General features: G+C 37.1%; 2 protein-coding genes and 4 pseudogenes across 2 annotated transcripts; 5 read left to right on the top strand and 1 right to left on the bottom strand.

Annotated features, from left to right (window-relative positions):
- The first annotated feature begins 5,904 nt into the window (after positions 1–5,904).
- Positions 5,905–6,864, top strand: LOC119517315 (olfactory receptor 1013-like). Its single transcript, XM_037813834.1, has one exon. The coding sequence runs from the start codon at positions 5,905–5,907 to the stop codon at positions 6,862–6,864; it is 960 nt and encodes a 319-aa protein (XP_037669762.1).
- A 20,375-nt stretch (positions 6,865–27,239) lies between these two features.
- On the top strand, positions 27,240–27,904 carry LOC119517587 (annotated as a pseudogene).
- A 251-nt stretch (positions 27,905–28,155) lies between these two features.
- On the top strand, positions 28,156–28,836 carry LOC119517586 (annotated as a pseudogene).
- A 9,291-nt stretch (positions 28,837–38,127) lies between these two features.
- Positions 38,128–39,073, top strand: LOC119517314 (annotated as a pseudogene).
- Positions 39,074–48,874: 9,801 nt separating this feature from the next.
- LOC119517585 (olfactory receptor 1013-like) lies at positions 48,875–49,810 on the top strand. The gene has a single exon (XM_037814430.1). The coding sequence runs from the start codon at positions 48,875–48,877 to the stop codon at positions 49,808–49,810; it is 936 nt and encodes a 311-aa protein (XP_037670358.1).
- Positions 49,811–56,788: 6,978 nt separating this feature from the next.
- LOC119517313 lies at positions 56,789–57,596 on the bottom strand (annotated as a pseudogene).
- Between the last annotated feature and the right edge of the window lie 14,493 nt (positions 57,597–72,089).

Raw genomic sequence — 72,089 nt, 5'->3', positions numbered from 1 at the left:
CACATAACTGTGAGTATTCATGAGTCCAAATTCCATAGGGCAGGCAGCAAAGTGGCAACTCCAACAAAGATGATCGATGAACTCCTCAGGAAATGCTTCGCTGGTTAGCTGAAGAAGAAGTAAAGATCCTCTATCTGTCTTGCTTAAAAGTCTTCAACCTCTTGGATTAAATCCAGCTGATTACATTCTTTTATTGTGGAAGACATGCCCTTCATTGTTGTAATCAGTCACAGCTGCAGTCAATTGATTTATGATTTAATAAACCAGCCTTCTGGTTTATTAACCAGCCACAAATGTCCTTGCAGTAACAGTTACACCAGTGCTTGCTTGACTGGACATCTGGGTACCATCACCTGGCCAAGTTGACACATGAACCCAACCATCACAACATTGGAAGGAGAGATTTCCTTTAAATTTTGCTTGACCACACCATGCAGATGATAAAACTCTTAATTGATTGCCTACTGGAGGCATTCTCCAAAATCTTTAATAGGGGCTAGTCAGTCCATATTTTGTCTGACCCCGCCCACTCCAACTACCTAATTTAGTGCTGCTTTATTTGTCTCTCTGAGGAGCAGCCTATTTTTTTTTTAATTAGATGGTTGCAGTTGTACAGAACAATCATCTGTAAAACACAGGATTTCCTGATTCCCATATATTACTGTATGATTAACACCTTGCATTGGTGTGGTACATTTGTTACTATTGATGAAAGCATATTTTTATTAATATATGATTAAGTATATTCCATGACTTAACTTAGGATTCACTGTTTGCTTAGTGCATTCCCATGGATTTTTAAAAAAAAAATCATTCTCTTAACATATATGCTTTCTTTGTTTCTTCTTTGATTACACAATGTCTTTGGTCAACTTGGAGCTGGACACTTGATGTAGCCTCTGCAGGACAGCTCTCTCCATCCTCCCTTCAGCCTGCCACCCCCCCCACATCACCCTCTCTGACCAGTGTGCTCTAATTTCACCCTTCAGTTCTCAGACTAAATATTACCATATGTAAATTTTCTCTAAGATCCTTCACCATGTCAGCCCTTCTAATACAACCTCATGTCATCTTACAACTTTATTCACAGCATTTGTTGGATTGCATAATTATAGATTTATGTAATGATTTATCACTTGCATCGGGGTGTAAGCTTCAAATGTATGGACTATCTCTGTCAATTTTCTTTTTATTATTTTTGTTTTGCTCATCTTTTTATGAGTTTAGTTGATATTGAAAGCTGGGGCTTTGGTGAGTTTGAATATTTTTCTCTTCATCACACAACTATTGAATTGTAGACCTGGGATTTATATTTAGATAAACTTTGTTCTAACCCTGCATCTTAACCCTTTACTAAGCTAACCTAAACCCTTACTTTGCCTCATTCTTTTATCTCCTTCAACTTGTTATTCAATGCTGGGTACATAGGATTTGCTCCATAAATACTGCATGTTTTGAATGAATAAATGGACTCATGGTCTGATGTGTAGATAGCTTTTGCAGAAACTATTTGTAAACTAAACCATATGACTTTGCGGTAATCAACAAATTCACTCTCTCTTAATTTCATTGTTTGTAAATGGGTACAAATTTATCAAGTGATAGTCATATGTGTCAGGTCTGAAGTTCTATGTTTTTTGCTGTTTCATTATATTATCATAATCATTATGAACTAGAAATAATTCTTAAGCATATGCTATATGTGCACTATCCTGTTAGGTTATAAGTTTCTGCCATTTTCTTTTTATATAAATGCATAAATGACACAAAAAATTAAATAGGTTATTTTAGGTTAATTTGACCAATTATTTTCCTGATGAATGATCTCTCCCTACTTCATTTGAGAAAGATTAGTGAGCATTATAATTGCTCACTTGGCAGGAGAACTGCACTTGAAGATCCACTTTACATTTAGCAGCATATCCCTAAAGGATGCTCAAGCTTATGTATTTGACTGGGATTGTTACCATTAGAAAGAGGACTCTTGGAGTAAGTAGAAGACACATTCTGTTCTAAGGTAAGGTGGGAAATCATGGGTTTCAGCCAAATTCAAATGAAGTGGCTAGACATATTGAGGACATTAAGCATTGCATTTAATTATCCAGAGGAAAATATGCAGTAAATTACAATATGAACAAAAGACAAAAAAGATTCTTAATGTAATCAAATCATAATATGATTCTACTTTATGAAATAAAATAAGATTTTTTCTGAAATAATATTTTATGATGAAAGTTAAAGAGCCCAAATGTCCTCTCTTCAGTCCTTGTCTCCTTAGTCAGTCAAACAGTGAATTTCATATGACTTGACATCCTTGATCGAAGTTTTCATTCTCATAAACCTTCTGAAGCCATTTCCCACTGTTGTCTCTGCTGTTATCTTGAAGGGGCCATATTAGTACTTTCAGTAGGTTTATGTGTAGAAAAATTGAATGGGGTCAAATTTTCATGCCATTAAAATGTATCATTCTCTACATTAGGCAGTGCATGGGACAGATGCTCCATAAAAGAGGGAGTCAAAGTATATGCCATTTAGGGTAATACTAAATAGTTATAATTAATGTATAATTCAAAGAGTATCTATTTAAGTACCAAAAGGAATGTCACAGGCAGCACGTAGTTTTATACTTGAGAGGACAGACAAATCACATTGAGATCAGCTCCTTTCACTGTGACTACTCCTAAAGGTAGCTACTTCTAGGAAGCCTTTTGGAGAATAAAGATGCATGATAGATGGGAAGGACTATTTTGTTTGTTTGTTTTTTGTGGAGAGAACTTTCTAGAATCCCTTGAATGCAGCAAGGCATGCAGACAACTTTACATTTAGGAGGTAATGGAAAATAAATGTTGTTCAAAAAACTTTATTTTGTGTCTATGGAGACAAGAATGTATAAGAAAACTATTAAACAATTATGGATTATTTATCATTCTTTGTCATTGTAAGGAATCTCTGGAGAAATGATTCTTGAAGTTAACATCACTAAAAGCAGTATGTTGCCCAACTTTGTAGCTGATTGTCTTATGGACACTCCTAATTGCATATATTCAGCTGTAGGAAGTTTCAAGTCATTTGAGGACCACCCAGAGCCATGGACTGAATTTCTCAGTGTGTGATGGGTTTGATCTCTGTTTCCACTTTATGTCTTGCTCTTATTATTCCTATTCTCATATCCTTAATTCATGCTATTTACTTATAATTTATCTCACTGTAGCCACCCTAATGCCATTTTTATGTGTAAGTCATAAATTCATATTCATATGTGTCTACATTTGTAAATATTAATCTTATAATTTAATAACTGTAGAAGAAAACAGATGACAGGGAAAAAATATCTCCTGCAATTTTCATTCCCAATTTGGTCTTTGCAAACAAGCTCAGCAATTGTCCAGCAGATGAAAAGACAAAAAAAAGAACGGGCAGTTTCTGCATTAAAAACATGGAAGTCTGGGAGTCATAAAAGGGTATAAATGGAAATATTTGGGAGTTAATGTTAATATATCTAAGGAAATTTCTCATATTAAGTTATGAAATTATAGAGAACACAGTATCCAGTTTTAAATTTCTAGTTTTTCAGTGTGCTTTCTCACATGTGTGATCTCATTAGAACTCATAAATTCCTACTGAAGTAAGAAAGGACAGTGAGACCATAGATTTTGGGAGGGGATGATTTCATTTTATCCTGGCAGTGGCCAACTGAGATCAGAACCCAGGTCTCCTGACTCTGGGCCTTCAGCTGTTTGGAGGAATGCACATTGATAGACATGAACTTAGCATTCAACGGCCATAAAATATGAAGGGAACTGAAGTTCCACTTATTCCAATCTTCTTTCAGATATTAGGAAGAACTTTTATTTTAACATAACTATGCTATAAACTTTTTGTAAAAATGAAAAAAAAATAGATCATTACCATTCCAGTAGAAAGAAATTGGCACATCAAATTGAATCGTAACCGAGAGAGCATTCTTTATTTTTTCTAACACACTTTTTGCTTCATTGCCTGGCATGTGGCCAAAATAAGATTTTTGTTCCTAGTTTAAGAGATGTTGAAGCCAAGAACCTATAATATAAATTTTAGGCACTCTACCATTGGAAAACTATAGCAATCACAATTTGGTTCCCATTTGATTGTGGTTGGTGGAATAGGGCCCTCTGAATTATCACAATATATGGGCAGAGACAGTGTGTCCCCCATTCCTGGCAGCATTCTAGCCTCCTGCTTTTACATCTAGGGGAAAAGGATTCTCAGTGTTCCATAATTCTCTGAAATCATTCACTGAAACAGTGTTTTTTTCTTTTTTTTTTTGTTTGTCTTTTGTTTTGTTTTGTTTTCTATCTCTTAATTGCTTATAAAATTCAGTCAATAATATGAACACATTTATCCATCAATTAATGTTTTACTACTTCTCTCAAGGTAGCAGCTAAGGATCATACATATAGCTATGATGTAAAATTCAAAATATCTAAGAAAATCTAGTCTTTTATTTGAGTAATTAACATTCTTTCCATTCAAGCCTCAGGGCTTGGTTTTAGGGAAAACTGTTGAATTAAATATGGTAATTGCCTTCACAAAAATTAGTTTAATGAAATTCTGAAGATATTCTGAAATACACTTAGTGGAATAAACTATGTTTACCCTTGTAAATCTCTGGAAAAAAGAAAAAAAAGAGAAGAGATATCAGGACACTCTTTCAAATTTTGTTATTTGAATATCATTTCTATGGTCCCCAATCACCTTAAGTATACACAGAAGAGAAGACAAACAACTAAACCTACCCCTAAAAGGAGGATAAATTAGATAAAACTTACAAGGTGAAACACAATGTAGAGTGGGCATCACAACTGAGATCTTAAGACAGCAGTACAGAATTGGTTCCCCAGTTATCCAGAAAGGAGTAACTCGCAGTTTAGCATGAACACATCTCACCTTGAGCCAAGTGGTGTGTCAATTGGGTTCTTTTTTTTTTTTTTTTTATCTTCACTTCACCGAGATACACCCACACACCACGCAGTCACACAAAACAAATCATATCCTCGACCGCCCACAGCACCACCACACAGCTGCACACCCATCACCCAAATCAACCCCCGACACCCTCACCAGCACACACACAAAAATAACAAGAATAACAATCAGAGTGAAAAAGAGCAATTGAAGCAAAAAAGAACCTTTGTCTGTTTGTTTCCTTCCCCTATTTTTCTACTCATCCATCCATAAACTAGACAAAGTGGAGTGTGGTCCTTATGGCTTTCCCAATCCCATTGTCACCCCTCATAAGCTACATTTTTATACAACTGTCTTCGAGATTCATGGGTTCTGGGTTGTAGTCTGACAGTTTCAGGTATCCACCACCAGCTACCCCAATTCTTTGGAACCTAAAAAGGGTTGTCTAAAGTGTGCATAAGAGTGCCCACCAGAGTGACCTCTCGGCTCCTTTTGGAATCTCTCTGCCACTGAAGCTTATTTCATTTCCTTTCACATCCCCCTTTTGGTCAAGAAGATGTTCTCCGTCCCACGATGCCAGGTCTACATTCCTCCCTGGGAGTCATATTCCACGTTGCCTGGGAGATTCACTTCCCTGGGTGTCTGATCCCACGTAGGGGGGAGGGCAGTGATTTCACCTTTCAAGTTGGCTTAGCCAGAGAGAGAGGGCCACATCTGAGCAACAAAGGGGCATTCGGGAGGAGGCTCTTAGGCACAACCATAGGGAGGCCTAGCCTCTCCTTTGCAGCAACCGTCTTCCCAAGGGTAAAACTTATGGTAGAGGGCTCAACCCATCAAACCACCACAATTCGGTTCTTAATGTTCTAAAATGGGAAGAAGGGCATGATGATATATTAAGTATTAAGTCATGATGTACTCATTAGTCTTTTTAAAGAAAAGGACTCCAGAAATCCAAAGTCAATGGAAGAGAAAAATTTCACCGAATTGAAGGAGTTCATTCTTTTATGTTTCACAGCTGACTTGCAGTTACAAAGAATACTTTTTTTGGTCTTCCTCATAATTTATGTCTTCTGTCTCCTTGGGAACATTACCATGATTTTTCTGGTTTGTTCTGATTCTCAACTCCACACACCCATGTATTTTTTTATTGGGAGTCTGTCATTATTGGACCTCTGGTATTCTTCTGTCTTTGCCCCCAAAATCCTGATGATCTGCATCTCTGAAGACAAAAGCATCTCCTTTGCTGGCTGCTTGGCTCAGTTCTTCTTCACTGGTGGACTTGGTTTTAGTGAGTGTTACTTGTTGGCTGCCATGGCTTATGACTGCTATGTGGCCATCGCCAACCCCCTCCTTTATTTCCAGGCAATGTCCCCAAGGTTATGTGCCAGTCTTGTTGCAGCTTCATACTTTGGTGGCTTTCTTAACTCAGCTATCATCACTAGCAAAACATTTACCCTGAGCTTCTGTGGCAACAATGTCATCAATGGTTTCTTCTGTGATCTGCCCCCTCTTGTGAAGCTGGCATGTGATGTGAAGGAGAGCTACCAGGCCATGCTCTATTTCACACTTGCCTCCAATGTCATCACTCCAAGCTTACTTATTCTTGTCTCCTATCTCTTCATCATTGCTGCCATTTTGAATATCTTCTCTATCCAAGGCCATCTAAAGTCTTTTTCCACCTGTGGCTCTCATCTGACAGCTGTCACCTTGTACTCTGGTTCAGTTCCCTTCATTTACTCTAGACCAATCTCTAGCTATGCCCTGAAGTGGGATAAAGTGGTGTCCGTGTTCTATACTGTGGTGATTCCAATGTTGAACCCTTTGATCTATAGCTTAAGAAATAAAGATGTGAAAGAAGCCCTGAGGAAAACACTGGACAGAGTCAAGTTATCTCAACTGAAAATACTTGGTAAACAATGATTCTAATTTTGCAAATTTTCTCCATGTCATTGTAATCATTTGGAATTCTCAAAAACAAATAAAACTATTGAGTAGGGAATAACTAGATAATGTGGGAAAAACATCTTGTTTTTGTATTTATAAGCTGTGTACTAATGTATTTAAGTGTGTTTTAAATTATTGTAGGATAAATAAGCCTGTGTTTTGAAAAAAACTGCTTTCTGCTTGCTTGGGACATAGTTGATAGAAGTGTTCATATTTTGTTATTCCTAAAAGAAAAGCTGAAATTATTTTTATTTTCACTTGACAGTTCATAAATTGTCTATAGAATTTTTTAAGGTTCTGTGAAAATGGGAATATTTCAACTGGTTATGGAATCATTATTAGGATTATATATTTTTTAATGACAGGCTTTGGTCACATCATTCTTAGGAGAACATTTAGGTGGGTAAAATAGAAATTCTGATTTCAGAAGTACTACACTCCTTTTTGGGAAAGAGAATGAGTTAGGAAGTTTTAAGAAAGTGACCTACCATTAAATGAACTAGAAATAAGTTTTATTTATATAGTTTTTCTGATTCTTGTCTCCTGGCCTGCCATGATATAAAGATAACAGACTTTCTTAGGTGCATGAAAGAACAAGCATCTTTCCTGGGGTCACTATGAGTTTCCAGCAATATAAATTTTCCTCCAGAATTAAGTATCAAGAGCAAAACTAAAGCAGTTTTATGAGATAGACAGAATTATATGATAGATTGATAGATGATAGATAGATAGATACATAGATAGATATAGGTAGATTTAAAAATCTTTAAACCTAAGGGCAAGATTCAGAATGACAGTCTCTACTGGGTGAAGCAATTATTTATAACAAACAAGTTTTATGAATGATTGTATTTCTTTGTTTGTTCATATCAATTATGATACATTTATAATTAAAATGAAGAATATTTTATTGTGTTGCATCATATTTCATACCTGTAGCAGTATTCTAAAATTTATTTTTGTGCCTGCATTAAAATTTCCTGTTATAGTTTTCCAAGGATTGATCAGGGTTTGCTGAAGGACAAGTCAAGGAAGGATTAGCATAGTCAGAGCAAGGATCATATGGCAAGGAATAAAATTATGGACAACATGATATATTCTAGAAAATCTAATTAGCACAGTTTCTAAAATTTCTGTGATCAGAAACATTTAATATTTATGTTTTGGCATATCCATAAACTCAATTTGTAATAAAGCACCCCTTATTTCATCATATCCTAAATAACATATCATCCACAAACTATTAATGAATTATAATTGAGACTTTGGGGTCCTAGATAAATTTTTCTGGGTTCTGGCATGGAAGGAATCCCTAATGGCTATGAAATAAATACATATATTTGCACCAGCAAAGGCATTCCAAAACATTAGAGGAGAGGGAAAAGAGTGACAGTTCCAGGAAATTACCTTTCTAAACAAGGGCATGTAGTTGGGATCAGGGGCAGACACATGCCCTTAGCTGATGTTAGGAATGGGGCTTCAGTGTCTGGCCTGGGCTCTCAAAGGATAACTGCTGTGCCACACACACACACACACACACAGAAATACACACATTCACATGCATACTCACATACTCATACCCTCAAATGCTCTCTTCTAAATTAGTGTGCCATCCAATCACATATTTGGCAGTCATTTAAAATCAGAAATTCAGTCTGGTAGTTGTACCGGGGCCAACATATGTTCACTCACACAGTGGAGAAATCAAGAGGACCAAAACATGTGGCATGCTTTTGACACTTGATGCCTCCCTGCTATCAGGAGAAGACATTTTCATTTGCTGATACGATTTTCATGTGCAAGAAGGTTGCAATACCACAATGGAATTTTGAAAGAAATAGGGAGCAGGGCTGCTATAGGGAAAGAAACTTATTGAGAAGACATTGATGTCTGATATTTTCTGTGTCTTTATTTTCACATATTAATTGAATTAATTACAAATTCAAGATAGACTTGAGGTCCTGGGAATGAGTTCCCTCTTTTATTTACTCTTCCTTCTTAATAGTCTCATAGTACATTGAGCTGTGAAAGTCCACATGAGGGTGGATTTTTTTCTGAACATAAATAGAACTACTCATTTATTCTTCATGGAAATATTTATAGAGTGCCAATTAGTTAGCAGAAACTGTTCAATGTGTTAGAGGTACAACACAGAAAAAAGAAAAGATCTGCCTTTGATGTTGCATTCTGGTGTGAGAAAAACGTAATAAACTTAGTAATTCTAATATTAAGAGGAATACAATAGGTAAAAGGGAAGTTAGAGAAGAGGCTCAGCATTGTAACAAGGATGGAAAGACTTGGTGGAGGTGAGCATGAATTTTAAACACAGTGATAAGTTTGGGCCTTAGTGAGAAAATGACATTTGAAAGAGATTAAAAGACATGTGGTGAGCCATGAAATTATTTGGGAGAAAGGTGTCCCAGGAAAAGTAAAGAGACAATTCAAAATCTCTGATGTTGGGGTGTCATTGGAATTTTTGAGATACAGAGAAAAAGTCATCAAGGCTTGAGCAGAGTGAATGTTGGGGCAAATGCTTGGAAATAAAGATACTTATTAATATAGGGGCCAGCTTATGGAAGGAACTGGGTGCATTGCATGGAATTTGACTTTAGAGTAAAAGGTGAGCATGTACAGCATACAGGAGTGACATGATCTGCCACTTTTAATTAAAGGACTGTAGGTTATAGACAGTAGGGGCTGAGAGATGTGGACAGTTATGAGATTATTGCAATATATTTGACAAAAATAATGTTTGGACTCAGGTGGTAGTGGTGGAGATGGTGAGAAATGGTCAGATTAAGGATTTGTTATAAATGTAATCACACTAAGAATTCTTGGGAGATTGAAGAAATTGTAATGGGGAAAGTGAGTAAGAAAAATGCCCAAAATTTTCTCCATGAAGCTGAAATGGTGGAATTTTATTTACCAATCTGAGGAATGAGCAGAATGATTGATTTCTAGAAGTGAAATATAGGAATTCAGTTTTAAACATGGTAAGTTTGACATATCCATTTCTCATCTCTTACAATTATAGAATGTTAACACTGGAAAGAAATTTAAGCATCTTTTAAGTACGAAAATTTTGATATGAATATCATAACCAGAAATTCCATGGGTAGATTTCTGGCAATTTGAAATCCCTCCAATATTTTATGTTTATACAGATGTGCATTTTGGTGTGACTATGCTTGCTTTTATCAAGTTCCTAAAGAGATTCTGATTCCAAAAATTTAAGAGCCAATAATTATTTGTTGATAAAGAATCAAGGAATAGAGTAGTTATAGAATATACACAAGCTCACATGATTTATTTTTACAGAAACAACTATAGAAACGTATCTCTTGAAGTGAAATGGTGCTGTTTTCTTCAGTACATTGTGTCTCTCACCTCAAACAAGATTGTGGTGATAACTTCCCTGGTATCCAAAGATATATGCATGTGAAAAGATTGCTAATCTCTCTTCCAACACCATATTGCCACAGTTGAAGTTCTCTATTCTTATTTTAAGATGTATTCTACAAGATATGTTAACAAATTGGCATCATAGAAAGGTGATTTTTGTGTACATCCCAATTTTTAATATGTTGAATTGTGTTCAAGAGAGGAAAGGTGAGGCTCTTAAAGTAACACAGGTAATTAGTGTCAGGGCTGATTTTTAGGGAAGGGACTTCTCAGTCCTGTGCCAGTGAACTTTGTATTTCCAAGCCTGAAACTCCTTTCTCAAATCACAGAGAGAGGGTTACAAGTTTAACTAATGTACTTTAGGAAGATTCTGAATGATAACCCCATTTGGGCCTCTATTGTTCTTAATAGAAACTTGCTCTTATTTTTCTTCCTCAAGCTCAGTTATTATGAATAGGTGAGGTATTATTCCTGTCACTCAGATTATAAATAGCTGCCATTTGTTAAGTATCATTTTATATCATACACTGGAATATACATTTCAAATATATTTTCCTTAATCCTCACTATATCTTATGACATAGATATTTTTCTTAACTTTTTAAAGGTGAAGAAACTTAGGTGGATGTGTTCCTAAGAGACACTCCCAAGATTACAGAGTTTCCAAGTGGTGGAATAAGGATTTGATCAGGTGTCATTTCAATTTTACATTCTGCCTGCACCAGACCTGTCTGTTCCTTAGCTGGGTTTGCTCAGCTCAATTGTGTGTGCTCAGCTCTTAGCTCAGTTGGGATGGATGATCTAGAATGGCCTTCCTTACATATCTGGGAACCAGCTTGCTGTCAGCTGGGAAAACAGAGAGGACAAGGCCAGATGCCTAGGAAGCTAACTTTTTTTCATTTACGTGGTGGAGACAGGATTCCAAAAGTGAGAGAAGAATCTCTCAAAGCCTCTGAGACCCAGGCTGTTTGGGAATTAATATGGCACAGAATATGGCACATCCTATTGCCCAAAGCACACCAAAAGGCCATGCCAGATTAGAGGAGTGGAAAAGCAACTCCGTGATTGACATGAGAGCCTGTAAAGAAATGTAGCCATTTTTGCAATACACCAACAGATCATTGTTTTTTTTTTGTTGTTGTTTAGTTTACCTCTTTATTTATTTTAAATGGTTTTGGTGCTGATATATAATGTGATGAATTTACAGTAAAATTGTGCTGTACACAGAAGTCAAAATGATTACTATAATATTGGGTCTTCTAATGGAACATTAAAAGCCTTCATCAGATTCATTTACCTAAAACTAAGAATTTTTAATTTATTGTGTTAAAAATAGAGCATGGAAGCTTTTGTGAACAATATCTACTTCGAAGCGCCATCTTGTCAGACTCTCCCATTACCCTGAGGATAATTGTTATGCAATTATAAATTCCTGATTGACAAGGATGTTGAGACTGACAATGTCTGGGTCCTGTTCCAGGAAGAGGTCACAGTTCATAAAATCACTAGTCATTCTTTCTAGAACTTCATAGTGCCTCCTTTCCTTACTTTTATGAAAGGACTGTAATTAATAGGTTACAGAGGAATGAGGATTTCAGAGACTTTCTAGTTAGGAAGTGTCTCAGTTTGCTAAAGCTGCTGGAATGCAATGTGCCAGAAATAGGCTGGCTTTTACTATGGGAATTTATTAATTTACAATTTACAGTTCTTAGGCGATGGAAGTGTCAAACTCAAGGCATCAACAGGACGATGCCTGAACTCTGAAGACAGGCTTCTGGTATCCAGGACACCTCTGTCACATGGGAAGGCACATGGCTAATGTCTGCTGGTCCCTTGCTCATGGATTTCATTGCCTTCAGCTTCTGGACCAGTGACTTCCTCTCTGAGCTTCTGTGGGTCCTCTCTTAGACTCTCTGGGGCTTTTCTCTATCAGTTTTTCTTAATTCCATCTCTTGGCTTTTTCTGTGTGTCATTTTTACTCTTATAAAGGACTCCAATAAGGGGATTAAGACCCACCTTGAATTCACTTATCAATTGAAATAATCAATAGGTCTGTACCAACAGGAATGCATTAAAAGAACATAGTCTTTTTGGGGGTACATAGCAGCTTCAAGCTATCTCATGAAGGAGAACTTGCTCCCCTTCAATTCATTTCCTAGCCTCTAGCCAGAATTAACTTCGAGTGCCTAAATTTGATTCAGTACCTTCCTCATAATGACCTTGCCTTCCATTTGTGATGCTTTAAAGGTCAAAATCCTTAGTATGATTCCAAAAGAGCTTTGTGATCAGGTGACAATTCTGTAGATACCTCACTCCATGTCACCTGTGTTTATATTGCTTTGTTCCTTAAACTCACTGGCTCTCTCCCATGTGAAGATTGTGATACATATGCTATCTTCTGATGGGGATGCTCTCCCTTCTTTCTGTACCCCTACAATGAGCTGCCAACTGAATCACCTTATTTTTTGAAGTCTCATTAAAATATTTCTCCCTCTCAGAAGAATTTTTGAGTAATAGACCAGAAAATTTACTTTATCAGTTATTTGCTTCTTTAGAGGCAAAACAAAAATATAGTAATTGAGCTTAGTAAATACATCCCAGATATACACTTCCTTGTATGAACAATTGATAGTTTGGAATAGAAAGTACAGAGTGATTACTGAGACAGTGTCTTTATAATCAAACATTTTGTACATCATGTATATAATAATTATAAATTCCTGAGAAGATAATAGGAATTCAAACCTGAGGAAATTCAGAACAAGATTTTAGCATACAAATGGTGATAGAATGCCATGAGATATAAATTCCAAGAGGGCAGGGATTTTGTCTGTTTCATTCACCACTATATCCCCTGTGCCTAAAATAGTACCTGGTATAGAATAGAACACAATAAATATTTGCTGAAGGAATTAATAAATAAATAGATGGATTTCCTTGATTATGAAGAAAAGCAATCCATCAGGATGTGTCTCCGGGTGGCCTCTAATGATGTCATGTTACCCTAAAATCTCCATAATTATTTGGTAACCTATACACCTTTCCTGGCGCAAGTAATCCCTGGCTATTTGTGTTCTTTGCGGACAGGTTTAGAAAAGAACAAAGAAACATGTCCATAAAATAGTCAGTCTGACCAAATAGTAGGGCATTTGTTTTTGAATTGGAATGAGTTTATAAAGAAGACGGTTTTCATATAGCAACTGTTAGTCTGGCATTATTAATCTTGATGGATAGGAAATATATCTTAGAAATCAGAGTTATCTTCTCAAACTGGAGAAAGCTAGGGTAACACAGACACACTGTCTGACCTCCAGGCAAACTAGCTTGGGTTCCAGTGCTGTCTACATTGCTCACAGAATCTGGGCCTTGAAGACAGCACTAGAGAGTTTCTTTATATGTAAAACAGAGATTTTTTTTCTCTGCAAAGGTTAGCTTTGATGATTAATGGAGGAAAATCTGTGTAAGGGTTAAGCCTAGTGTCTGGTAGGTGGTAAATACTCAAGCTGTAAGTGGTCTTAAATTTAGGGACACATTAGAATATCCTTGATCCTAACCCATTGATTCTAAATTAGCATGTTGTTGGCCATGTCCCAGGAATCTGCTTTCCTTCAAGTAGCCCAAGAGCTTCTGATACAATTTGTCTTTTGATCATTCTTGAGAAATTTGGAAATAATTATCATTTTACTATTCTTTTATAGTTTGTATTATTATTTTTTACAGCAGTCTTGCCTATATTGCAATGCTGTGAGTATTCAAGGAGCTAACAAATGTAAAGATGTGTTGTACAGTGTAAACATTTATAAGGATGAGCTGAACCGGATCTCAGTTTGAACCATGATGTCAAAAATATCCATTGCTATGACCCTGGAACACTTTTTAAATTTCCCCTAAGTCTCACTTTTCTCATCTCTTTATGGGCATAATAATAATTTTATCATATTATTGAAAGGAATTTTAAAGGAAATATTGCATTTAAAGTGCTTAGTTGCTTGTGTGACATGTTTAAACTATCTATTACATGAAATTAATGATGTTACATGGTGAGAAAGCATTTTGTATTGCTTTTTTATATAAAACAGTGCAATGAGCTAACTTAGTATCCAATACTTCTCCTATATCTCCCTTGCTTTGTAATCTCTAGTCCATTCTGGTCTCTTTTCTTTCTACCCCATCACCACTATCCTTGGCCCAGAGTCCTTTCAATGCCCTCATCGTCCATCATGGAGCCCAGGGTTCTGCTCCTTCCCTTTCATTTCCTCTGCCCTTAAGGTTCCTCTGCTCTTAACTCCATTTGCTTTAGATAGGATAATTAACTTCTTTTGGGTTCCAGTCCTTTTGGAAAGAAATATAATTCTGCCCAATACAGGAAAAAAAAAAAAAAAAAAAACCTCTGGGCAAAAAATAAAATAGACACTCATCTCCTTGATTCTTCTGAAATCCACCTACGTACATAAGTTGAGAGAAGATCTCTATTTGTTAATCATAGCCAGGAAACTATGATAATCTGACAGTGTGAGCAAAGCAGCTGACATTATCCCTTCTAACTCTTCTGTTTGCTGTACATCTTATATCAGGTGACTTCTTGCTTTCTCAAAATATGTCAAAATGAAATATTAAACATTTCTTGATGTCTTTTTTCTCTTAGTCTCTGCCAATTCACTTGTTACCTCTCTTGTTCTTGAGGTAGTCATAAGGGTGATTCCTTGAGATATTTACAATCTTGCTTTTTTAGTTGTTTAATTTTTCTCCCTTCCCTAATTATTAATTTTCCTTCTTTTGCACCACACTTGCAGAACAATACATCCCTTTGTGTCCTCTTAGCTGTCTCAGAAAACTGCTCTAATATTATGGCTGAATATATTTGAAAAGTGGCCCTGTTTAGGCATTTAACATTAAATTAGCTTGTGAATGAGTGATGGAAAGTTGCCAGCCTGAAATATAATTTTCCATCTATCTGTACCATCTGAAGTGGGCAACTTAGCCTAAAATTTTGAGTAACACCATCATCATGAATAATCAAATCTGCTGGTGACAGGACCTTTTACATTAGTTTTTCTGGATTCAAAGGGTTGTAGATTCCTACAGCCCCCAGGATTTCATAGCTTGGAGAATGACGAATAAGACAATTTTTAAAATGGGCATTGAAAAATCTGGTCTTTTTAATAAGATGGAGAAAAGAAATTTGGAGACATGCCTTCCTGTGAAAACTGTAATCAATTACTATTTTGCTTCCTATTCCATTTTGGGTTATGAAGATGTGAAACTAAAGATATGTGTAAACCACCCAGGGGAGTGAATCTCCCTGGCAACATAGAATATGACCCCTGGGGAGGAATGTAGACCTGGCATCATGGGATGGAGAACATCTTCTTGACCAAAAGGGGGATGTGAAAGGAAATGAAATAAGCTTCAGTGACAGGGAGATCCCAGAAGGAGCCGAGAGGTCACTCTGGTGGGCACTCTTACTCACAATATAGACAACTCTTTTTAGGTTCTAATGAATTGGGGTAGCTGGCAGTAGATACCTGAAACTATCAAACTACAGCCCAGAACGAATGCATCTTGAAGACATTTGTAGAAAAATGTAGCTTATGAGGGGTGACAATGTGATTGGGAAAGCCATAAGGACCACACTCCCCTTTGTCTGGTTTATGGATGGCTGAGTAGAAAAATGGGGGAAGGAAAAATAAAACAAAACAACAATAAAAAAAGCACCCAGTGTTCTTTTTTACTTTAATTGCTCTTTTTCACTTTAATTTTTATTCTTATTATTTTTGTGTGTGTGGTAATGAAAATACCAAAAATTAATTTTGGTGATGAATGTATGACTATATAATGGTACTGTAAACAACTGAATGTACACTTTGTTTTGTATGACTGTATGATATGTGAATATATCTCAATAAATGAATAAAAAAAGATGTGTAAACTAAATATGTAAGATGCATACTACATGTGTAACTCTATTAAAGTATTTGCACAGAAATTTTAATTTTCTATTTTATGATTGATATCCATGTGCTCCTATAATTTCATTCTCCACCCTTTTCTAGCCTCCTCTTTGTTCCTGATGGCTAGGATATATGTATTACTTTTATCAAAGGGCTGATTTGTTCAAGGTCTTCTTAATGGTTTTGTCAATGTTGAGTAGCAGTGACAAAAGTGAGGTTGGAATATTTGTCCCCGGTTACTTCCTTTTAAGTTGCCATAAGCTCGTAGCATCCTTGTACAGAGACCATGGATCCTAGCAGATAACCCTTTACCAAAACTTTTCATCTGTTCCTTAGCCACTCACTCTTCTTTCTTCAGTGCTGGGTGTGGTAACTGGTCTCAGAAGTGAATAGTGTGGTATTATTACACTATGCCATGAGATTCCTCCATAATGCACGCATTCCTTTGCAAAAGTTGCCTTATTAAATCTTCTTAAAATTACACATTATGTGGGACATCTGTTATTGTTAGGATGATAATTCATACTGGTCCTAGATTGTAGCTCCAGGTGACAAATATTCAAATGGATCAGAAATGTTCACAGATATGATGAATAGATGGATGAGCACCTTGCTGGGTGTTGGGGGTGGGGTAATGGAGCTCTGGTAACCTTTGTGTCCAGGTAATAATGGTTTCCTGGTATGAAGTACAGGTGATGAACAAGGTATTGAGAAATCAATTGCCTATAGCAAAGAGATATGGAAATAGAAATTATAAATCTGAAAGGGACATTGAGTCTGCTGATATTGAGACTGGTATATATCTACTTGAAAACACAAACAGGTAGTCAATAAATCTAAATCATATTGTAAAAGGAGTCTTTGATTTCCTGTGATCCTAGAGAAGATATTGCTAAGGAATAAGGCTATGCCTGGTTACTCGATTGCAGATTTGCAGTCCAAAAAAATAGTTGACCTTGGTGGTAGAAAGATAAGTATACCAGCATTTGGGCAAACAACAAGTCTGAGAACTTTGAAACACAATTCTCCTTGAGCTTTCTTGCCATAAAATGTAGTTCTTTACAACCATCTGAGGCAATAAGGGACTGCTCTAGCTGAAAGCTTTTCTTTGATGACATTTTGGAGGTCTAAAGTGCAGGATGACTGACATACTGTGAGTGTTCCATTATATGTAATCTGCTCTGCCATTCCATAATCACAGCTATCACACCCCACATCTTATTCTTCCAAGGGCTTCAGGGACACTAATTTCACCCATGCATTAAGAAACACATTGTTGTTGGGTAATGAGCATCCTTGCAAACTCTGCCATGACTGCCACAAGTACATTAGAGATGATGATAAGTTTTGGTGGAACTGAATTCCCAGAGAGGTCAAACCCAGGCCCAGGTGGCAGGGTGTAAGCCTCTCCAAACAGGAAGGAGGCAATTACCAATATAAAGCACAATGTCATGGTGGTAATCAAAAGTGTTTGTATGTGTGTGTGTTTGTGCAGACACCTATGAGAATGTGTCCTAGATCTAGTGGACCCTAAGGGATTAAATACAAGGGAAATCAACACATATGCTATTTTTCTGGTAATGAAGAAACATTCCATTTTACTCAGCTGAAAACTAGCTCATGTGGTCTTTGTACAATTTCCAGCCCTAAGCCTATTTATAGCACCAGAATCTGGTGATTGAGAAGTCGGTCAGTTCTCTTTGAGGGCACACCATGAGCCAAGTGTATTTTGCCCATCTTCCTGAGAGCCTTCCTGGCATAGCTAGCAGCCATTTACCAAGTAATCTACTTTGGACCAAACCATGCCTCTTATTGTAACACTTCAGTGGCTCCCTATAGCCCTTAGACAAAAGTCCAAAATCTCTTACATGTGCTACCCTGTCTCTATGTTGTCTGGCCCTGCCCTCTTTACCTACCTAATTTAGTGAGGTTTTATTTATCTCTCTGGAGTCCTCCCACTCTGTTTCTTTCATGTCTTTGATTGCACAGTGGTTTTTCTCATCTTGGAGCTTGGTAATTGATATGGCCTCTGCAGGACTACTGCTTCTATCCTCCTAGCACCCTCATCACCCACTCTGACTATTGAGCTCCTATTATCCTCCAAGCTAACTATTATCTCAGGTAACTCTTCCCTGTGTCAACCCTTCTAATACAATCTAATAATACTTTATAATATTCCTCCATGGCACTTAGCAATTTATAATTAAGCATTTATATAATTATTTGATTATCTTCTTCATGATGTAAACTTCACATAGAGAGTGTATGTCTCTTCCTTCTTATTTTATTTATTTCTAATACTTATTTATATTGTTGTTCCTTTTTCTTTTGATGATTTTATTTTATACCTATGGAAGCCCTTTACATATGTTAACACATTAAAACTTTACACCAATGTTATGAGGGGGAGAGAATTCTCCCCATTCCATACATCATAAAACTGGGGTATATGGATTCAAATGCATTGCTTTTAGTACCACAATTTGTGAGCCATAGACTTTGGGCACACACTCAGAGAACCTCTGTTCTGACCTTCCGTCTTTACCACTACGAAGCTAACCTAACTTCTTATTTTGCCACATTGTTGTATCTCCTCTATTGACTTATACAGCATGGGCCATGGAGGAATTGCTTGGTAATACTGTATGATATGAATGAGTAAACATACTTATGGTGTGACATATAAGCAACATTTACATTAAGCATATGACTTTGGGCTAATCAAGAAATTCATTGTTTCTCAATTTTGTAGTTTGTAAAATGAGACAATTTTAATAATTGCTAGTAATATGTTTCAGGACTAAATTGCTATGTGTTTTTCCCGGTTATTTTTATCATTTGTTGTGAACTACAAATAATTCTTGAAGATCTGTGCTGTGACGCTATACATTTAGGTTTTTTTTTCATGACAGCTTATTTTTATTCACTTGTGTAACTGTCACTCACAAGTAAATCACTTTTTTTTTTAGTTTATTAGACCTACTATATTCAGGATGAGTGATCTCTCCCTAATTCACTCCAGAACTGTAAGTGAATGTTATAATTGGGTGCCTGGCACAAGGATAGTACTGGAAGATCCTCTTTACTTTTAGCAGCATGTCCCAAAGTGATGCTCTAACTTAGATGTTCTCCCAGGATTATGACTATTGAAAAGAGGATTCTTGTTGAGTAAGTAGAATGTGTGAGTTTCCTATTCCAAGCTACTGTGGGAAATGCAGGGCCAGCTAAAATTCAAATGAACGCACTATTTATGTTCATGGCAATCACCATTGCTTTTAACTAAGAAAGAGAAAAGGTCAGTAACCATTATATGGATAAAACACAAGAAGTCTTCCTAATGTAATCAAATCATAATGGAATTCAACTTCATGAAATTGATTAAGGTGGTATTTAACCTATTAATACTATTTGATAAGAAAGGTAAGGTTTCCCACATGTCCTTTTTTCAGGCCTTATTTCCTCCTTCAGTGAATTAGGGAATTAAATCTATACTTCACCTGGAGCTGGTAGATGTTTTCATTTCTTAAATCCACTGTCGTCTCTCTTTTTATCTTGAAGAGACCATATTAGTCCTCACAATTTAAGTATTCCACACATTAGTAATATGCATACTCAACAAACCCCCCCTACCCCCCGTACTTGCAACTGTATCCTCATACTACCTTTCTTCCTGTCAAACCCCAAAAGCAGAACAATAGCACACGTGCTTAGCAAGCAACAACACTCCTATTTTTTATCACTATAATGGTAATATTTCCATTTACGCCAATACTGACATAGCACTCAAGCATTTTGAAATTTCTACTGTGAAAAAAAGCCTATGTCTTGATGAAGTTATAATTAAATTCCAATAAAAACTTTTTTCCTATTCCTAACTACCACAAGCAGTATCGTCCTTACTCATATCAATATCAGCGTAGCACTCAAACACTTTAAAATTTTGCCATAGGGAAAGCTCACATCCTAGCCAAACTTTAATGGGACTTCCTGTATAAGTTAATGTCGCTTAAACACAAAGCAAGGCACTGAAAATGCGTAGATGAGTCCACCACAACTCCGTAAACACACAGCTTTGGTCCTGACTTTACTATTAGTTCTTAGCAAACTTACACATGCGAGCATCCACGCCCCAGTGAGAATGCCCTTTAGATCCACCAGACCGAAAGGAGCAGGTAACAAGCCCACAAACCCAATGTAGCTCACAACACCTTGCTCAACCACACCCCAAGGGGAAACAGCAGTGATAAAAATTAAGTAATAAATGGAAGTTTGACTTAGTTATGGTAATATCTAAGGGTTGGTAATTTTCATGCCAGCCACCGCGGTCATACGATTAACCCAAATTAATGTTCACTGGCGTAAAACATGTTTAAGGTAACTGGGCAATAAAGTTAAACCAGAACTAAGCCATAAAAAGCTACAGTCAAAATAAAATAAACAACGAAAGTGACTTTAATAGACCAGAAAACACAATAGCTAAGACCCAAACTGGGATTAGATACCCCACTATGCTTAGCACTAAACCAAGATATTTAACAAACCAAAATGTTCACCAGAATACTATTAGCGACATCCTAAAACTTAAAGGACTTGGCGGTGCTTCACATCCCCCTAGAGGAACCTGTCCTATAATTGACAAACCCCGATAAACCTCACCACCCCTCGCCAATACAGCCTATATACCGCCATCCCCAGCAAACCTTAAAGAGCACTACAGTAAGCACAGTTATCACTCATAAGTACGTTAGGTCAAGGTGTAGCCCGTGAGGTGGAAAGAGATGGGTTACATTTTCTTATAAAAGAAAACCAATGGAAGTTTCTATGAAACCCTAGAAGCTGAAGGAGGATTTAGAAGTAACTTAAGAATAGAGAGCTTAATTGAACCAGGCCACAAAGCATGCACACACTGCCGATCACCCTCCTCAACCCGCCTACAACGAACAACCATCTTATTCACACTATAGGCACTTCCAGAGGAGACAAGTCATAATAAGGTAAGCATACCAGAAAGTGTGCTTGGACTAATCAAAGTGTAGCTTAAACAAAAGCACCTGGCTTACACCCAGAAGATTTCAACTCAACAGACCACTTTGAGCCAGACCTAGCCCTACACAACTTCTAACTCAACTACAAACACTACCCAAAAATCAAACCATTTACCCCCATAAAAGTATATGCGATAGAAATTATTAATAGGTGCCATAGAGTACCACAAGGGAAAGATGAAAGAACAACTAACAGCACAAAATAGCAAAGACCTACCCTTTTACCTTTTGCATAATGAATTAACTAGAAAAACCCTTGCAAAGAGCACTTCAGTTAAAAACCCCGAACCCAGACCAGCTACCTGTGGACAGTATGAAGAACCAATTCATCTATGTAGCAAAATAGTGAAAAGATCTTCAGGTAGAGGTGAAAAGCCAACCGAGCCTGGCGATAGCTGGTTGCCCAGAAACCGAATCTAAGTTCAACTTAAAATTTGCCCAAAGAACATGGTATCAAATCCCAACGCAAATTTTAAATATAGTCAGCAGAGGTATAGCTCTGTTGACAAGGGATAAACCCCGCCTAGAGAGTAACTTTCTTCTCCCCTTCACAGTAGGCCTAAAAGCAGCCACCAATAAAGAAAGTGTTCAAGCTCAACAGCAACAGCACCAAAAATTCCAGAATAAACCTCCAACTCCTAACTTCCTACTGGACTAATAATAATAGAAGAGATAATGTTAATATAAGTAACAACAATAAATTTCTCCACGCACAAGCTTATATCAGAATGGACCCACCACTGATAGTTAACAACCAGACTTTTCCATACCACTAAATATTTTCAAGTCCCACCCATTGTTAACCCAACACAGGCGTGCATACTGGAAAGATTAAAAGAAATAGAAGGAACTCGGCAAACATAAATCCCACCTGTTTACCAAAAACATCACCTCTAGCATGACAATTATCAGAGGCACCGCCTGCCCCGTGACACGTGTTCAACGGCCGCGGTACCCTGACTGTGCAAAGGTAGCATAATCATTTGTTCTCTAATTAAGGACTTGTATGAAAGGCCTGACGAGGATTCTACTGTCTCCTACTTCCAGTCGGTGAACTTGACTTCCCCGTGAAGAGGCGGGGATAGACCTATAAGACGAGAAGACCCTATGGAGCTTTAATTAATTAACCTCACTGCAACCTCTACAAACCAATAGGAACAACCACCTGCAGCTTAGGCTAACAATTTCAGTTGGGGTGACCTCGGAGCATAAATAAACCTCCGAATCGCTATATATTCAGACCTTACCAGTCGACATGTTTCAACACCATTAATTGACCCAAGCAATTGATCAACGGAACAAGTTACCCTAGGGATAACAGCACAATCCTATTTCAGAGTCCATATCGACAATAGGGTTTACGACCGCGATGCTGGATCAGGACAACCTAATGGTGCAACAGCTATTAATGGTTCATTTGTTCAACGATTAAAGTCCTACGTGATCTGAGTTCAGACCGGAGTAATCCAGGTCGGTTTCTATCTGTAAACCTTTTCCCCCAGTAGGAAAGGACAAGAGAAATAGGGACTACTCTACAAAAGCGCCCTAAAATTAAATAGATGAATTAATCAAAATCTAATCAACCCCTAACAACTAACCCCAAACCAGGGTTTGTTAAGATGGCAGAGCCCGGTAACTGAAAAAAACTTAAACTTTTATAATCAGAGGTTCAACTCCTCTTCTTAACAAAGTGTCTTTTACCAATATTATATGCCTAATTGTCCCCATTCTCCTAGAGGTAGCGTTCCTAACACTAGTAGAGCGAAAAATTCTAGGCTACATGCAACTCCGTAAAGGACCTAACATTGTAGGACCCTGCGGTTTACTCCAACTGATGGCAGACGCAGTAAAATTATTCACTAAAGAACCCCTCCGCCCACTCACATCATCCAAACTCATATTTATTGTTGCTCCAACACTAGCCCTCCCCCTAGCCCTCAGCCTGTGAATTCCACTCCCAATGCCATACCTGCTCATCAATCTTAACCTCGTCATCCTGTTTACCCTAGCAGTATCCAGTCTAGCCTTATACTCCATCCTATGATCAGGATGAGCATCAAACTCAAAATATGACCTAATCAGACCACTACGGGCAGTAGCACAAACAATTTCATATGAAGTCACCCTAGCAATTATTCTCCTGTCCATTATACTAATGAATGGGTCATTTACACTATCAACCCTAACTACCACACAAGAATATACATGACTAATCTGACCAGCATGACCCCTAACCATGATATGATTCATCTCCACCCTAGCTGAAACCAACTGAGCCCCCTTTGACCTCACCGAGGGAGAATCAGAATTAGTATCTGGCTTTAAAGTAGAATATGCAGCAGGCCCCTTTGCCCTATTTTTCCTAGCTGAATATGCTAACATCATTTTAATAAACGCCCTCACTGCCACCCTATTTTTCGGCGCATTCCACAACCCCCTCCTCCCAGAACTTCACACAATCAATTTCACCACCAAAACTCTAATCCTAACCACCATATTCTTATGAATCCGAGCATCCTACCCACGATTACGCTGACCAACTAATACACCTACTATGAAAAAATTTCCTCCTACTCATCCTAGCCATGTGCATATGGCACATAGCTACACCCATCTCATTTGCGAGCATCCCCCCCACAAACATAAGAAATATGTCTGACAAAATAATTACTTTGATAGAGTAAACAATAGAGGTTATAGCCCTCTTGTTTCTAGAAATACAGGAATCGAACCCATATTTGAGAATTCAAAATTCTCCGTGCTTCCACATTACACCACATTCTAATAGTAAGGTCAGCTAATCAAGCTATCGGGCCCATATCCTGAAAATGTTGGTTTATACCCTTCCCGTACTAATCAACCCCATAACCCTAAGCATCACTATAGTAACACTGTTCTCAGGCACAATAATTGCAATGTTTAGCTCCCACTGGCTTCTAATCTGAATAGGGTTAGAAATCAACATATTCACAATAATCCCCATCCTAATATTAAAACACAACCCCCGATCAACAGAAGCAGCTACTAAATATTTCCTTACACAAGCCACAGCATCATTGCTTCTAATAAGAGCCATGATAATCAATCTCATATACTCCGGCCAATGAACAATCATAAAAATCTTTAACCCACTAGCATCATGTATCATTACCATCTCCATTGCCATAAAGCTAGGACTCACCCCATTCCACTTCTGGGTGCCGGAAGTATCTCAGGGAACTCCACTGTTCTCCGGAACAATTCTACTAACATGACGAAAACTAGCCCCCATCTCAATCCTATATCAAATCACAACCTCCATCAACCCTCCACTCCTACTGACAATGACCATTCTCCCCATTATAATCAGAGGCTGAGGAGGACTAAATCAAACACAACTACGAAAAATCATGGCCTATTCATCCATCACTCACATAGGATGAATAACGGCCATTATCATGTACAGCCCCACCCTAATAGCCCTAAATCTCATTATCTACCTACTCATAACAACCTCAATATTACTCCTATTCATTCATCAATCATCAGCTACCACCCTAGCACTTACACACACATGAAACACCATGCCACTCCTAACCACCCTAATGGCAACCGTACTTCTATCAACAGGAGGACCCCCACCCCATCAGGATTTTTACCCAAATGAATAATTATTCAGGAAATAGCAAAAAATGACCTAATTATTATACCCACAGTAATAGCCATTCTAGCACTACTCAACCTGTACTTTCACATACGCCTCATCTACTCCACGTCACTCCCATTATTTCTGTCCGCCAGTAACACAAAAGTCAAGTGACAATTTAAATCCAGCACACCATCACCTCTTATACCAACCCTCATCACCCTATCCACAATAATCATCCCCCATCACCAATGCTCCACATTCTGGAATAGGGGTTTAGGATAGCAAAGACCAAGATACTTCAAAGCCCTAAACAAGTATGAAATACTTAACCCCTGTACAAGGACTGTAAGACCTCATCTTACATCTATTGAATGCAAACCAAACACTTTAATTAAGTTAAGTCCTTACTAGATTCATGGGCTTTGATCCCATGAAATTTTAGTTAACAGCTAAATACCCTAACGTACTGGCTTCAATCTACTTCTCCCACTGTAAAAAAAAAAGGCGGGAGAAGCTCCGGCAGAGTTGAAACTGTTTCGCTGTATTTGCAATTCAGTATGATATATTCACCATGAGGCTGTGCAAAAAAGGGACTCCACCCCTGTCTTTAGATTTAGTCTAATGCTTTCTCAGCTATTTTACCTATGTTCATTGCCCATTGATTATTCTCAACAAACCACAAAGACATCAGAACCTTGTACCTATTATTTGGTGCCTGAGATGGAATAGTAGGCACTGCTTTAAGCCTGCTAATCCGAGCTGAACTAGGGCAACCAGGAACACTACTAGGTGATGACCAGATCTATAACGTAATCGTTACCACACATGCATTTGTTATAATTTTTTTCATGGTTATACCAATTGTAATTGGTGGTTTCAGGAACTTATTAGTCCCATCAATGATCGGAGCCCCTGACATGGCCCTTCCCCAAATAAACAACATAAGTTTCTGATTACTACCACCATCATTCTTACTTCTGCTCGCTTCCTCCATGGTAGAAGCAGGCGCAGGTACAGGCTGAACCGTGTACCCACCCCTAGCAGGCAACCTGGCCCACGCAGGCGCATCAGTTGATCTAACCATCTTCTCGCTACATTTAGCAGGAATCAATTTTAGGCGCCATTAACTTTATTACCACCATTATTAACATAAAGCCTCCTGCAATGTCCCAATACCAAACCCCACTATTTGTGTGATCAGTTCTAGTCACAGCAGTCCTCCTTCTCCTGTCACTCCAGTCTTGGCCACCGGAATTACCATACTCCTAACAGACTGCAATTTAAATACCACGTTCTTTGACCCTGCCGGAGGGGGTGACCTTATCTTCTACCAACATCTGTTCTGATTCTTCAGACACCCTGAAGTCTATTTTCTTATCCTACCAGGCTTCAGCATGATCTCCCACATTGTCACATACTACTCCGGAAAAAAAGAACCATTCAGCTATATAGGAATAGTGTGAACCATAATGTCAATTGGATTTTTAGGCTTCATCGTCTGGGCCCATCACATATTTATAGTAGGAACAGATGTAGACAGATGAGCATGTTTCACATCAGCCACCATAATTATCGCTATCCCCACAGGAGTAAAAGTATTCAGCTTACTGGCCACACTACATGGAGGTAATATCAAATGATCCCCAGCTATGCTCTGAGCTCTCGGCTTCATTTTCCTGTTCACAGTAGGCGGACTAATGGGAATTGTACTGGCAAATTCATCACTAGACATCGTTCTCCATGACACGTATTACGTAGTAGCCCACTTCCACTACGTACTATCCATGGGGGCCATATTCTCAATTATAGGGGGATTCGTGCACTGATTCCCACTATTCTCAGGCTACACGTTTGACAACCTGAGCCAAGATTCACTTTGTAATCATGTTCGTGGGTGTAAACATAACATTCTTCCCTCAACATTTCCTGGGCCTCTCAGGGATACCACGATGCTACTCTGACTACCCCGATGCATACACAATGTGAAATACAATCTCATCAATGGGCTACTTCATTTCGCTAACCGCAGTAATACTAATAGTCTTCATAATCTGAGGAGCCTTCGCTTCTAAACGCAAAGTATCACTGGTAGAACTTACTACCACTAATATTGAATGACTCCACGGCTGCCCATCACCATACCACACATTTGAGGAACCTGCATTTGTCAAAGTCTAGCTCAAGAAAGGAAGGAATCGAACCCCCCAAAATTGGTTTCAAGCCAACCTCATACCCACTATGACTTTCTTCATGAACGAGGTGTTAAAAAAACAATTTTATAACTTTGTTGAAGTTAAATTATAGGCTAAAACCCTTTACACCTCTATGGCTTACCCCCTACAACTAGGATTTCAAGACTCCACATCACCAATCATAGAAGAGTTACTTAACTTTCATGACCATACACTAATGATTATGTTTTTAATTAGCACTTTAGTGCTATATATCATCTCACTAATACTGTCAACCAAACTCACCCATACCAGCACTATGGATGCCCAAGAAGTGGAAACCGTATGAACAATTCTCCCAGCCATTATCCTAATCTTAATTGCCCTGCCCTCACTACGAATCCTATATATGATAGATGAAATCAACAACCCACTACTTACTGTCAAAACCATAGGCCACCAGTGTTACTGAAGTTATGAATACACAAATTATGAAGACCTTAACTTCTACTCATACATGATCCCCACTTCCGACCTAAAGCCCGGAGAACTCCAACTGTTGGAAGTAGATAACCGAGTTGTTCTATCCATGGAAATGTCACTTCAAATATTAATTTCATCAGAAGACATACTTCACTCATGAATGGTCCCCTCACTATGACTCAAAACCGATGCCATCCCAGGACGACTGAACCAAGCCACCCTTCATCTTCACGTCCCGGCCTCTACTATGGCCAATGCTCAGAAATTTGTGGATCAAACCACAGCTTTATACCAAACGTACTTGAACTTGTCCCACTTAAACATTTCGAAGACTGATCCACATCCATACTCTAAATCATTAGAGAAGCTATTCTAGCGTTAACCTTTTAAGTTAAAGGCTGGGAACCTGAACTTTCCCTTAATGAAATGCCTCAACTAAATACATCAACATGATCCATTACCATTCTGTCAATATTCATCTCACTATTTATCCTAATACCACTCAGACTTACCAAACACAACTTCCCTACCTCCCCAACACCCAAAACACTTAATACAACAAAACACTTAACCCCTTGAGAAGCAAAATGAATGAAAATTTATTCATCTCTTTCATCACTCCCACAGTAATAGGAATTCCTATTGTAATCCTCATCGTGATACTCCTGACCCTACTATTTCCATCACCCAGCCATCTAATTGCAAACCGACTCATTTCAGTCCAACAATGGGTGATCAACCTAATCTTAAAACAAATAATAATTATTCACAGCCCCAAAGGACAGACCTGATCCCTAATACTAATTTCACTTGTTATATTTATTGGGACAACAAACCTCCCAGGACTACTCCCCCACTCATTTACCCCTACCTCTCACCTCTCTATGAACCTGGGAATAGCCATCCCACTCTGGGCCGGGGCAGTAATCACGGGCTTCCACCACAAAACCGAAACATCATTAGCCCACTTCCTACCACAGGGGACCCCAATTCCCTGCATCCTCATAATAGTGGTCATCGAAACAATCACTCTGTTTATTCAACCTATAGCCCTGGCCCTGCAACTCACAGCAAACATCACTGCAGGACACCTTGTCATACACCTGATCGGAAGTGCCACACTAGCACTAATATCCATCAGCCCTACAACAGCTCTCATCACCTTCATCACTTTAATCTTACTAACAATTCTCAAACTCGCAGTAGTGCTTATCCAAGCCTACGTATTTACACTCCTAGTTAGTCTTTACCTACATGACAATGCCTAATGACCCACCAAGCACATGCCTACCACATAGTTAACCCCAGTCCATGACCCCTAACGGGAGCCCTGTCCGCCTTACTAATAACCTCGGGCCTGGTGATGTGATTTCACTTTAACTCTACAACTCTATTGATCACTGGCCTAACCACCAACTTCCTGACAATATACCAATGATGACGAGACGTAGTCTGAGAAAGCACATTCCAAGGACACCACACAACAACCGTACAAAAAGGACTACAATATGGAATAATCATATTTACCGTCTCAGAAGTCTTCTTTTTTCTAGGATTTTTCTGAGCCTTTTACCACTCCAGCCTAGCACCAACACCAGAACTCGGTGGATATTGACTCCCTACAGGAATTAACCCACTTAATCCACTCTAAGCACCCCTTCTACACACCTCCATCCTTCTGGCCTCCGGAGTATCAACCACATGAGCTCACCACAGCCTGATGGAAGGAAATCACAAGCACATGCTGCAAGCCCTATTCATCACAATCGCCCTAGGGGTGCACTTCACCCTCTTACAAGCCTCAGAATACTTCGAAGCGCCATTCACTATCTCCGACGGAGTGTACGGCTCAACCTTCTTTGTAGCCACGGGATTCCACAGACTACATGTAATTATCGGCACCTCATTTCTAATCGTCTGCTTCCTACGCCAATTAAAATTTCACTTTACCTCTAACCACGGCTTCGGATTGGAGGCAGCAGCTTGATACTGACACTTTGTGGATGTAGTCTGACTATTCCTCTACGTCTCAAATTATTGATGAGGCTCATGTCCTTTTAGTATAACAAGTACAGTTGACTTCCAATCAATTAGCTGCGATAACAAACCCGGAAAAGAACAATTAACCTGATTCTTACCCTACTAATTAATTCCGCACTAGCCTCACTACTTGTGACCATCGCATTCTGATTACCCCAATTAAATATTTACTCCGAAAAATCAAGCCCGTACGAGTGTGGATTCGACCCCATAGGATCAGCCCGGCTCCTTTTCTCCATAAATTTTTTTCTAGTAGCCATCACATTCCTTCTGTTCGACCTAGAAATTGCTTTACTCCTACCACTCCCATGAGCCTCACAAACTAACAACCTTAACCCCACACTAGTTATAGCCCTCATTCTCATTTCACTTCTAGCACTAGGACTGGCTTATGAATGATCTCAAAAAGGCTTAGCATGAACTGAATATGATAATTAGTTTAACCCAAAACGAAAGATTTTGACTCATTAAATTACGATTAAGCTTGTAATTATCATATGCCATCTATCTACATCAACATTTTACTAGCATTTACCATAGCCCTCCAAGGACTACTACTATACCGATCACACATAATATCCTCCCTTCTATGCCTGGAAGGCTTAATACTATCCCTATTTGTCCTAAGCACCCTGATAATCTTAAATACCCATCACACACTATCCATTAGTAAGGTAATGTGCAGAATACTTAAATTGCTTCAATATTCTCAATGTTCTAAAATATTTCAATTTCAACATTACGTGGTACATGGGATAGTAGCTTCTTAAGAGAAGGTCCAATTTTATATCATTATATGATGGTAATGAACATTTATAATTAGTCTACACTTCATGCATTAAAGTTGCATTGTGAATGTTATATTCAGCAGATGGATTAAGCCTTAAATACTGAGAGACACCTAAGAGGTCAGCTCCTTTTTGTATGACTGCTCTCAGAATTAATTACTTCTTAAGGAAACATTGTGGTGAACAAAGATGTCTGTTTACGTGGAGGAGAGATACATTGTGAGGAACAAGCTTCTCAGCATCCCTTAAATCCAACAAAGCAGGCAGCCAACTTTAAATCTATGTACTAATGACAAAGAAATGCAGCAAAAGAAAATTTACCTTAGTGTCTCCATATATAAGAATAGGATACTTAAATATATTATGCATGATGTTTCACTTATTCTTTTTATAAGGGACTCATGGAGAAGAAAGAAATTTGAAGTTTGTATCAAAAATTTTGAAGTTTCCATCAAAATAGCAAATTGTTTCCCCACTTTTTAGTTTATCTATGGACCCTACTAAATATATATAGGGTTGTTGGTAGCTTCCAATGAAATTTCTGGTGCAGTTGATAAGAATTCATATGTGATGAATTTTATCTCAGCCTCCATTTTCTTTCCTGTTCTTTTTTTCATTTCTTTTTTCTTTTCATTTCTCTGTAATTTATGCTAACCATAGAAATAGTAGTCTGAATCTGCATTTATGGATCTTTCATTATTAAAGGGTGGTGAACCCCAAATTCTCATCAGATAGCTGAGTAAAGTGAAACACATAAAGGTTATCAATACTCAATAGCTTTTGACAGCTAATCTCATAGTAAACTAGACATACATGAAAACACCAAGCTGATGATTATAAAATACTGGGCATTCAAAAAATCTTAACATCTTTGTTCATTTTACTGAGAACTTCTTCTGAGTCAGACATTTTGTCAACAAATGTATAAATACCAATATAGAGCTTCTTTTTCTGCCATTGTTAGTAAATAAAGCAAAAATTGTTTTTCACTCACTATGTGACAGTTACATTCTTAGTGTTATACTTAACCTACTTAATCTCACAAAAAAACTTACAACTTAGTTATTATATTGATGGTCTTGTTATAATTGATGAAACAGAAACTTAGAGCTTTACATAACTTGGCCAAGGTCACAGAGCCAGTGAACAGAGTTAATTTTGGAACTCAGAATTTTCTACCTCAAGAGCACAATCTCTCAACTGGGAAGTCATTTTCTCTCTTATAAGTGAATATTTTTCTCTCATTTTTCTGACAAAGACAATGTTCTAGCCTTCCAGCAACCTGCATTTCTTTCCCATTTAAAACAAATTTAATATAGTGATCTTAAGAATGCTTTTATCCCAATATTATTTGGTGATCTGAAATTTATATGCATGGTTGTGACATTTGTTGATACTGTGGATATTGAGCATTAGGAAGAACCCACATTTTGTTGTCAAAGCATTGAGAAGCCATGAATTTTACAGAGTCTAATTTCTGATGCTCCAAAGCTCTCCAGGGAAGCAAAGAGGAAGGCATCCATATAAAACCATTATCGTTATCAAATTAGAGCCGATGGTGGCAGTATCCAGCTGATATCCACCGGTCTATAATAGCAGTAGGAGAGGGCTAAAACCAAGAAAGAATTATGAGTAATTGGTGTCCAAAATATTCATATTTGAGCTCATCCAGAATCAATGCTATAGAATTGATATATAGCATATAGAATGATATACAGAATAACTAGAATAACTAGAATGCAAATCTCTATCTTCTAAGTTGAAGTCTAGTGTTTTGCCTTATTAGGAAGTGTTCCAGTTTGCTAAGGCTGCCAAAATGCAATATACAAGAAATGGATTGGCTTTTATAATCATGTATGATTATTTCACAAATTTATAGTTCTGAGGCCATGATAATATCCAAATTAAGACATCAAGAGGAAGATACCTTCTCTGAGGAAAGGCTGCTGGCATCTGGGGTTCCTCTTTCACATAGGAAGCCACATGGCTGGCTCTGCTGAACCTTCTTTCATGGCTTTAGCTTCTGGCTTCATTGGCTTTCTCAAAAATACCTCTAGGCTTCTGTCTCAGCTCCTGTAAGTCCTTGCTTGCTTCTTCCAGGAACAATCTCTGGCTTACATATCTTAGCTTCTCTGCAAAATGTCTCTCTCAGCTTCTCTCTTAGCTTCTCTGCTTGTTTCTCCTGGGGTGTTTCTGTCCAAGCATTTCCAAGTATCTGGGTCTTTGTCAGCTATGAGCATTCTCTCTCTCTCCCTGAGATCTCTTAAGGACTCCAGTAAACTAATTAAAACCCACCTTGATTGGGCGGGGTCTCAGCTCCATGAAAAAAACAATCAAAAGTTACCACCCACAATTGGGTGGGTCATATCTCCAAAGAAGCAACTTAATCAAAAGGTCCCACCCACAACAGTTTTGCCCCCACAAGATTGAATTAGAAGAGCATAGTCTTTTATAGAGTACATAAGAGATTCAAATCAGTACAGGAAGTGAAAAGTGTTTGTTCTATTATTTCAAATATAGCAGGTATTTTTTCAGCGAGAATGCTACTTGATTGATGAAAATGGATAAAAACAGATTTAAGTCCTATAGGCCATTCTTGTTCTCTAACTGGTCCTATATAAGGGATCTCTACTCATTAGAACACAAAGTACTGATTAATTACCCCAACACCCAAGGTTCTTCACAAGCTGGCTTCAAATTACCTTTACAACCTTCTGTCTCATTACTGTTTTCACCCACTTAGAATTTCAACCCAGCTAAATTACTCACGTGATCAATTTCCCCATAAAATTTTCACAGAATTATGGAGATTCAAAGTTAGATGTATAGCTAAAATGTATTTGTAGCTAAAATCTTTTTCTGAACCTCCAACTTGAATTCTTGTTACCATGGCAGGAATTTATGAATATTATATGCATAATGTACAAAACTTGGGGTTATAAATTCACTGCCTCAATGTTTACCCTGATCTTTCTCTACCATTTATACATTAGTGAATGCACTCAGTGTTCGAACTTATGTATTGTTGCTGTATCTCTTATTAAGATAAGGAAAATTTTATCTGGGACTTACTAAGTTGAGTAACATTCAATTCCTTGGGCCGATCACTATACCTTTTTTTTTTTTTGCCTCTAAAGAGGACAACAATGGTTAAAATATGTTTTCTGCTCTATTGCTCAAAAAGCTTTCCAAAAAGAAGAGATTATTAAATAAGACCTAAAACATGAGAACTCTTCATGCTGATGGCAGCTCATGGTAGGGGTATGAGAAAGGGGAGAGCAGTCTTATCAGAAGAAAGAGTATGTAATACAGTCCTCACATGGGAGAGAACCTGGTGGTTTTAAGGAACTTAGATTAAATACAGATGTGGTGGATCAAGGTTCTACCAGATGAGCCAGAAATGTCAATAAATCACAAAGCTCATTGCAAGCCACATTGAGGATAATGCTCTTTAAGCCAACCCAAATGGAAACCATTGCCATAAGGAGACTGCCATGTGACTGGATCTACCCATTTTAACTTCCTTCTAACTGAAGGTCAGGAAATGAATTGGCAGGGAATACGGGATCCTCCTCAATTGGAAACTCCCTGAAATTCTCATATTCTGTCAACTTGTAATGACTCCTTTTAAAAAGGCAGAAAAAGGATTCATCGACCAATCAGGTAATTATAAACGTCAGTATTGTAATATTACATTGTTTGGTATGAAAATCTATTGCTTCCTACAGGTGCTAAAATGCAATGCATAAAAATTAACGATGAATTTAGGTCTTGGACTTACAATGTACAAAGATTTAAGTAGTAACAAGTACAAAAAATGGTGGGAAGACAGAGGGTTGTAGGAAAAGTTTATGTGCATGCTTCCGAAGTTAAGTTGGTCTTCCACAAAATATGATTGTTATATATTTAGGATGTTAAATTTTCACCCATGGTAACCACAAGAAAAATAGAAGAAAAATAAATCCATTTAGAAGTGAGAAGACATTTAAAATGGCACAACACACAAAGAACAAATAAATATAGAAGTAGGCTTGAATGGAACTGGGGGATAAAAATATATGACTTACAAAGGCTTACCAGAAAAAGGCAGAAGAAAGTCCTGCATTATCAGTAGACACTTTAAATGCAAATGGATTAAACTCTCAAGTTAAAAGACAGAGATTGGCAGAAGGGATTAAAAAGCATGACCCAACTATATTCTGTCTACAAGAGACTCACCTTACATTCAAAAATGCAAGTAGATTGAAAGTGAAAGGATGGGAAAAAAATGTATATCATGCAAATAGTAAGCAAAAGAGACCTGGGATGGCTATACTAATATTGAATAAAATAGATGGGCATTATATATTGATAAAGGGGACAATTCAGCAGGAAGATACAATTATAAATATATATGCATGTAACTACAGAGCACCAAAATATATGAGGCAAATACTAACAGATTTGAAGGTTGAAATTGACAGTTCTACATTAATAGTGGGAGAATTTAGCACATAACTATCAATAATGAATAGCACATCTAGTCAGAAGATCAATAAAGAAGTACAGGTCTTACTTGCTTATATGGTAATAAATGAATTATATCTGACAAACATATATAGAACACTGTACTCAACAAAAACAGAATTAACATTCTTCTTGAGTGCACATGGTTCATTTTCTAGGATAGACCATACATTGGGTCACAAAACAAGTTCTCAATAAATTAAAAAATACGGAAATCATAAAATGTATATTCTCTGACCACAGCAAAATGAAGCTAGAAATCAATAACAGAGGGATAAATGGAAAATTCACAAGTATATGGAAATTTAAAAACATGCTCTTAAGCAAACAATGTGTTAAAGAGGAAATCAGAAGCAAAATTAGAAATATCTGGAGGTGATTGAAAACAAAAATACAGCATACCAAAATTCATGGAGTCCTGTGAAGGCAGTGCTGACAGGGAAATTCATAGCTCTAAATGCTTACATTAAAAAAGAGAAAGACCACAAATCAGAGGTCTAACCTCAAAACTGGAAGAACCAGAAAAATAAGAATAAACTAAACCCAACATGAGCAGAATGAAGTAAATAACAAAGATAAGAGTGGAGATAATGAAATAGAAAACACAAAAACAATAGAAAGAATCAACAGAACAAAGTTGGTTCTTTAAAAAGATCAATAAAATTGACAAATCTTTAGCTAGACTACAAAGAAAATAAAAAGTTTATACAAATAAAAAAAAATCAGAAATGGAAAGGGGGACACCCTGGGACAAAGAAGCAATGATGTATAGCAGCCAAGAGAAAGGAGTTAAGGCAAAAGCCCAGTGACATTTTGGAGAAAGCTGTTTTGAAATACAGCCCAAGAGCAAAGGAGCAGCAGCCGCTAGCCACATGCCTTCCCAACTGACAGAGGTGTTCCGGATGCCATCGGCCATTCTGCAGTGAAGTTATCACTGTTGGTGCCTCAGTTTGGACACTTCTATGGCCTTAGGACTGTAAATTTGTATCCAAATAACCCCCTTTATAAAAGCCAATGCATTTCTTGTATTTTGCATAACAGCAGCATTAGCAAACTGCAACACCATATACAAACGTTGACTCAGATGAAAAACCTTAATGTAAGTAGTGGAACTATCAAACTTCTAGAAGAAAATGTAGGGAAACATCTTCAAGACTTTATGTTAGGCAATATTTTCTTATACTTTATACCCAAGCATAAGCAACAGGGGGACCTAATCAAATTTAAACACATTTTTTCCTCAAAAAACTTTATCATGGAAGTAAAATGACAACCCACACAATGGAGAAAATATTTGGAAACCCCATATCTGAAAAAGGATTAACATCAAATGCATATAAAGCAATCCTTCAATTTGATAATAAAAAAACAAACAGTCCAATTAAAAAAAATGGGCAAAAGACTTGAACAAACATCTCTGAAAGAAAATATACAAATGGCCAGAAAGAACAAGAAAAGATCCTCATAATCATTAGCCATCAGGGAAATGCAAATTAAAACCACGAGATACCATTTTACACCCATTAGAATGGCTGTCATGAAAACAGAAAATAAGTGTAGAAGAGGAAGCAGACAAAAAGGAACACTCATTAATTGCTGGTAGTGATGTAAAGTGGTGCAAATTCTGTGGAAGACAGTTTGGCAGTTCCTCAGAATGCTAAGTATAGAAGTACCATATGATATGGGAATCCCAATACTAGGTATATTCCCAAAAGAATGCAGTAGCTCAAACAGATACTTTCAGGCCAATGTTCATAACAGCATTACTCAAAATTACCAAAAGATGGAAGCAACTCAAGTGTCTATAAATCAATGAATAGATAAATAAAATATGGCATATGCATACAATGGAATATTATTCCACAGTTGAAAGGAATGAAATCCTGATACATGTGAGAACATTGATGAATCTTGAAGACATTATGCTGAGTGAAATAAACCAGACAAAAAAGGACAAATATCATATGAGTTCACTGATTTGAAACAATTAGAATAAGCAGATTCATGGACTCACAATCTGTAAAATAGGTTTCCTGGGTGTGGAGTGGGGATAGGGAATCATAAGTTAAGGTTTACAATGTACAGGGTTCCTATTTGGAATGATGGAAATATTTTGGTAATGGATGGTAGTGATGGTAGCACAACATTGTGAATGCAATTAACAACACTGAAATATATATCCTTATGTTTATTTAAAGGAGAAATATTAGGTTGTATATCTGTTAACATAATCAATAAAGAAAAAGTCCATGGAACTACACTACACAGTGAACTCTAAGATAAACTATGGGCTTTACTTAATAATACAAACATAAAAATGTGCTATCATCAATTGTAACAAATATTACACACCAATGAAAGATGTTCTTGGTGGGGCGATAGACGGGAATACTGTATTTTATGCATGATTGTTCTGCATAGCCACAACTTCTCTAATAATTAAAAAAACAAAACAAAGAGATTTAAAAAAAAGAAGTTCTTGAAAGAATGACTAGGGTTTGTATAAACTGTATCTTCATCCTTTTAGACAGGACACAAAGATTTTCTTTCTCAAATTCTCTTCCAAACAGGAATTTATATTTACACAATAGTTTATCCTCAAGTTGCCAATGAAGTCCCAGAACTGGTGAAAGCTTTAATATTTAAAACTATATTTTTTTATAAATTATAAAATTATAAAAATTATACTCATCATTTTGAATTATCTGCAAAATAATGTTACCACAAATTCATCACATTATATTTTAGTACCAAAGTTCTAGTGTTGAATATATAATAAGAAATAAAAGAAACTACATACCAATTACATGTAGTCATATTGGGAAAAAAATAGTGCCATATCTTTACAGGTCCTGATTTCAAGAGCAGTGTCTGTTTTTCTACCCTTTTATCCAGGATGGCCTTTTGGTTTATATGGACAACATAGGCTGTGCTGTGTGAATCTGGCAAGGCTGGGCTCAGTTAACTTTGAAATCTTCTCTTCTCACTTTTGGAAATTCTATCACCACCACATAAAACAAACTGGGCTAGCAATTTAGCAACCTGGCTCTGTTCTCTCTTTCGCCTGCATAAATTAAGAAGTTGTATAATTCTAGATAGGTAGGAATAAAAATCCTCAAATCTTGGTAATTTTTGTCTTATTGATGCCCTTGTTTACTTACAGTAGACGTGTCACTAAATCATTTATTTCCTCATAATTTTATTCAGGGTTTTTCCTCTGTGGACATGGAAGTGGGAAGTCACACCATTCTGTTTGAATTCCTCTTGGTGGGTTTCTTCTCTGATCCCCAGTTGCAGCTGATTCTATTTAGAATATTTCTGATGCTCCACTTGGTAACCTCATCAGGAGACAGGACCCTGGTTATCTTTATCTGCACTGATCCCCACCCATACCCACACATGTACTTTTTCATCAGGAATCTATCTTTCCTGGACTTCTGGTGCACATCTGCATATACCCTCCAAAATCCTATCCTTTTGTTTCTCAGAAGATAAAATTATATTCTTGGCTGGATGGGAGGCCCAGTTCTTCTTTTCCTGTTGTTTTTGCCTACACTGAGTGTTATCTTCTAGCAGCCATGGCTTATGACCATCACGTGGCAATTTTTTTTTAACCCATTACATTATTTGGGTACAATGTCTGGGTCTCTCTGTAATGGACTCATTGCTGGAATCTACTCAGAGTATTTCATAAATGCCATGGTCCATACCTGACAACACATTCCTTCTGAGATTCTATGGTAAAATTAGCATTGACCATTTATCATGTGATGGACCATGATTAGTAACATTATCCTGCATAGACACCCTGGTCTATGAAAAAGTCCTCCTGGGTGTGGTGGGCTTCACAGTCCTCTCCAGCATACTTGCCATCCTGATTTCCTACTTCAACATCCTCCTGACTTTCCTGAGGCTCCTCTCTGCCTCTGGAAGGTGCAAGGCCTTCTCCACCTGTGCTTCCCACCTGGTCTCAGCCATTCTCTTCCATGGGTCATTGCTCTTCATGTATTCAAGGCCAAGCTCCACCTATTCTCTGAAGAGACACAAAGTGGCTGCCCTCTTCTATACTGTGGTGAATCTGTTACTTAATCCTGTCATCTGTATCATGAGGAAAAAAGATGTCATAGAGGCTTTCAGGAAAGCAACATAGAGTATAAGACTACAAAGGTGAGATGTCATCCTTGTACTTTTTGCTAAATGTTCTCATCACATTTTCCTAATTATTGACTTATAGACATGTTTGTAATATATTTTCAATATTTCAAATAATTCCCACAAACTATACTGAAAAAATGATATGTGGAAACCATGTTTTAATTTTTATTGTTATCTTTTGAACATAACCTACTTTAACCTATTTTATTGGGTTGTGAGTTTTAGCAGGATAGTATTTTGCTTCTTTGCTGAAATAGATTTCCATTAAAATTTATCCTCTTGCTTGTTTTTAGAATTCTTAGGAAGAGATAAAATGATATGGATTTTTTGTGTATATGTATGTATGTGGCTTGACTTTGAAGCTTGGTAAGCAAATTTTATTGAATGAAGAGAAGATATGAAAAAGTTTCTAACAATAGACTACTAGAAATTTGATTCTAGATTTTAGAGATATTTATTTTCTGTGGTGCCCAATCTAATATATCTACTGCTATGATAATTACAACACAATAGGTTAGCATAAGGAACAAGATTTAATTGTCTAACATTTTCAGAAGCTGGAATTCTTGCTTCTTCCCAGGGTTTGATGGCATTCTGGAGGGCTGGATATCTTGGGATTCCTAGGCTTTCCTATCATATGGCCATGTCCTCTCCTTTATCTTCCAGGTTCCATTGACTTCCAGCTTCTACTCCTCAAAGTGGCTTTTTGTTCCTAAATTCTCCAATAATAACCTTGACACACAAACTCAATCAGTTGCTCCACACCTTAACCATCTTTTATTGTTCCCATCCACAATGGGTTCACACATACAGGTAAGGATTAAGATCAAGATTTCTTTTTCCTGGTGTTTGGTACACATTTTACCACAGTGTCCTTTACAAATTCCTTTATGAAGATCAAATTGAGTATATAGAAAAGAGATTTGTAAATCTTTTCTTTACTATGAACCGGACTTCACAAAGTTAAACAGAATGGCAATTGCATTTAAAATTACCTCATTAAAAAGTTTTTTCATATTATAGATATGCACTGTCCAAACTTCTAGAAGGTAACAGATAACAGATATTGTAACCTATCTCTGAACAGATACAGGAACTGAAACTGGCTCCCAGACCAGTGTGTACCACCTGCTCCCATGTCTGAGGGAAAAGAGGAAGTAATGAAGCAGGCATTGTTGATGCAGTAATTATTGGATGGTTGTTCCTTAATACTGCTAAAATTAGGCTCATGTATTTTTTGTTTGTTTGTTTTCTGTGATGCAGCTGATGACTGTTGCCCATCTGCTATTTCTAGACACCTGCTGCTCAAAATACTGGTGTCATACCCATTCATTCCAAAGGGCATCGTAGATGGTAACAGAAGCCTCTTAATAAAGCACAGCACCTCAAATTTATAGGTGGCATCCAACATTGGTGTATAATTGATCTCAGATAGCGTGATCATATCATTCCCTGGGAATACAATTTTATTGATACCACAATTAGTGACAGGGTAAGAAAACTCGTAGTTAAATTGCAGCACCCTTGTTGCAGGACAGTTATTTCCCAGGTATATATAACCAATTCTAATGTTTTCTACATTAGCATAATACTAAGCAAAGTTTTTAAAACTTGTTAAAACTGTAAAAATATCATTCTAAAGACACAGAATTATGTCTTTTTTAGGATTCTATATCAATGCAGAGATTGATTTCTTCCTCGATAGTGGGTACTCCACATTACTCTCCCTCCTGGCACGCAGCAATATGTAACCCCCTAGGGGAAAACAAAAACAAGTGGAACGAAAGGAAATAAAGAAATAAAAACCCATTATATTCTAGAATCAATGATTGTTTCCTTCTACCAGAAGACTTTATGGAGAAAGCTACTGCTCAATATTTTGCATATATCAGATATTATAGTAGATATTTTATTCAATATTCTACAACAATTCAAGTTAAGGATTATTAGTTACAATTTACTAATGAGAAGCTTGAAATTCAGTTGTTAAAACTTGGTTACTGGAAGATTATATTTATTTCTGAAATGAGCACATTAAAAAAATGAATCTGCATTAAAATTACTAATTGGAACCATTTCACCATACTTATTAGTGCTGAAATTTCTCATCTGTTTTTACACATGCACTATTTTCTAGCAACTCTGTGCCCTCTCTTTTTCCATCACAAAATCCTTAATATTCCTTACTCTTTTATTACCATAGAAGCTTTGAGAGTACTGACTAGAAGGATTTGGGGTATACTCCCCAAGCCTCAACATTCTATTAAAATTTTCTTCACAGGCAATCCATAGGTGAAAAACTAGCAACTGGTCAATCTTAGAGTAGATTGCCAAATAATACTTAATTCTTTTGGACCATAGACATACTAAATAATTGATTTATTACTTTTTTAAAACTGTAGAGATATTATACAGGTCTATATTCTATAGTAGATATTAAAGTCTGGCCATGAAAACAAAGAAACTGATGGAAAGAAACATCTTTCTCATTGAATTTCTTTTAATAGAAAATAGATAAAGGATTTTTTTTTTTTAAATGCTGTTCCCCAGTCCTTACTTGAAAGTTGCCCATTATCACTTAGCACAGATTTGGAAGATAAAAATTACATCAATTTAGATTTCAAATTATGTTAACATAAAGTGTTTATTCAGAGCCTCTTCACATCTTTTTTCCTCAAACATGGGGAAGACCAGTTTATAAAATGTAGAAATCATTTTGCCTCTTTCAAGGGAATAACTGAAATTTGGGCAAGAACAGATACAGAGAATACAGTCATAGTACAAGGTGACATAAATGAAGAGCGAGGAACAGGTAAAGAAATCTCTGAAGGGGCTGACATAGAGAAGATCCTCAAGATGGAGACAATGACGAGGTATGAGGCCAGTATGAGCACAGTGGGGGCAATGATATCTAAGGCCATAAGGAATAATAGTCCAGCCTGGTCTCTATTTCACACCACATGCTAACTTCACCAGGTCTGGGGCATCACAGCAAAAGTTATCAATGACATTGTCACCACAAATAAAACGTGAATGTGTTGCTGGTCTGTTATTGAGTTGATGAAGACTCCACTATGGGAATAGTTAAATAGAAAGATACACAATGTTCCTTGATAAGGATTAAACATAATTCATTGGGTTGGAAATGGCAACATAACGGTCATAGGCCATGGCAGCCAACAAGTAACACTCAGTATAGGCCAGCTCAGTGGAGAAGAACTGAGCTAGGCAGCCAGCAAAGGAGATGCTCTTGTGTTCACAGATGCAGGTCACTATGTTCTTTGGGGTATAGACAGAGGAATACCAGAGATCCACGAAAGACAGATACTCAGTGGAAAAATTCATAGTCTGGAGTCATTACGGATCCACACTATGAGAGAGGTATCTCCCATAGGTCCCCAGGAACACACCAAGGAACACGATAAACTACATCAATTGCAACAGAGGTTCTGTGGAGAAGTCCACCAGGAGATAGTCTCACAGTGATTGCTTTGCTCTCCATGCCTCAAAGAGACCTCACCTACAGGTGGAGTTGAGTGATATTTAATTCCTTCAGTAGTTATCAAACAATGGCATTTTCTGGGCCAGGGCCTGGTGATGTGGTCAAAACTATGTGTGTTAGAGGCAGGGAAAACTGAGAAGGCATCCTGCCTGATTTGGGCAGAAGAAGGGAGTTTCCTGAGTCTCAATTCTTTTTGGCAAGATGTTTTTAATACCAGGAATGTCATAATGCTGTTGGCAGTCAATTCAGTCTTTCAGAAAAATTTTCTTATCCCAGTTGCTGTTATATAGTTCCTGGGTTACAGCAGTGAAGATCATGATTGGCTCTTAATCTCATGGACTTTTTGTGTAAAAGGGAGAAATATATACTAAATTTTAAAAAGTACAAAAACATTTCCAAATAATATTGAATGCTATTAAGAAATCAAAAGTGTATTTTTGAAGAAATATGAACTGGCAGAGACTTTTATGTAAAATTATGGTTCCTGATGGTTGTAGATTCCTGCTGCTCCTCAGGATTTCATAGCTTGATAAATGACTAACTAGGCAATTAAAAAATATTGTGCATTGTAAAAATTGGGTATTATTTAATATGATGGAGATAAGTTTTGGGGAGTCTTTGATTTCCTGGGAAGACTGTTTTCAGTCATTATTTTGACTCTTACGCCATTTGGGATTGTGAAGAAGTTAAACTAAAGATACTTGTAAACTAAACATATTTTATGTATACCATATGTGTACCTCTGCATATTAAATTACATATGTACATAAATTCTGAATTTTTTCTCTTCCATTTGCCCCTCCAAATCAATTCTCCACCTTTTTCTATCCTCCTCGTGTTTGCTGTAGGAGGTAAGGCTGTATCATTTGTTTAAATGAACTCATCTACCCACCATCTTCTAATGGGTTTAGCCAATGGTTGTCACTAGTAGTAAGGAAGGTAAAGCATAGTGTTTTATCCTGGTACTTCCTTTCAAGATTGTTAGGTTCTGGTTAAATCCTTGTACAGCCCATAGCTTCTGCCAGAGAAATTTCTATCAAAATTCTTTCCCCATGCTTTTAACTCCTTTTTTTTCTCTCATCTGTAACTAGTAGCAGAAGCATATTATTGATTCAATCCACCATCTTTATTTCCCCAAGCTTTTGGACTCTTTCCTTTATAGTAATAGAGATATTCTGCATCTCAGTCATAGTGTTTCTAAGTCCCCATTGATATTATTATATCATGCAACATCCACCTTTGTACAACAGCTTTAAAATCCATTCCCAGGCATGCCCCAAGATCCTGCTTATGAGAATTAGCAATATCTCACCTTTCCTCAAGTGTACTTGCCATGTCCTTCAAGAGCAGTATGTCTAATTCCCATCAGGGTTATATCTGGATATAACTCTCCTTTGGGCCTAGAGGAAAAGAAGTATGTTGAGGGTAAGGACTGAGAAGACACTGGCATCACTTGCAAGTCAACTGCCCTAGATGGCATCATCAAAGGTTTTGTTCATTTCTTTTCCCGTGGGTAAAACTATTTCCTTGAGATAGAGGAGAAGGGACTATTTTCACAAATACAGAAATTTCAGGGATATTTGGGTTTCAAATTCTCAACACCATCTCTTACACATGCTATTTCTCAGATATCACTCAGATTCATGTCATCAGGTCCATTTTTATCCACCCAGTACAAGTGCCATCAGCTGTCATTTGTGTTTCTGTAAGTCATCTGACCTGGCTCTCTCTGCCTTCAGACTTCTGTTTTTCACATTGAGAGGAGATTTTTGTTTTAAGTTTTGTCTTGACCACAGCATGCAGCTTATAAAACTCGTCACTGTTTCCTGATTGAAGACACACTCGAAAATCTTTAATATGGGCTAGTCAGTCTATATTTTGTCTGACCCTGCCCACTACAACTGCCTAATTCAATGCTGCTTTATTTATCTCTTTATGGCCCAGTCATTCTAGATGTGTTTTATTATTATTGTTATTACTATTATTATTATTAGAGATGTTATGCATTTACAGAAAATCATGAATAAAATACAGGATTCTCAAATTCCCATGCACAGCCCTGTGATTAACACATTGCATTTGTTTGATACATTTGTCACGATGGATGAAAGAATATTTTTATAACTGCACTATTAACTGTATTCAATGGTTTAACTTATGATTCACTGATTGTTTAGTGCAAATTCAAGAATCTTAAAAAAGTTTTTAATTCTATTACCAGATATACTTCATTTTATTTTTCTCCAGTTAATGACTTTTCTCACCTTGGAGCTTGGTCTTTGATATACCTTCTGCCTGACATCTCCCCCCATCCTCTCTGCAGCCTGCCACCCCACCCAATTCACCCTCTCTTATTAGTGATCTCCTATTAACATCCTTCTTTTCTCAGACTAAATATTTCAGATAACTATACCCTAAGATCCTTCACTTTGTCAGCCCTTAGGTCATCTTAAAGATTCTTTGTAGCATTAGTCATGACTTATAATTATAAATTTATATAATTATTTGATTATTTCCCTCTTGAGGCTGTGAGCTACACAAGGATAAACTCTTCCTAAATTTTCTTTTTATTATTTTTGTTTTACTTGCCTTTGATATTTTTAGTTGATGTTGAAAGCTGGGGGGTGTGTGAGTTTAAATATATTTCTCTTCATCACACAACCAGTGAATTATAGACCTGGAATTCATGCTTAGACAAACTTTGTCCTGACTTTGTATCTTAAACCTTACTAAGCTAACCTAAGTCCTTCCTTTGCCTCATTGTTTTATCTCCTTCAATATCTTACTCAGTGTTGGGCACACAGGAGTTGCTCCATAAATATTGCAATTTATGAATGAATCAATGTACTCACGGTCTGATAATGTAGATGGCATTTGCAGTAACCATATGTCTTCCTGGTATTCAACAAATTCAGTCTCTTAATTTCATCATCTGTTAATTAGGACAATTTTATCAAGTGATAGTCATCATGTGTCAGGACTGAAGTTCTATGGTCCTTGATTTGTCATTATTATTATCATCATCATTATGATCTACAAATAATTCTTGAGCATTTGCTATTTGGGCACTATCCAGTTTGGTTACTCTTTTCTGCTAGTTTCTTTTTACATAAATGCATAAATGATACAAATTAAATAGGCTTTTTTATGTTAATTTGACCAATTATATTCCTGAAGAATGATCTCTTCCAGAAAGACAAATAAGCCTTATAATTGGTTGCTTAACATCAAAACAGAATTGAAGATCTTTACATTTAGCAGCATATCCCTAAGGGATGCTCAAACTTATATGTTCTCCCAGGATTTTTACCACTGGAAAGAGGATGCTTGGAGTGAATAGAGGCCCTTTCTATTCTAAGGTAAGGTGGGAAGTTCTGGAACTTCATCCAAATTCACATGAAGTGCCTATTCAAATTCATGACATGAAGTTTTGCATTTAATCAACTAGAGGAAAAAGTATAGTAAATCACAATATAGACAAAAGACAAAAAAGGTTCTCCGTGTAATCAGATCATACTATGATTCCACTTCTTTGAAATAAGATATTTTTGAAATAATATTTGATGGAAAAAGATAAAGCTTCCCAAGTGTCCTCTCTTCAGTCCTTTCTTCATCAATCAGTGAAATAGTGAATTAGATATGACTTGACATCCTTGATTGATGTTTTTATTGTCATAAACCCTCTATGGTCCTCACCAACTGCTTTCCCTGATGTTATATTGCAGGGGTTGTGTTAATCCTTTGAGTAGGTTTATGTCTAGAAAAATTGAATGGGGTCTATCTTTCATGACATTAAAATGTTTCTTTTTCTACGTAATGCATCGAACAGGAGCTCCTTAAAAGAAGAAGTGAAATTATACGCCTTTTAGGATAATACTGTACAGCTATAATTAATGTATAATTCAAGGAATACCTGATTAACATACCAAAGGGAATTTCAGACAGTAGGTACTTTTATCCTTGAAAGAGCTGAGAAATCACATTGAGATCAGCTCTTTCCACATGATGAGTCCTAGAGGAAGATACTTCTTAGAAAGATTTCTGGTGAAGAGAGATGTTTGATAGATGCGAAGGAAGGAGAGATTTTTTTATTTTTTCATGGAGAGAGCTTTCCAGCATCCCTGAATCTAACAAGGCATGCAGCTCAAGAAAACTCTCCTTTGTGTCTCTACAGATAAGATTGTATATGGAAACTATTAAATAATTATGGATTTTTTTTCACTCTTTCTCATTATAAGGGATCTCTGGAGAAATGATTTTTGAAGTTAGTATCAAGAAATGTAATATGTTGCCTGAATTTATGGTTGATTATTTGTCTAATGGACACTCTTAATTGTATACACTGGGCTGTAGGAAGTGTCAAATCACTTCAGGTCCACAAAGAGTCATGGATTGGACATTTTGGTGGGTGACAGGTTTTATCTTTGTTTCCACCTTATACATTGTTCATAATATTCCTGTTCACATGGATGAACATTTAATTCATGCTATTTACTTGTATTTTGTGTTTCACAGTAACCACCTTAAAGCCATTTTTACATGTATAAGCCTTGATATACATATTCTTATATATATACATTTGCAAATATTAATTTGATACTTTAATAATTGTTGAAGAAAACAAAAGAAGTTAGGGAAGAACTCTGTCTTACAATTTTCATTTCAAACTCCTCTTTGCAAACAAGCACATCAATTTTCCAGCTTTTGTAAAAATTCTGTTTTTGAAGAATGGGCGGTTTCTTTATGAAACACCACAAAAGTCTGGGAGTCATACATGGGTATAAATGGAAATCTTGAGGGTTAATGCAAATATATCTGAAGGAGGAATTTTCTAAGATGAAGTTATGAAATTATAGAGAAATCAACATCTAATTTTAAATTTCCAGTTTTTCAGTGGACATTCTTACATCTGTGATCTCATTAGAATTCATAAAATTCTACTGAACTAAGAAAGGCAAGTGAGACAATAGAGTTCAGTGGGGGATATTTCATTTAAACATGACAGCGGCCAGCTGAGAACAGAATACCGGTCTCTTGATTCTGGACATTTGGCTGCTTTCAAGAATACACTTTGTTAAAAACAAAATTACCATTCAATAGCCCTAAACTCTGAAGGGAACTAAAATGTCACTTATGACAATCCTCTTTCAGATACAAGGAAGAATTTTTACTTTAACATAATTATGAATAAAACTTTGTTTTAATAATCACATATTATAAATTCTTAGCAATCTAATGGGAATAAATTGTCTCTAATCAAATTGGAGGGTTTTTAAGGAGAACTCTTTACTTTTTTAGTATAATTTTAGGTCTGTGCCTGGCATAATGGCCAAATTAAGATTTGTTTTCCTAGTTAAAAAAATTATTAAGCCATGTTCATACAGCAAAAATGATAGGCACTCTGTGAATGGAGAACCCTGGTGATTACAATTTTGTTCTTTACTGTATAGCGACATAGGGTCCTCCAGGTTGTCACACAGACAAGCAGAGATGGCACTTCCCCCATTGTTGGCAACACTCCAGTTTCCTGCTTTTACCCCTGAGGGGAAAGGATTCCCAGTGTTCCCTCACTGCTCAAAACAAATCATTGTGCCAGTTTTATTTACCTCTTAATTCTTTAAAATATTCCACCAGTAATATGAACACGAGTATCCATCAATTAATATTTTCTTACTTTTCCTCATTTATGTGGTTCATAAATGTATCTAAGGAAATTTTTACACAAGAATTTTTATACAAGAGTTTCATATTTTCTACTTCGTTAAAAACTTTGTGCTGAGTTATGGAGAAAAAAAAAGGTGAATTAAATATAATTATTGCCTTCAAGGAAATTATAGTCTAGTGACCTTCCAAATTATTCCAAAATATAGGTAGTATAATAAATTTAATTTTTACATGCAAATCTCTGGATGGAAAAAGGGCAAAGGGAAGCTATATCAGAGCAAATTTCAAATTCTCTTCTTTCATATTATTTACATGGTCCCCAATTAACCTAAGTAAAGCAGAAGAGAAGATAATCAACTCACACTCCCCAGAAAATGATCAAAAATTACATAAAACATACAAGATGACACACACTTTGTAATGGGCATCATAACAGATCTTATGACAACAGCACAGGACTGGTTCTCCAGCTATCCAGAAATGAATAACAATTCAGCACGAACATGTCTTACCATAAGCCATTTAGATGTGTCAATTGGGATTTTTAATGATCTAAAATGGCAAATGATGGGAGGAGAGGGATATTGGATCTTAAATCATGACATACTTATTGGTCTTTTCCCAGAAAGGGACTTCAGAAATCCAAAGTCAATGGAAGGGAAAAATTTCACCAAAGTGAAGGAGTTCATTCTTTTGGGGTTCACAGTTGACTTGCAGTTACAGAGAATACTCTTTTTGATCTTCCTTATAACTTATGTCTTCAGTCTTTTGGGGAATATCACCCCGATTTCTCTGATCTGTGCTGATTCTCGACTCCACACACCCATGTATTTCTTCATTGGGAACCTGTCGTTCCTGGATATCTGGTATTCTTCTGTCTATGCCCCTCAAATCCTGATGACCTGCATCTCCAAAGACAAAAGCATCTCCTTTGCTGGCTGCTTGGTTCAGTTCTTCTTCTCTGCTGGGCTGGCTTATAGTGAGAGTTATTTGTTGACTGCTATGGCTTATGACCGCTATGTGGCCATCGCCAATCCCCTGCTTTATTACCAGGCAATGTCCCCGAGGTTATGTGCTAGTCTTGTTGCAGCTTCATACTTTGGTGGCTTTCTTAACTCAACTATCATCACCAGCAAAACATTTACCCTGAGTTTCTGTGGCAACAATGTCATCGATGATTTCTTCTGTGATCTGCTCCCTCTTGTCAAGCTGGCATGTGATGTGAAGGAGAGCTACCAGGCTGTGCTCTATTTCATACTGGCCTCCAACATCATCACTCCCACTGTACTTATTCTTGCCTCCTATCTCTTCATCATTGCTGCCATTTTGAATATCCGCTCTACCCAAGGCCGTCTAAAGGCTTTTTCCACTTGTGGCTCACATCTGACAGCTGTCACCTTGTACTATGGCTCAATTCTCTTCATTTACTCCAGACCAAGCTCTAGTTATACCCTGGAACGGGATAAAGCGGTGTCCGTGTTCTATACTGTGGTTACTCCAATGTTGAACCCTTTGATTTATAGCTTAGGAAATAAAGATGTGAAAGCTGCCCTGAAGAAAATGTTGGATAGAGACAAGGTATCTTAAATGAAAATAATTGGTAAACAATGATGCTAAATTTTACAAATTATCTCCATATTGTTGTAAATATCTTGAAGCCTCAGAAACAAATAAAGCAAGTGAACAAGAAGTCATTAGATAATGTGACACATCTGTTTGTTTTTGTATTTTAAGCTGTTTACTAATGTATTTGCGTGTGTTTTGAAAATATTGTTGGATACATAGGGATGTGTCTTTTGGAAAGGCTGCTTTCTGTTTTCTTGGAACATAGTCTATAACTCCTCATATTTTGAAATACTTAAAAGAAAACCTGATTTATTTTGTCAGTTCATAGATTGCCTGTATGTATTTGTAATCTTATGTGTCAATTGGAATAATAAAATTGGTTGGGGAAATATTGGTAGGATTAGATGTTTTTATGACTTGCTTTATCATTTGCTGGAGAGAAATCAGGAGGGTAAATTGAGAAATCTTACTTCAAAATTACTGTACTTCTTTTTGAGAGAGAATGAATTTGGATTTTTAAGAAAATGATGTATAAAATTAACTAGTAAAAAGTTTCATTTATTTATTTTTCTGATTCTTGCTTGCTGACTTGCCATGATATAAAAACAACAGACTTTCTTAGATCATGAGAGAACCCACATCTCTACTGAGGTCCCTATGAGTTTCCAGCAATACAGTTTTCCCCCTAAGATTAAAGAATCAATGGCATAACTATAGCAAGTGTATGAGAGAGACAGAAATAGATGAAATACAATAGACGATAAATGATAGATAGATAGATAAATAGATAGATAGATAGATAGATAGATAGATAGATAGATGATAGATCGATAGATTTAAAATTGAAACTTTAAACCAAAGGGCAAGAATCAGAGTGACATTTTCTACTGGGTGAAGCAGTGATGTGTAAACACCAAGATTCACTGAATGGTTGTATTTCTTTGCTAGTTCAGTTTTATTCATGAAAATTTATAATTAAAATGGATAATATTTTATTGTGATGCGTGATATTTCATAGGTGCAGCAACATTTTAAAATATAAAACAAGAGGTTGTGTCAACACTAAAAAGTCCCTGTTGTTGGTTTACAAGATATAGATAGGTGTTTGCTGAAGGACAAGACAAGGAAGGATGGCCTGACCTGAGCAAAGAGCACATGGCAAGAAGCAAAATTATGGTACATGACATATTCTAGAAATCAAATGAGCATTACTTCAAAAGTCTTTCTATGATCAGAAACATTTAATGTTTATGTTCTGACATACCCTAAGGTCAATTTTTAATGAAATACTCCTTATTTCATCATATCCTAAATAATTTACTATCCTCAAACTACTATTGAATTCTAATTGAGTCTTTGGAGTCTGAGGTAAATTATTCTGGGTTGTCATATGGAATCCATCCAAAAGGGCTGTGGAATAAATACCTATATCAAATCCAGCAAAGACAATCAAAAAGATCAGAGGACAGGAAAAGGAGTGACATTTCCAGGAAATTGCCTTTCTGAGCAAGAATAACTACCTAGAATGAAGACAGCAAAGTGTTTTGGCCTCTCTGTGTCTTCAGCTAACATCCAATTTATGGGAGTGAATATATTATGGCCCCTGAGCAAATACCAGACTGAATTTCCAATTTGAGATGAGGGTCAGATACATCATTGGGTGGCACCCTATTTTAGAAGACCACATACGAATGTGTAAGTTTGCATGTGGGGGTGGGTGTGTGTGGGTGTGTGTGTGTGTGGCACCAGAGGGATCCTTTGAGAGCCAGGTCAGACTCAGTAGCCCCATTCCACTTAAGGGTAAAATTATTCCTGAATATAAACACAACTACCATTTATTCTTCCTGGAAATACTTATCACATATCAATTAGTTAGTAGGAACTGTTCCATGTGATGGAGATATCTCACTAAAAAAAAAGTGTTCTGCCTTTTTGGATGTTACATTCTTGTGTGAGAAAAAGGTGATAAGCTTAGTAAGTGGGAGTTAGAGGATCCAATTGATACAGGGGAACACAGAGTAAAGTAGAGCATTGTAATAAGGATGGAGAGTCTTGGTGGAGGTGAACCTGGAATTTTAAACATAGTAATTAGAACAAGCATTAGTGAGAAAATGACATTTGAAAGGGATTTAAGTACATGTGGGTGTGCCATGCAATTATTTGGGAGAAGCATCTTCCAGGCAGAGGAAATAAACAATTCAAAATCTCTTATGTTAGGACATGGTTGGAATTTTTGAAAAGCAGAGAGAAAGCCAGCTAGGCAGGAGCAGAGTAAATGTTGGGGCAGATGTTAGGAGATGAAAATACTTATTAATGGAGGGTCAGCTTATACAGAAACCTGGGTGCCTTGTATGAATTTGACTTTAGAGTAAAATGGGAGCACTTACAGGGTACAGGAGAGATATGATGGAACATTTTTAATTAAAGGACCATAGGCTATAGAGAGTGGAGGTTGAGGGGTATAGAACAGTTATGAGATTACTACAATATGTTTGACAAAAGATGTTTGGATCCAGCGGTAGCAGTGGAGGTGGTGACAAAAGCTAATATTTTTGCCTTGTGAATCTAGAATGGTGGAATTTTATTTACTGATCTAGGGAATAAGGAGATAGATCAATTTTGGGAAGTGAAATGTAGGAATTCACTTTTAAACATGCTAAGTTTAATATATCTATTAATCATATCTAATAATTAAAGAATGTTAAAACTGGAAAGAAATTTAGGTATCTTCTAAGTATGGAGTTTTTAATATGATTATCATAACCAGAAATTCCAGTGGTAGATTTCTCTTAATTTGCAATCCTTCTAAAGTTTTATATTTATTCAGATGTGCATTTTGCTGGAACAATCTTTTCTTTTTCTAAGTTGTTCCATAATTCTTCCCAGAGGAAGAAATATTTAAATGAGACCTCAAAAACTGAGATGCATTGATCCATATGGCAAACCACTGTAGGGGTATGGACAGAAGGGAGAGCAACCCTGTCAGAAGAAACAGAATGTATCACAGTCCTCATATGGTAGAGAGCTGGTGAGTACAAGGAACCAAGAGAGAGTACATAAAGGTGATGTAGAGCAAGGTTAGCAACAGAGGAGCTGGAAGGGTCACCAGATCACAAAGAGTTTGTGGCCATATTAAGGATCTTTGATTTCAGTCCAACACATATGGAAGCCATGATCGTTATGAGGAAGTCCCTGGATCAGACTTACATACTCAAAGTTCATTCTGACTACAGGCTAGGAACTGAACTGAAGTGAAGCAAGGAGCTAGACACTCTAAAACCCTCATACCTCTGTCACTGGTTAAGCCCTATCCCTTCATAAATTCAGGCAAAGAGGCATTATGAAATTCTAGAAAGAAGGACTAGGGATTGTATAAACTGTGACCTCATCCTTGCTGACAGAACACCAAAATTGTCAGTCTCAACCTCTCTCATCAAGCAGGAATTTGTAATTGCCTTCTCCAGAGGCAAAACAAGAATTACAGTATACTTTCATTCCTGACTGAATTATTTTACATTAAAATGAGCTCTTTGAGTCACAGATCTAAATTTCCTTGTAAAAACAAATGATAATGTGGCAGAGACAGTTCAGTGTAACCACTGAGATAGTGACTTTATAACCCAACAGTTTGTACTTCATTTATATAATAATCATAAATTCCTGGCAAGATAATATGATTTCCAGCTTGAAGAGGCTCAGAAAAATGTTTTAGTGTACAAATGGCAATAGAACAGTGCAATATTTCCAGCTCTAAAGCTCCTAAGTTGTGCAATATTATTATGGGAAACCCAGTCATGTGAATAATTTAGTTTGGTTGAAAAGGAGACAAGTAGCTAGACAGAAGGTTGTAAAGGGAGTCTGAATTTGTGCTAATGAGCATTTTATGTGCTAATGTGGTGAGATCCCTTATATATTAATATTTGGAGGAATGGAATGCCTTTCAGGATTCCAGGACATATTTACCCAAGTTAGCACCCAAATCACATCTTCTGGAAACCTTATGATTATATTAGAAAAACTGGGTACACCCATATCTCACTTCCTGATAGGATAGAATGATAGACTTCAATTTATGGCCTTCATCTGTATTTTAGGTACATTACCTCCAGATGAGCTCAAGGGTCAATATTCTGAACATTGAAATGAATCACAATCCTTTCTTGGTTTCACCTTCCTCTCACTGATTATTATAGACAGGTGGAATGTCAGCTGAGCACTGAGTCCATCAGCTCTAATTTGGTATTGATACTAGTTTTACATAGATGTCACCTCTTAGTTTTTCCTGAGTTCTTTGGAGCTACAAGACATAAAGTTTGAAGGTTTCATGTTTTCTCAATGCCTTGACATCAAAAAGTGTGCTCTTCTTAATGATCCACATCTCTGCTATGAAAAATGCCCTAGGTACTCCTGTAAATCTCAAAACAATTGGATGATACTGGAAAACAAAGCATTCTTCACAAAAATATTTGTATAGGTGTCTTTAACAGAAAAAAGAAATTCAAGTTGTCACAATGTTACCAACACCTCCTTTGTGAAGAGAACAAGAGAGAAAAATATTCTTCTATAAGAATGCAGAATGGCTTGTTTTTTGAGAGCATGGATCCTAGATTAAAAAACATATATATGCATTGAAACATCAGCTCCATGAAATTTACTAGCTCTATGAACTCGGACATGTTCCTCAAGAAGGAAGTTTCCAAAATTATCCCTGTGCGACAGCAAATTCTTGCTAACCAGAAGCCTTCGACCCTGCCTTGGACCCTGGACTAGGACTTAAGTGCTCCAAGGAAGTAGCCATTTCCATCCATGGGGCTGTCTTTCTGGCCATGCTCTTCATTGTCCCTGAGTACCTGGGTTGCTGGGGGAACAAAATTGGAAAACCTCATTCTGTCTCATGCAAGGTGAGAGGATGTTGAAGCTCTGTGCTGCTACACCATCATCCCCACCCCCAGAGGCACTGGCATTTTCTTGGCCCCATGCCAAAGAAGCTGCTGCTAATGGCTGGTATTGACAACTACTACCCCTCAGTCAGGGCCTGTGTGGTCACCCTGGGTACCTTCACCAAATCCACCTCCAACACCCACAGATTTTCTCATCCCCAAATCCCGGACACAGACTCTGTTTGCCAAGAATCCATCTCAGGAACTCATTGACCATCTTGTCAATGAGTCTTGGTGCAAAGGACCCAGCATCTTTTCTGGGCACCATCATGGTTTTTATACAAGAAAAATAAAGTGTTTCCCACCTTATGAAGGCATAGCTCATCTATTTCCTGGAGAGAGACAAGGTGGCTGCCTTGTTCTACACTATGTTAAACACATTGCTCAGTCCTCTCTTATAGTGTGAGGAACCAAGAAGACAGGGAGACTTTCAGGAGATAAACACAGACTATGACCACAAAGATGAAATGACATTGTTTTTTGCTGAATATTCTCATTGCACTTTCCAATTATTGACATATATATTTGTAGGCATTATTATAAAAGAAATTTTACATAAAACAATGAAATAATGAGTAAACCACTCTTCAACTTTTATTTTTTGTTATGATGTAAGATATTTTATACCTATAATAGTAGGCTGTTGATATTCAGCAGTATTGTATTTTGCCACTTTGTAGGATTAGGTTTTCCTCAACATTTGTCTACGTTTGCCTTTCAGAGTTCTTGGAAAGAAAAAAAAAGTTTGAAATGTTTTGCATGTATGTATTTTGACTTTGAAGTCTGGCAAGCAAACTGTATAGGATAAGGAGAAGTTATGGAATATTAAACTTTTGGAAATTTGCTCTAGATTTTATAAATATTTAAGTAAGTTGTCCCCTCCAAATTCCTTCCAAGAACTTGAATGGATTATCTAGAAAATATTTGTCTGAACTTTGTACCTTATGAAACAGCATCTTATTAAGCAAAGAGCTTACTCATTGTTTAGGCAATAAAAATATTGTTCTGAAACCACAGAATGATGCCTTGCTTAGGGTTATGTATCAATCTGAAGTCTGATCTCTCCCACACATAATGGGCATTGTATAGTCCTCTTCTTCATGGCGCAAAATCATATAACTTCAGTAGGGGGAAATAAGAGTAAGTGCTATTGAATGAAATAGACAAACAAAAATCCACTGTATTCTGGACTCAATGATTGTTTTCTTCCAACAAAAGACCATGCAAAGTAAACTGGCTGCTCAATAACTGGCTTTAGCAGATTTTTTGAAGGTATTTTATTCAGTACTCTCTACAACACTGCAAGTTAAGGATTATTAGCTGCATTTTACAAAAGAGAAGCTTGAAATTCATTTGTTAAAATATTGGTTTTTGAAAGATTGTAGCTCTTTCTGAAATGAGAACTTTTATAAAATTAATCTCAATTGAAATTTTCAACAAATTATAGGTATTTCACCATGTGTATTAGCTCTGACATTTTTGATCTTTCCTTTTATCTGCATTTATTTTCAATTTCCTGACTGCCTTCAGTTTTTCATCACAAAATTCTTAACATTTCTTATTCTTTTATCATAACAGAAGCCCTGAGGGTCCTTGACTAGAAGGATTTGGGGTATAGTTCACAAACCTCAATAATCCTTTAAAATGTTCTCACATTCACTTATTACCCATAGAGGGAAAAACAAAATACAGGGTCAATTTAGAGGGCATAGTCATATAAACTTTAATTCATTGGGATCCTAATATATTGCATACTCTTCAGTTCTGTATTAAATAAAATTATTGCTTAAAAAAGCTATAGTAAGATGATACTGGATCTATGTTCTATAGTTCATCACAGAAATAGATCAGTAAAACAAAGGAAAGAATCTAAAACAAAGAAGTCACACCTTTTTCATTGAATTTCTTTTCATAGAAAAAATGACTTTTTAATCCTAGTTCCCCATCCTTTCACTGAGCATTGCCCATTATATCACAGAACTAATGTAAAAAAAAAAAAAGAACTACATCAATTTAGACTTCAGATTGTGCTATCTTGAGGAGTTTTTTTCAGAGTCTGTTACACATCCTTATTCCTCAGACTGTAGATCATGGAGTTCAACATGGGGAAGACCACACTGTAAAATGCAGAAACCAATTTGTCCCTCTCAAGGGAATAGTTAGAACTTGGACGAGAGTAGATGTGGAGAATAGAGCCATAGTACAAGGTGACAGAAATCAAGTGGTAGGAGCAGGTGGAGAAGGCTTTGAGTCGGCCCTGTGTGGAGTGGATCCTCAAGATGGCGGCAATGATGAAGAGGTAGGAGGCCAGTATAAGCACAGTGGGGGTGATGACATTGGAGGACAGGAGGAAGAGCACAGCCTGGTAGCTCTCTTTCATATCACATGCCAACTTCACCTGGGGAGGGACATCACAGAAAAAGTCATCAATGACATTGTCACCACAAAAATATAATGTGAATATGTTGCTTCTCAGTCTTATTGCATTGACAAAGCGTCCACTAGAGGACTATAGAACTAATTGAATTAAATTAAATTAAATGCACAATTTCCTTGACATGGCTCAAGCATACAGCAGGGGGTTGGAACTGGTAACATAATGGGCATAAGCCATGGGAGCCAACAGGTAACACTCTCTAAAACCTAGCCCAGCAGAGAAGACAAACTGGGCTATGCAGCCAGAAAAGGTGATGCTCTTGCCTTCAGAGATGCATATCACTGGGATCTTTGGGGTGTAGACAGAGGAATACCAGAGATACAGGAAAGACAGATTCCCATTGGAAAAAATGCATAGGCATATAGATTCCAGGGTCATAACAGATCTGCAATGTGAGAAAGGTTATGTCCCATAAGATCAATGGCAACATAGGGTTTCTGGTGAATTCCACCAGGATATAGTCAGTCCCATATTGATTATTTTGCTCTCTATGGCTAAAAGAGTCCTCACCCACAAATGGAGTTGTGGAATGTTTAATTCATTCAATAGTTATCAATTGACAGCTGGGCCAGGGCCATGTGAAATGGTCAAGACTGTAGGTACTAGACAAGTGTTCAGGTTTGCTAACGCTGCCATTTTGCAAAACACCAGAAATGAATTGGCATTTATAAAAGGGATTTATTTGGTTGCAAAGTTACAGCTTTAAGGCCATAAATTGTCCAAGGTAAGGAATCAACTATAGGGTACCTTCTGTTAGCTTGAAAGGCACGTGACTGGTGTCTGCTGATCCCAGGTTGTGTTCCAGCTCCACTCTCAGCTCCTGTGCATTCTTCAAAGTGTCTCTCTTGGCTGAAGCACCTCCTTCTATCTGTGAACACTTTATAGGACTCTAGTGATTCAATTAAGACTCACCCTGAATGGGTGGGGAAACACCTCCATGGAAATGATCTAATCAAAGTTCTCACCCACAGTTGATTCAGTCACATCTCCATGGAAACAATCAAAGGATTCCAACCTAATCAACACGAATACATTTGCCCCCATAGGATTGCATAAAGAAACATGACATTTTAGGGGGGACACAATGCATCCAAACTGGCACATTCCATCCCCTGGGCCTCAAAATGACATGATCTTTCCATACGCAAAATCCATTCATCTCATCACAATATTACAAAAACTTATATCATTTCTGTAATAATAGGTAAGTACAAGATTCCATCAAAATCAATTATAGGCATGGTCTGTTCAAAGGTAAATTTCTCTCTACCTTTGGACCTGTGAAACTTAGAACAAGTTATCTGCTGCCAATATACAAAGTAAAGACAGTTATAGGATAAAAATTCTGATTACCACAAGGAGAAACCGAAAGGAAAACAGGGTTCACAGGACCAAAACAATTCCTAAAACCCACAGGGCAAACTTCATTAGATTTCAAAGTCTGAGAGTCTTTTACACAATGGTGTTTTATTCTTGGAGCTTGAGAGAGCAGGAATCCAGCCACTTCCAAAGGCTTATGCAGCAGCACTTTCTAAGTGTCCTTCTTACTAAGAAACACTTTTATACAGAATTAGATAGAGCTCAGTGCACTCCCTAGGCTTTTAAGGAATGCCATTGGTTGGGGCTTGGCATAGTGCTGTAGTTTGCAGTATCTGGCAAAAGCTTTAATAAGAGTTACCTCCAGAATGGCCCCTTGACTCTATTTGATATCTGTTAGTCACTTTATTTTGTGCCATTTCTTTTCCCCATCTTGGCCATGAGGCATTCTCAATCCCACAATGTCAGGGCCAGGTTCATCTCTGGGAGTCATGTTGCTCATTGCCAGGGAGACTTGAATCCCTGGGAGTCATGTCTCACATGTGGGGTGGATGTAGGAGTTAGTGAGTTTATTTTCAGAGTTGGCTTAAAGAGAGAGGCCACAGCTGATCAACAAAAGATGCTCCCTTGGAGTGACTCTTAGGCATAATTACAAGTAGTCCTATCTTTGACATTGCATAAATGTTTCAAAAGGGCAAGCCTCAAGATAGAGGGCTTGGCTTATTAAATTAGGAGTCTCTAATGCTTCAGAAAATATTAGGAATTCCCAGGTAGTGAAGTTTAATAGTTCCACATTTTTCCCCTGTCCCTAAAGGGGACTTTGTGAATACATTTTATTTTCTGCTTGAATACTCTGGAATGTATCTGGGTATTACATTAACCTGTATAGAATAATAAGAACTCATTCCCTATTCTAGATTCCATGTGATAAGGTTGTTTAAATAAACTGACAAGACGTTAAATTAGATGGTGTGCTACAGAAAATTTAAATTTTGGACCGAATAAACTCTCTCTCTTTGGTCTTAAAAAGAAGTTGAAGTTTTAAAATGCAGAAAATATCATCTTACACACAGTGGTCTGATTACCTTAGTCCTAACAGGGTCCATTTCATTCTTATCTCTAATTGAAATCTGATTTCTTCTTCAGCTTCTTTAGCAGTGGCTGTGTGGAGCAATCCTGACTTTCAGAACTACAGAATCTAACTCTGAGTCTTAGATGTCATACAGATACCCAAAGGTCCAGGGAACAATCAGGTTATACAAAAAAAGCAAGCATCACAGAATTTAGAAAAAGAAAAAAACAGCGAAAACTCAGGAAAAGTGAAGTTTAGGAGTTTAAAATCTAGGAAAGTGTACTATGAGCCTATTTGAACATTCTGTACTCTATAATCATAGATTGTCCATTCTCTGCCCACTATCTATCCAATTATAGCCTATGTATGCTCTTGAACTCAATTCTCAATGTTTGTTCATCATACTTAGTTTATATTAGTGAGACCATACATTATTTGTTCTTTTCTTTCTGGTTTATCTCACTCAACATAATTTCCTTGAGGTTCATTCACCTAGTTGTATAGCACCATAGTTGTACTGTATACACCACAGTTTGCCCTTCCTTTCATCAGTTATTGTACCCTTGGGCCACCTCCATCCATTGCATACTGTGAATAATGCTTCCATAAACATCAGTGTGCAGATGTCTATTCATGTTCCTGATTTCAGTTTTTCCAATATTCATCTAATAATGGGGTTGTGGGATCATGTGGCAACCCTATATTTAGCCTCTTGTGGAACTACCACACTGTTCTCCAGATGGACTGTACCATTCTACTTCCCTGCCAACAGTTAATGGTATATCTCTCTCCTCACATCTTATCCAGTACTCATACCCTTCTGTTTATTTTTGAAACAGTTTTACTTACACAACACACAATCCATCTTAAATGAAAATCAATGGTTGTCAGTATAATCACATACTGATGCATTTAATGCCAGAGTCTATATGAGAACCTCTCCATTTCTCCACAGAGAAAGAAGAGGAGAAAAGAAATAAAAAGGAGAAACAACAACAAGAATCCCATACCCCACCCATATAGCTCCTTCTTATTGACATTTTGCTTCTGTATATTGCCTTTGTTAAAATTAATGAAAGAGCACTACGTTATTAATCTTAACCATAGCCCCAGTTTGCATTACCTGTATTTTTCACATAAACATTCCACTTTAATACTTTGAAATAGTGACATACATTTGCTCTCTGTCAACTAAAAACTGTCTAATATTTGTACATTTAATCAGCATTATTTTCCACTCTAAGTTTTGCTGCATTATACAATCCCAGATTTTATCCTCTATCTTTCTCTCTGATGTCCTATATGTCCATATTCTTCCTTTACAACAAGCTTTATTCATTACATTTATAATATTGTGCTACCATCACATAGTATTGTGCTCTCCATTTCTTGATATTTATTTTTTATTTCAATTTTATTGCAATATATTCATATACCATGCAGCCATACAAAGAGTACTATCAATTGTTCACAGTACCATTAAATAGTTGTGCATTCATCACCAAAATTAATTTTTGAACATTTTCATTATCACACACAAAAATAATAAGAATAAAAATTAAAGTGAAAAAGACTAATTAAAGTATAAAAGAATACCAGGTAACTTTTTTTTTTTTTTGCCCCCATTTTTCTACTCACCCATCCATACACTGGACAAAGGGGAGTGTGATCCACATAATTTTCCCAATCACATTGTCACCCCTCGTAAGCTACATTGTTATACAATTGTATTCAAGATTCAAGGGTTCTGGGTTGTAGTTTGATAGTCTCAAGTATTTACTGCTAGCTGTTCCAATTCATTAGAATCTAAAAAGGGTTATCCATGTTGTCCATAAGAGTGCCCACCAGAGTGACCTCTAAGCTCCCTTTGGAATCTCTCAGCCACTGAAACTTATTTCATTTCCTTTCACATCCCCCTTTTGGTCAAGAATATGTTCTCCATCCCACAATGCCAGGTCTAGATTCCTCCCCAGGAGTCATATTCCAGGTTGCCAGGGAGATTTATACCCCTGGGTGTCAGATCCAATGTAGGGGGGAGGGCAGTGATTTCACCTTTCAAGTTGGCTTAGCTAGAGAGAGAGGGACACATCTGAGCAACAAAGAGGCATTCAGGAGGACACACTTAGAGACAATCATAAGTAGGCCTAGCCTCTCCTTCGAAGTAACAGTCTGCCCAAGGGCAAGTCCCGTGATAGACGGCTCAGCACATCAAACTATCAGTCCCCAATATCTGTAAGCACATCAACAGCCATCGAGGTGGGGAAGCCCAACACCCCTGCATTCTTCCTCAGGTCTTCAGGGGAGCTCTGCATAATTTTTCAATGTTTTTTTTTAATTAAATATTAACTATGTAAAAAATAAATTAAAATATACAATAAAAAACATTTTAAACAAACCAAAACAAGGGAGGAAGAAAAAGACAACTAACCTAAAATAACTACTTTACTTCCAACATGTTCCTACTCTACCCCAAGAAAATAACCTAATACAGCAACATTTCTGTGAACTTGTTCCTACCATGCCCACCAGAAATTAACAAACCATAGTCATTCCTGGCTTTCCCAGAACATTAAATTTACCCATGATAGCTTATCTGCTCTTATTGGATTATCGTTCCCCCTTCACTAATTGCTCTCTATTGCTAGGTCCCCTACATTCTACATTATAAACCATTTATTTTGCATTTTTCAATGTTCACATTCACGGTAGCATATAATATTTCTCTTTTTGTGCCTGGCTTATTTTGATTAGCTTTATGTCTTCAAGGCTCATCCATGTTGTCATATATTTCATGATATTCTTCCTTCTTATTGCCACATAGTATTCCATCATGTGTATATATCACATCTTATTTATCCACTCATCTGTCAAAGGACATTTGGGTTGTTTCCATCTCTTGGCAATTGTGAATAATGCTGCTATGATCATTGGCGTGCAGATATCTATTCATGTCACTGCTTTCAGATCTTCCACATATATACTGAGAATAGCAATTGCTGGATCGAAGGGTAACTGTATATCTAGTTTTCTAAGGAACTGCCAGACTGTCTTCCAGAGTGGCTGAACCATTTATACAGTCCCACCAACAATGAATAAGAGTTCCAATTTCTCAACATCCTCTGCAGGATTTGTAGTTTCCTGTTTGTTTAATGGCAGCCATTCTAATTGGTGTGAGATGGTATCTCGTTGTGGTCTTAATTTGCATCTCCCTAACAGCTAGTGAAGCTGAACATTTTTTCATGTGTTACTTGGCCATTTGTATTTCCTATTCAGAGAACTGTCTTTTCATATCTTTTGCCCATTTTATAATTGGGCTGTCTGTACCATTGCCATTGAGTTGTAGGATATCTTTATATATGCAAAATATAAACCTTTTGTCAGATTCATGGTTTCCAAAAATTTTTCCCATTAAATTGGCTCCTTCTTCATTTTTGCCAAATTCCTTTGAGGTACAGAAACTTCTAAGTTTAAGGAGTTCCCATTTATCTATTTTTTCTCTTGTTGCTTGTGCTTTGGGTGCAAGGTCTAGGAAGTGACTGCCTTTCTCCATATCTCTCTGTTCTAGTTTGCTAATGCTGCCAGAATGCAAAACACCAGAGATGGATTGGTTTTTATAAAAGGGGTTAATTTCATTACGCAGTTACAGTCTTAAGGCCATAAAGTGTCCAAAGTAACACATCAGCAATCAGGTACCTTCACTGGAGGATGGCCATTGGTATCCGGAAAACCTCTGTTGGCTGGGAAGGCACATGGCTGGCATCTGCTCCAAAGTTCTGGTTTCAAAATGGTTTTCTCCCAGGATGTTCCTCTCTAGGCTGCAGTTTCTCAAAAATGTCACTCTTAGTTGCACTTGGGGTATTTGTCTTCTCTTAGCTTTTCCACAGCAAGAGTCTGCTTTCAATGGTCATCTTCAAAATGTCTCCCATCTGCAGATCCTGTGCTTTCTTCAAAGTGTCCCTTTTGGTTGTAGCTCCTGTTCAAAATGTCACTTTCAGCTGCACTGCACTGAGTTCCTTATTTTTGTCAGATCATTTATATGGCTCCAGTGATTTAATTTAGACCCACCCTGAGTGGGCAGGCCCACACATCCATGGAAATTATCCAATCAGAGTCATCACCCACAGTTGGGAGAGCTCATCTCCATGGAAACACTCAAAGAATTACAATCTAATTAACACGGATAGGTCTGCCCACATGAGATTACATTAAAGATAATGGCTTTTGGGGGGACATAATACATTCAAAGTGGCACACTCTCTTTTCTTTCCTTGTTTTTCTGTCAGTAGGGGTCCCTTTAGTATCTGAAGTAGGGCAGGTCTCTTGTAAGCAAATTCTTTCAGCATTTTTTTGTCTGTGAAAATTTTAAGCTCTTCCTCAAATTTGAAGGAGAGATTTTGCTGGATAAAGAATTCTTGTTTGGCAATTTTTCTCTCTCAGGGTTTTAAATATGTCATGCCACTGCCTTCTCACCTCCATGGTGGCTGCTGAGTAGGCACTACTTAGTCTTATGTTGTTTCTTTTGTAAGTGATGATTTGCTTTTCTCTTGCTGCTTTCAGAACTTGCTCCTTCTCTTCAGTATTTGACAACCTAATCAGAATATGTCTTAGAGTGGGTTTATTTGGATTTATTCTATTCAGAGTTCACTGGGCTATTATGCTTTTTGTATTTATGTTGTTTTGAAGGTTTGAGAAGTTTTCCCCAACAATTTCTTTGAATATTCTTCCTAGACTTTTACCCTTCTCTTCCCCTTCTGAAACACCAATGAGTCTTATATTTGGATATTTTATTTTATCTATCATATTCCTGAGGTCATTATTTTTTTTAATTTTTTCCTCATTCTTTCTTTTGTTCTTTCATTTTTCTGCTCTGTCATCCTCAAGGTTGCTGTTTCACTGTTCAGCTTCCTCTAGGCTTGTAGTATGAGTTTCCAGAAATTTTTTATTTTGGTCAACAGTTTCTTTTATTCCATAAGATCATCTATTTTTTACTTACTCTGGCAATTTCTTCTTTGTGCTCTTCTAGGGTCTTCTTCATGTCCTTTATAGCCACCATGCTCTCATTGTTTGTCTTTAGTTCTTTGATTAATTGCTCCAAGTACTGTGTCTTCTCTGATCTTTTGATTTGGGTGTTTGGGTTAGGGTTATCCATATCATGTGGTTTTTTCATATGATTTAAAATTTTCTGTTGTTTTTGGCCTCTTGGCATTTGCTTAATGTGTCCTTTTAGACTATGTAGACTTATTCAAACACTTTTCTCTAATTTGTTAGGTCTACAGCTTGGTGGCATACACTTTTTCTAGCTAAACAGCATGTGGCATCCATGAGCCACCTATTCCCTCAAGCCAGTTCTCCCCCAGTTTGTCTTTGTGGTGAGTGTTGGTCTGAGTCTTGTGGGAGTCCAACTGGTGCACCTAGTTGCATATGTAGTTGGTGATGCCCACCATGAATGTGGGACATGTGTCTGTGCAGTTAGAGAGGGAGGGAGGCTTTAATAATCAAATCTCCCAGCTGTTCCTGGAGATTTAAAGCTGTTGCAAGAGTTTAAACCTTCAGTTCAGTCTCACCACAATTTGTCTCTGCCACTGACCCACAAGTCCTTGGTATTGGTGTATGGTCCCTGGGACTTCTGAGTGGGTACCTCTTCCAAGCTGTGCCCTCCTAGGGCCTCTGCTGAGGAAGGCTGCTATATCACAAGTGAGTGCCATCCCTTGAGGGAAGTTCTGGGTCACAGGGTTGTGTAGGGGTATTCCCAGCCTGCTGAAAGGATGGCTTTATGGGGCATGTTAATTTCCCCATTTTCACAGAGCTCCACCTTCCCAGTTCCAGGACAGTTAGTTGTGGGTGTGTGAAAGGCTGCTGTCCATGCGTGTTGCTGGAAACACTTCCTGTCACACTGGGTTCTTTGAGATAGCTCTGGGGTGCAGTGCTGTCAGTGGACAGGAGCTTTCCTAGCCTGCCAGGAAGATGGCTGTAATGAGTGTGGTTATTTTCCCATTTTGGATAACCTCTGCCCTTCTTGCTCTGAGAAAATTAGCAGCAGGTGTGAGAAAGGTTATCGTCCCCACCAGATATTGGGTCATGCCCGCAGGTTGTGGGGATGCAGTTCCTGCTGTGCTTCACTGCAGTTCTTGCTGCCATTTCTGCATCCACTTTTGGGTTTTTAAAACTAGCCCAACTCCAAATGCCAATCTCGGTTTCCCCAGACTGCAGCATGGCTGTCAGTTATTCAGCAGGCTTACTCACTCATTTCAGTACACAGACTCCCGGTTTCATCAACTGCACAATCCCTCTGGATTTAGCAGACCCTGTCCAGCTGGTGCATCACTGGAACTGGTGTTCTGTGTCACTTTCTGGCTTTTATCTAATATTTTTCATGGAGATGTATTTTTGCCCCCTCTCTCCTAACTGCCATCTTCTGGAAGCTCCTTTTGATATTTATAATAAATCATGTTGAACATTCTGTACTCCTTCAGCATCAAATGTGCAATCTCTATCTTCTCTCTATCTCCTGATAACCTGTGTTCTCAACTTTAACTCCCAGAGTTTTCTCTTTATAGTTGGTTCATATTAGTGATACCATACACTATTTGTCTTTTTGTTTTGGGCTTATTTCACTTAATGTCCCCAGGGTCATCTATGTTGTGGCATGTGTCATGGTTTTATTCTGTCTTACAGCTGCATAATATTCCATCATATGTATATACCACAGTTCATTTATCCACTTCTCTGTGGATGGACACTTGGGCTCTTTTCATTTCTTGGCAATCATGAGTAATTCCATTATAAGCATTGGTGTGTGAATATCTGCTCATGTCCCTTCCTTCAGTTCCTCCAAGTGTATACCTAGTAATGGGATTGCTGGATAATATGGCAATTGTATACTTAGCTTCCTGAGGAACTACCAAAATGCCTTCAAGAATTGTTCCATCATTCTACATTCCAATGAACAGTGAATGATATTTCTTGACAGCTTCTCCAGCACTTAGAGTTTTTTGTTTGTTTGTTTGTTTTTGTTTTTGTTTTTGATAATGGGCATTCTATTAGGATGAGGTGATAGCTCCTTTGGTTTTGATTTGCATTTCCCTAATAGCTAGTGAAGTTAAACATCTTTTCATATCTTTTTTGAGCCATTTATATTCCTCTTTTTTAAAGTGTCTGTCCACATCTTTTGCCCATTTTATAATTGTGTTGTCTTTTGTTATTGAGTTGTAGGATCTCTTTATATATACTGGATGTTAAACCCTTATCTGATATGTGTTTTCCAAATATTGTCTCCCATTGCAAGGGTGATCTTTTACTTTTCTGATAAATCCTTTGATGCACAAAGTATTCAATTTTGAGGGTATCCCACTTATCTATTTCTTCTCTCATTGTTCACACTTTGGATGTAAGGTCTAGAAAGACACGTTTCTTCACAAGATCTTTACGATATTTCCCTATATTTTCTTCTAAAAGCTTTATGGTCTTAGGTCTAATGTTTAGGTCTTTTATCCATTTTTGAGTTAATTATTGTGTAAGATGTGAAATAGGCATCCTCTTTCATGTTTTTCCATATGGATATGCAAGTCTCTAAGCACTATTTGTGTAAGAGGCTGCTCTGTCTCATTTGAGTGAACTTGACTGCCTTGTCAGAAAACCAAGGTCCATAGATAAAAGGACCACCCCTGAACACTCAATTTGTTTCCATTTTCCAGTACATCTATCTTTATGCCAGTAGCATGCTCTTTTTACAACTCTAGCTTTGTAATATACCTTAAAGTCAGGTAGTGTGAGGTCTCCCACTTCATTTTTATTTCACAAGAATCCTTTAGCTAATTAGATAAATGTGCCTTTCCAAATAAATTTGATTATTTTTTTTTCTATTTCTGCCAAGTAAGTTGCTGGGATTTTAATTGAAATGTTATTGAATCTATAATTCAATTTGCATAGAATTGACATCTTAACTATATTTAGTCTTCCAATCCATGAACACAGTATGTCTTTCCATTTATTTAAGTCTTCTTTGATTTCTTTTAGCATTTTTGTTTGTCTTCTGTGCATAGGGCTTTTATGTCCTTAATGAAATTTGTTCATAAATATTTGATTCTTTCACTTTCTATTTTAAATGGATTTTTTTATTGATTTCCTCTTCAAATTGCTCATTATTGTGTATAAAAACAATACTGATTTATGCATATCGATCTTATATCCTGCCACTTTGCTGTACTCATTTATTAGCTCTAGTACCTTTACCATAGCTTTTTCAGGATTTTCTACATATAGAAGCATGGCATCTGCAAACAGTGAAAGTTTTATTTCTTCCTTTCCAATTTTGATACTTTTATTTATTTCTTTGCTTGCCTAAATGTTCTAGCTAGAACTTCCTACACAATGTTGTATAACAATGTTGAAAATGGGCATCTTGGTCTTATTCCTGATGTCAGAGGTAAAGCTTTCATTCTTTCCCTATTGAGTGTGATGTTAGCTGTGTATTTTTCATATATTCCCTTTATCATGTTAGGAAGCTTCCTTCTATTCCTATCCTTTGAAGTGTTTTCATCAGGAAAGGTTGCTGAATTTTTTCAAGTGACTTTTCTTCATCAGTTGAAATAATTATGTATTTCTCCTCTCTAATTTATTGATGTGGGTATTACATTATGATTTTCTTGTGTTCATTAACACTCGCATGCCTGGAATATAACCCACTTGGTCTTCTGCATAATTATTTTAATGTGCTGTTGATTCTGTGTGCTTGTATTTTGTTGGGGATTTTTGAATTTATGTTCATTAAAGAGATGGTCTGTATTTTCTTCTCGTGTAGTATCTATGCCTGGCTTCGGTATGAAGGTAATGTTAGCTTGATAGAATGAGTTAGGTAGCTATCCCTCCTCTTCAATTTTTTTGAAGAGTTTGAATAGAACTGTTTCTAATTCTTTGTTAAACTATTGGTAGAATTCACATGTGAAGCCATGTGGTCCTGGAATTTTATGTGGGGGGTAGTTTTTTGATGACTGATTCAATCTCTTTACTTGTGATTGGTTTGTTGAGATCATCTATTTCTTCTTGAGGCAATGTTCAGTGTTCATGCTTTTCTAGGGAATTGTCCATTTCATCTATGTCATCTAGTTATTAGCATATAGTTGTTCATAGTATCCTCTCATTTTCTTCTTTATTTCTGTGGTGCCAGTAGTTATGACTCCCTGCCATTTCTGGTTTTATTTATTTGCATCCTTTCTCTTTTTTTTTTGTCAGCCTAGCCAAGGGACTGTTGATTTTAATGATTTTCTCAAAGAACCCACTTCTGGTTTTGTGGATTCTATTGTTTTCATGTTCTCAATTACATTTATATCTGCTCTAACCTTCGTTATCTCTTTCCTTCTGTTTGCTTTGGGGTTCATTTACTGTTCTTTCTCTAGTCCATCCAGTTGAGTTTCTAAGTCCTCCATTTAAGATCTTTCTTCTTTTTTAATATAGGCATTGAGGGTAATAATTTCCTTCTTAGCATGGCATTTGCTGCATCCCTAAATTTTGTTATGTAGTGTTCTCATTTTCATTTGCTTTCAGAGATATTTACTGATTTCTCTTGCAATTTCTTTCTTTACTCACTGATTTTTTATGAGTGTGTTTTTTAGCCTCCGTATATTTGTGAATTTTCCAGTTTTCCACCTGTTATTGATCTCCAACTTCATTCTATTATGATCCAAGAAAATGTTTTGTATAATTTCAATCTTTTAAATTTGTTGAGACTTGATTTGTAACCCAACATGTGGTCTATCCTGGAGAATGATTAATGAGCACTTGAGAGACTTGATTTGTAACCCAACATGTGGTCTATCCTGGAGAATGATTAATGAGCACTTGAGAAAAATGTATGTCCTGCTGTTGTTGGGTGCAGTGTTCTGCAAATTTCTGTGATGTCTAGTTCATTTATCATATTACTCAAAATATCTGTTCCCTAAATGACCCTCTTTCTAGATATTCTATCCATTGATGAGAGTGGTATATTAAAGTCTCCAACCATGTTTGTAGAAATGTCTACTTCTCCCATCAGTGTTGTCAGTATTTGCTCATGTATTTTGGGGCACTCTGACTTGATGCATATATATTCATGATTGTTATGTCTTCTTGATGGATTGTCCCTTTTATTTCTATACAGTGCCCTTCTTTATTTCTTGTAATTGTTTTATATTTGAAGTCCAATTTGTCTGATAGTATGGCTACCCCTGATCCTTTCTGGTGGTTGTTTGCATGAACTATCTTTTAACAAACTTCCACTTTCAACCTGTTTTTGCCCTTGGGTCTGAAGTGAGTTGCTTGTGAACTGCATATAGATGGATCCTGTCTCATTTATTCATTCTGTCAGTCTATGTTGTTTGATTGGGGGAATTTAAGCCATTTACATTTAATATGATTACTGTAAAGGCAGTACTTTCATCAACAATTTTTTGTTAACATCTCATAACCAAGTAAAGTTTATTCCAATAATGCAAGGTTAGTTCAATATTAGAAAAATCAGATGTAATTTTTTTTCCTGTTTTTTTTTAAATCTTCATTTTATTGAGATATATACACATACCACGCAGTCATACAAAACAAATCGTACTTTCGATTGTTTACAGTACCATTACATAGTTGTACATTCATCACCTAAATCAATCCCTGACACCTTCATTAGCACACACACAAAAATAACAAGAATAATAATTAGAGTGAAAAAGAGCAATTGAAGTAAAAAAGAACATTGGGTACCTTTGTCTGTTTGTTTCCTTCCCCTATTTTTCTACTCATCCATCCATAAACTAGACAAAGTGGAGTGTGGTCCTTATGGCTTTCCCAATCCCATTGTCACCCCTCATAAGCGACATTTTTATACAACTGTCTTCGAGATTCATGGGTTCTGGGTTGTAGTTTGATAGTTTCAGGTATCCACCACCAGCTACCCCAATTCTTTAGAACCTAAAAAGGGTTGTCTAAAGTGTGCGTAAGAGTGCCCACCAGAGTGACCTCTCGGCTCCTTTTGGAATCTCTCTGCCACTGAAGCTTATTTCATTTCCTTTCACATCCCCCTTTTGGTCAAGAAGATGTTCTCCGTCCCACGATGCCGGGTCTACATTCCTCCCCGGGAGTCATATTCCACGTTGCCAGGGAGATTCACTCCCCTGGGTGTCTGATCCCACGTAGGGGGGAGGGCCATGATTTCACCTTTCAAGTTGGCTTAGCCAGAGAGAGAGGGCCACATCTGAGCAACAAAGAGGCATTCGGGAGGAGGCTCTTAGGCACAACCATAGGGAGGCCTAGCCTCTCCTTTGCAGCAACCGTCTTCCCAAGGGTAAAACCTATGGTAGAGGGCTCAACCCATCAAACCACCAGTCCCCTATGTCTGTGGTCATGTTAGCAACCATCGAGGTGGGGTAGGCAAATACCCCTGCATTCTCCACAGGCTCCTCAAGGGGGCACTACATCTTTTTTTTTCCTTGTTTTTCTTTTTTTTTTTTTTAACTTTCCCTTCTTTTTTAAATCAACTGTATGAAAAAAAAGTTAAAAGAAAACAAACATACAATAAAAGAACATTTCAAAGACACCATAACAAGGGAGTAAGAAAAAGACAACTAACCTAAGATAACTGCTTAACTTCCAACATGTTCCTACTTTATCCCAAGAAAGTTACATAATATAGCAACAATTCTGTGAACTTGCTCCTACTATATCCATTAGAAATTAACAGACCATAGTCATTCCTGGGCATCCCCAGAACGTTAAATAGCTTATCTGTTCTTCTTGGATTATTGTTCCCCCTTCCTTAATTGCTCTCTATTGCTATTTCCCCTACATTCTACATTATAAACCATTTGTTTTACATTTTTCAAAATTCACATTACTGGTAGCATATAATATTTCTCTTTTTGTGCCTGGCTTATTTCGCTCAGCATTATGTGTTCAAGGTTCATCCATGTTACCATATGTTTCACGAGATCGTTCCTTCTTACTGCCGCGTAGTATTCCATCGTGTGTATATACCACATTTTATTTATCCACTCATCTGTTGAAGGACATTTGGGTTGTTTCCATCTCTTGGCAATTGTGAATATTGCTGCTATGAACATTGGCATGCAGATATCTGTTCGTGTCACTGCTTTCCGATCTTCCGGGTATATACCGAGAAGTGCAATCACTGGATCGAATGGTAACTCTATATCTAGTTTTCTAAGCAACTGCCAGACTGACTTCCAGAGTGGCTGAACCATTCTACAGTCCCACCAACAATGAATAAGAGTTCCAATTTCTCCACATCCCCTCCAGCATTTCTAGTTTCCTGTTTGTTTAATGGCAGCCATTCTAACCGGTGTTAGATGGTATCTCATTGTGGTCTTAATTTGCATCTCTCTAATAGCTAGTGAAGCTGAACATTTTTTCATGTGTTTCTTGGCCATTTGTATTTCCTCTTCAGAGAACTGTCTTTTCACATCTTTTGCCCATTTTATAATTGGGCTGTCTGTACTATTGTCATTGAGTTGTAGGATTTCTTTATATATGCAAGATATCAGTCTTTCGTCA

The sequence above is a fragment of the Choloepus didactylus genome, chromosome 21, assembly GCF_015220235.1.
Source record: "Choloepus didactylus isolate mChoDid1 chromosome 21, mChoDid1.pri, whole genome shotgun sequence".
Classification (NCBI taxonomy): domain Eukaryota; kingdom Metazoa; phylum Chordata; class Mammalia; order Pilosa; family Megalonychidae; genus Choloepus; species Choloepus didactylus.
Note: the sequence above shows the minus strand (reverse complement) of the source record. Positions and strands in the feature narration are given on the sequence as shown.

Excerpts from the sequence above, each read along its gene's own strand:
- LOC119517315 (XM_037813834.1), top strand. The coding sequence starts at position 5,905 with ATGGAAGAGAAAAATTTCACCGAATTGAAGGAGTTCATTCTTTTATGT.
- LOC119517585 (XM_037814430.1), top strand. The coding sequence starts at position 48,875 with ATGGAAGGGAAAAATTTCACCAAAGTGAAGGAGTTCATTCTTTTGGGG.